Raw genomic sequence first — 72,089 nt, forward strand, 5'->3', positions numbered from 1 at the left:
TGGCAAGGGTAACTAGTGCTTCCTAAAACATTGGTGAAACTTGAGAAAACAATGATCCACATTAAATAAGGTGGGGATGCCAAGGTGCCTAGGAAGATGGTAAGGAAGGCTCAAGATACTAAGAAAAGTGAACATGTTAAGGCGAACTTCTTTTAGAAGACTCAGGAATACACTAAATGACTACATTCCTTGGTAAGACCCAGGAGACAATACCCTCACTAAGGGAAGAAGAAATGTGCTGGTGAAGGGGCACCAGGTACTCCAAAATTTTAGTAGTGCTGTTTTTCATAGCCCCAGTGTGACTCTGAGCTCCCTAAAGTCAATAAGGATTATAGGATTTTGATATCACAGAGGCCATGCCAGTGGCAGTTTTTAATGATCAGAGGCAAGGTAGAATAAATTACTATAATGAACATCAAGGTCAGAATTGCAACCAGAAGTCCTGGCCTGCAGGGATATGTGGCAATCACTAATAAACAGACCATATGTTCTTAGAGGCAAGATGGTGGTCAGCCAACAAACAACAAAGAGATCTGACCTAGCTCTCAGAATCAAAGTCCATTAATTGGAGGAGACTCCAGACCTCCCTGAGGATGGAGCCTGCAATGTCAGAGCTAATGTACATAGTAATGATTCCTTCAGTTCTTTCCTGAAATGACATTTGACCATTTACATGCTTAACTATACATTAGGAAAGGGAATTCCCAAATTTCTGAAGGCTAGTAGGTATTGTATCTGAGCTGACACTGATACTAAGAGCTCCATGGCATAGTGACCAGCCTTCTATATTACAATAAGGTCATAAAGAAATCAGGTGACAGAGTACTGATAGAGCTCTCTGACAATGGGCCCAATATGTTCATGGACCCATCCAGTGGTTATTTTTCTTAGAAACTGAAAGAAACCTCGCCAGAGTTCTTTGACTTTCAGAACAAGAGCAATTATTATAGGAAATGTCAAGTGAAAGATTGAAACTGCCCATTCTACCTGATAATATCATCTACCTATTCTAGCCAGGATAGTTGTTTTGGTTTGGATGTGAGGTGTCTCCCAAAATCTCACATGTGAGACAATGAGGAAGGTTCAGAGGAGAAATGATTGGGTTGTAAGAGTCTTAAACCAATCAGTGAATTAACCCCTAGTAGGATTAATTGAAGTGGTAAGGTGTGACTGGGGAGGAGACTGGAATTGGGGTATGGCTTTGGGGTATATATTTTGTATCTGGAGAATGGAGTCTCTCTCTCCTTCCCTCCCTCCCTCTCTCTCTCTCTCTCTCTCTCTCTCTCTCTCTCTGCTTCCTGATGATTTGAGCTGCTTCTCTCTGCCATGATGTTCTGCTTTACCTTGAGTCCCGAGGAATGGAGCTGACCTTCTGTGGACTAAGACCTCTGAAATCATGATGCCTCAAATAAACCTTTTCCTCCTCTATAATTGTTTTGGTCGGACCATTTAGTTACAGCAGGGAAAAAGCTGACTAAAACAATAGTAAAGCTAAAGTAATGGCATTTCCCTGATGAAGTGAGAGAAGTTAGTGCCATCTCAAAGATTTAAAGGATGCAGGGTTTTGGCTCACTTTATGTCTATATTTCATTAATCACGGATCAAAGTGGCTACCATTGATCCCTCCCCTCTCTGCTGTAGTTGTTGCTGGACCAGTGTTGCCTGAGCTCGTAAATTCACTACTTCTCCCCTTTAGGCCACCCATTGGAGATCTTTGTTCCTAGAAAGAACAAATTAGTTCAGCCAAGGCCGTGCCCTCCTGCTGTGGATACTGGAGGTGAGGGTCCCAAGTAGTGCAATAGAGAAGGAGAGAGAGAAAGAACATTGTCTTCACTGTGCACAGAGGTCAGAGAACAAGGAGAAGAGAAATCTGGGATTAAAATGAATGAAGAGGGATGGACCAGATAACATAGGATATTTAGGTTCTTTCAACTTTATGAACAATTGCAAAGCTATGGAAAGAGTTTAAGAAGTAGGACGTAGTACTTTCTTCCTTTTGTGATGATTACATGGAATACTTTGTGTAGAATGTATTGGAATGACAGGAGTAGATGTTGGGATGTTCCTTTATATAAGTGTTTATGTGTGATTCCTTATAGGATGTGAAAGTAAACAAGACTAGAAAAAATGGAGGTAAGTGCTAAGTTTTAAAAATACTTACCCTATTAAATTTAGTGGCCACTATGGATATTTGGATATCTAGAAGGGTAAGATGTATAAAGGACCCAGTAATTGCAAGGGTGGGGCTGTGGGAACCATCTGTCCTGGATTTAGGCAATAAGGAGGAATTGTAGGTAGATTATGTAAAATGATGACAAAACACACTACAGGTGGTCTGCTCTTCATTAGCACTATTTTCTGGAAAAATTTTAATTAAAAAGTTGAAATATATCTTGCATATAAAAGTTCACTTATTTGAAATGTTTTCTAAGTTTTGAAAAATATACACCTGAGTAGTGATCACTATATCACACACATTTATATAAACTTACATATATATACATGAATATGTACACATAGATACTTATTTTATAAATTGATTTATGAATATTTAGAACTGTGAGACTCTGGAAGCCATTATAATGATGATACAAATACTTCTATCTCACTAAAAATTAATGTCAGCAACAAAGTATTTCTTCTGGAAAATCTTCCCATGGTCTTACTTCCAGAAGATTTGGTAGTTACTATTGAATTAATAATATATGGTAACACATATATATATTAACACATGATTATTATATGTCTTCTATGATCTGACTATAAGAATGTTGATGTGAAATTCCTCTGGTTGACTGACCTCCACAGCTCAGATGTGTGAATTTAGTCACTGAAGTTAATTTGGGTAATAGGTTCCTAAAGTTTCAGTATTGTTTCAGTTCATTTTGGATACATTTGATATTTCCAACCCCCGTTGTATAGCACATACCTGTATTTAAACAGTAGAGCACCATGATTGTAAAGACGAAGAAAAAGAACTTTCTATTTTAGTCTTGTCATTCTCAGTGACCACGTGGGGTTTTTAATTTGTGTTTATTTATTTTTTTCTGTAGAACAATTGAAACCAAGATTCTGAATAAACAATGCCACCAGCAGAATGCAATTTCTGAATTTGTGTATGTTTGTGTGTATAATGTGATATTTATGAACTCCCCACCATATCTGTCCTTTAAGCCTTCTTTGTTTGGTTCCGCAACTCTTTGTATATCTATTTCTTCATGTGAGAGAAAACTTGGAAAACTAATAATATAAAATGTTCTTCAGTCAACTATGAGTGAAGAAAGATTGACAAACCTGCTACACTGTCTACTAAACATGAATATGTGAAGATCAATTTTGACAGATTTGCAGGATTTTACACCTCAAAACAGAAAATATATATTAACCTGCAACAACGAATAAGCATGTATATTTTTCCTGTCTGTATAAAAATACTCTAATGTATTTAAAGTTATGAAGCAATTACTTTTTTCCATTTTTACTCTAAATTTGATTTTTCTATAATATAAACTATTTAATTTCTAGCATGACCACAAAATTCAATAAAAATACCTTTATTGTCTGAGTTTCTGTTAAAACCATTATTATTATTCTTTCCATTTCATGATTATTACTGAAAATGATTTTTATTATAGAGAGAGGGAAGTTGCTCTGGATATCAAATATTCTGGAAATGATTCTGGAAAGCTCATTTCTAGGTTTATGAAATAACCAACTCAGTGAACAAGGATGACGCTTACCACAGTGAGGAATACTGAAAGAGAACCAAACTCAGGTGAGATGACCATAGTGTTGGGACATACTGAGTCTGAAGTGTCATAGAAAGATCTATTAAAGCATGTGGGCAAATGGATATAGGACCCAGAACCCCAGAAGAGTAGCTTGGGCCTGATGTATTCATTTGTTCATCATTAAGTTTCAGAAAGAAATTGAAATAATGAGGGAGGATGGGATTGTCTGAAAAGAATTGCCGCATGAGAGTTTAAGATGGCCAAGAGCTGAGTCAAGAGCAATAGCACTATCTAAAAGTATGGATGTTCCCGAAAGAGGAACTGAGAGGACCTGGTCAGAAAGTGGAAAGGAAAAGAGAAAAATTGATGGGCACAAGGTCCCATCAGTAGATTGTGGATCCAAGGTAAAGTTTCCAGAGGGATGGTCGTTAAGTCAAAAACAAATAAATAGAGAACGCAAAGCAATGGAGACATTTGCTGACCAGTTTCGAGGAGTGCTGTGGATGGAGGCCAAATTTTAAGAGAGCTGAAGGGAGAATTGAAAGTGAGGAACTGGACCCAGGGAACAAAAACTACCCTTTCAGGAGCATTGGCTGTTATTTGGGAAAATAGAGTAATTGCAATAGTACCTGGAGTTTGCTGATAGGAGGATACTGGGAGAGAGGGTCCTGGAACAGGCATCTAGGATGCCTTTGTTTGGTTCCGCATTTTAAGATTAATGTCATCAAGCCTTGCCCTGTTTGCATCTAGGAGCTTTACAGTTCCTGGTCTTGCATTTATGTTCCATTTCGAGTTGATTTTTGTGTACAGTGTAAGATGAAGGTCTAATTTCATCCCTTTCCATGTGCATCCAGATTTTCCAGCATCGTTTGTTGAAGATACTGTCCTTTTCCATTGTGTGTTCCTGGTACTCTTGTCAAAGATCGGTTGATCATATAATGTGTGAGAGGGCCTCCATTTTGTTCCATTGGTCTACATATTTACAACATAAAAAGAAACAAGCAACAAAGTAAGAAGGCAACCTATGGAATTGGAGAAAAAATTGCAAAGCACATATCAGATATTGCGTTAATTTCCAAAATATAAAAGGAACTCCTAAATAATGAAAAAATCAAATAACCTGATTAAACATTGGTTGAAGGAAACAAACACTTTTCCAGATAAGAATACAAATGACAAATAGGTTTATAAAGAGGAACTCAGTAGCACTAATCATCAGGGAAATTGAAATTGAACTTCAATGAAGTATTACCTGACAGCTGTTAGGATTACTATTATAAAAAAGAATACAACAAGTGTTGGTAAAGTTATGGAAAAACTACAAGTCTTATGTGCAGCTGGTGGGAAAGCAAAGACTGTTTCCTATGGAAAACAGTATGGAAAGTCTTGAAAAATTAAAACTACAACTTGCATATGATACAGCACGTCTACTTTGGGATATTCATTCAAAAGAATCAAAATCCAGACCTCAAATTAATACTAGCACTCCAGAGTTCATTGCTGTGCTTTTCATGATAGTCAAGATGTGGAAACAACCTAAATGTCCATTGACAAATGAACCGATAAAGAAACAGTGGTATAGGCCAGGTGTGGTAGGTGGTGGCACACTCCTATAACTCCAGCTACTCAGGAGGCTGAGGCAGAAGGATCACAAGTTCAATGCTAGCCTGGGCAACTTGGTGAGACTCTGTCTCAAAAACAAAACAAACAAACAAAAAGGTCTGGGATATAGCTCCATGGTAAAGTATTTGCCTAGTGTGCACAAGACCCTGGGTTCCATCCCTAGTACTGGAAAAATAGAAAAGAAAGAAAAACAGTGGTATATAGACACATTAGAAAATTAATTCAACCTTTAAAATGAAGGAAATCCTGCTACATTGGACAACAAGCCTGCTTCTTGAGGGTATTATGATAAGCAAAATAAGACAGTCATAGACAAATACTGTATGCTTCCACTTTTATAAGTATATAAAATGACCAAACTCATAGAATCAGAGAGTAGAATTGTAGTTTCACTACAATCACTTTGGTGACGGGGAGGTAGGCAGTAGACAGTTGCTAACCTACAGGCATAAAGTTTAAATTTTGCAAGATAAATTTGTCATAGAGATCTGCTGTAAAACATTGTCCCTATAGTGAACAATAGAGATTTGTGCCCTTAGAAAAATGAAGAGGGTAGATCTCATGTTAATTTTTCTTACTACCATTATGTAAAATAAAAAAAACTCAGATTGAGTAAAATAGTGAAATAAAATGAAATATAAATTCCTTTGGTGAAAGGAATCTCAACAAAGCTAAAAGGATCAGTTACTTAAAGGATAATAGGAAAGGGAAGAAAAGATTTGTGAAGATGCAGATAATAACAGTTAAATGAATTATGAACATAAATCTCCTTTTAAGTTTTTATTTTGATTTGGTAAAATGGGATTTATTAGTGCCCATAATTTACCAAGGCTTTCCATTGGCTTTAAATTCAGGAAACTGAGGGTTTTGAGAAGCTAATGATATTATTTTGAATGCTATAGCTTTGCTTCATCTTTTCAAGTCATATTTGCCAAGGGCATTCTAAAGCACCACTGTAGGGTCATACGACAAGCATCCAGACCATGGTTTTCCGATGTGGTGCCAAAACATCTCATTCTCTTTTTGTTGTATGACTGTAATATTAAAAATCTTCCATAATTGAAGAAGGATCTTGATTTTATTTTGAGATTTATGGAGCTGTTACCATTTCACCTTTTTTATTAGAGTCCAAGAACATAATTTCCTGGGTTATTTATGCTAAGTAGAATCACTGAAGTTTTAAATGCCACCATACATTAAAGAACAAATGATCTGTTATAGACACACGAATTTGTTGTTAATCTTCTGTTAAATCATAATAAGTCTTGAAGTAGCTCATTTAAATACATTGTATTGTAAAATATCATATTGTATTTGCATATATGATGATTTGGACCATGTGTTCAAAGTAGATTACAGTGTTTCCTCCTGGGCCCATGATCACCTGGCTAAAGTATTTCCCAATATTTTAATCACTTCCCTCCTTCCTTTCTGCTGGGTGACCATAGTCAAGGACCTCAGCAATTTTTGATGAGTTGGTAGAATATCCCACTAGCCAGCTATTCCAGGCTTGAGATCTGGTGAGTCTTGTTATTCCACAGCAAATTATTTGTTAAAACTCATTTATGGCAATTTCCAAAATAAACCATGGTCCCTATGGCAACTCTAACTCTACGGGAAAGGGATTGGATAGAGCCAGAATGTGAAGATGTTCTATCTAACCCTTGCTACTTTTAGAAAGATATAACAAGACAAAGATGAACGCAAGCAGGAAGTGGAAAGTTTGTAAGCAATGTTGGAAAACCCCAGTAAGTGCTTTTAAATGATAAAGAACAGGAGGTGCCCTGATCTTTCCACAGAAGCCGGACCATGAAGACTTGCAGCAAAACTAAAGAATACAACCTGGTGCCAGAAAATCAGATCCATATTAGTACTTCACTAGGAGTAATTGTTTCAGATATCCATGGGGTGTCCTTATTACACTCAGGGAAGAGGCATGGGCTGGATATTGATTCTGGCATATAAGGCAGACTTTGGAAGTCACCCAAAATAGATCTTTGGATGAGGTAACTTGAACAAGAGCCTGTCTGGTGCCAAATAGATCAGAAATCTACCAAGTTGTTGAGGGAATTGTAGGCCACAGGACGGGTCTATGAGAGTTCTCAGTTTATCAAAACTGCATCGTTTGAAAACTTACTAAAACAACTATGCAGTCCCCAGTTCCAAGGACTCCATTCCCTCAAGAACCCATTTCAGATGTAGATACCTCAGGAGGAACATTCCAGAGGGCCAGGTGAGAAGCAAGGGGGACAATGGACAGGGCAGTTTGTCCCACAGAGCAGCCAGGTCTCACCTCTGAACTTACCTCACAACCAGGCTCTCTGGACTTCTTAGGCCCTGTCCAGCAGTATTCATTCACTGTTTCAATCAGGTCCAGGTTTACAATTCTTTCCTCTTCTGAATAGGAGACTTTCAGGGTTATTCTGCTTTTGCTACACAATTTTATGTTATAAAGTGAAAAGCTGCCAATTTTCTTTTAGATCATAGGATGATGTCCCAGCAGAGGATCTTTGAACCTGATGAAGAGAACAGTAAATCACTTAGAAGTGCAGGGTCTGGGAAGGAGGTGGTAACTGGAGGGCACCTGGTACTGCTTCCCTTGGGGTGAAGGTCTGTGGGGAGAAGAGTACAGGTTTTGGCTGATTTCAGGTTGCTGCCAACTTCTAGTTCTGTTCTCCCTTTCTTCTTAGTCACATGGTTATCAAGTAAGAAAAGATTTTTCCCAGCTTTCTCTGAAGTTTGTGGTCATGTGACTGAGTTCTCATTAAAGGCATCCAAAGACAAGGGCAATCTGAAACTTCTGGTTTATTTTCGTAAAGACCCTTGTCTGGACTTTCTACCCCTTTCCTTCCCTCTGGCTGGAAATGGATGATAAAAACAGAGGAAATCATAAGTTGACAGCCAGGCTGTCTCTCTAGCTTGGATCCCTGAATGACTTTCTGGAACAGAAACAGGTAGTTTGTTCTGGAGAGTTACACAAGAGATGAATACAAAAGAAAAGTCTACCTCACTGAAGCCAATGATTTTGGTGTGCAGAAGAATAAAAGAAACTTAGCTTTCATTGTAATTTAAATGAACATTTCTTAAGTCTCCATAATGGATTTTTAAAGGAAATGAATCTACTGAATTCTCTATATTTAAAGAGGCAAAATGCAAAGGGAATATGCTGTAGTGTATTTCCCAAGAGGGAAGATAAAAAATTAGACACAGAATCTTTCATAAATAGATAATACATATTACATATGTATTCATATAAATATAACCATCGTCGTATCATTTAATTTTTCAGTAACAGAAACAGACGTACAAGCAGTGGGAGCTTATTGAGGAAAAACATTTTTTACTATTTATATTTTAATATAATTGTCTGATATCTGGTCCTCGAGAGCAATTGGGATTCACAAAATACTTTCTTTGGAAATGCTAAAAGATATGGCTTGAAAAGATGTGTTCTTGATCAAAAATGTTTGGGGAATTCTTCATCAACCAAGCTGGATATACTTAAGGAGGCTTTTTATAGTTTTATAGATGTTAATCTACAAATCTGTGTCTCTAAAAGGGAACTATTTTCCCAAAGAATGGGACCAATGTTCTGCATAATGTAAGTTATGCAATGCTGCTTTTAACAAAAGAGTGAAGTCAAGCTCACGGTGAACTAATAGTACCCATCATGCTAATCTGACCTCTTCCCAGAACTTTTCTCTGTGCATTTCCCTGTAACGGGGATGTCCAAACTCAGACTACTGATGCCTATCGCTGGCAGAAGCTCCAATACCTTCTCTGACTTACCTGTGACCATGGCTTACACCTTCCTGCAAAAGGGGAGGATCATTATCACTTTGGTTTCAAAGATCCCTCTTGGGGAATTTTGTCTCCATGGGATACTTCAAGTGGAAATTATAAATTTACTAAACTCAAGGAATGTGTTATGTGTGTCAGTGCAAAAGTTTGTTTTTACATGTATACACTCACATATACATTTGCTTTTCCAAAATATGGACAATACTGGTTTGATTTGGGAGAAATCATCAGTCTTGCTACTCATCTTTGTTAAAAATCTCAGGTTCCCATGGCAAAAACTGTAGTTGGAATCTGAAAATAAGAAAACCTGCTGAAACTCATTCCCAACAACAAGGGCATGCAAGAGAATGGGTACCCTTGGGAGTCTTCTTTTCCAGGTGACACTGTGAAAAAGTTGACTTTTCTTTAGATATTTCAGTTTCCTTAGGGAAAGTAGCTTCTTAAATTATAAATGAAATAAAAAGACAAAATGCCCTGAGCTGGAGGAAGAGAGAAAAAGCAGAATCCAGTACAAAAGCTAGAGGGAAAGAAATAGAGATGCTGAAAAAAACCCATACTAATCACCAGTGGTGAAGAGCCTCAGAATGAATAAGGAAGCTCCAGGTGCTTCCCTGCTGGGTTCTTCCAGCTCAGAACCACTTGCACAAGAGGAGCTAAAATCATGATTAAATAAGAACCATAGCTAGGGAAGGAGAAATCCCAAGTGGGAACTCCCAAGGAAACTTGAGTTTGTATAGTAACTCCTGATAGTTTTACAATGCCTTTCACTGTTCAAATATAACCCCACAGCTGAGCTCTTGTGCTTGGAGTTAGACTCAGTGTGAATCCCACCCACCATCAAGTGCTGGAATACCAGCAAGGGATTCAACTTGTCATCTATTTCATCTGTGAAATGGGGTCAAGTTTGTAATACCAACACTTTCATAAGGCTGGAGTGAGAATAGAATTTAAGAATTCTTAAAAAAATGTATTAGCACATCATGATCAGGCAGTAAGTTTGAATTTTTGTATATGGTTTACAAGGCATTTTTCTTGACAGGAGCCTTGTGGGGTCATCTCTGCAGTTCCGATAGCCATACTGATCATCTGAAGGGTTAACCTGATGAAAGTCACAACACTTCCAAAGAGAACTCGAACGTGGGTTTCCTGATGTTTGTCTCTTCCCTCACTACGCTTGGTTATTTTCAGAGTCAAAATCTCCAGATGGAATGTCTAGCAGGAGGATGATGGTGATAGTGTCGTACTGCAGAGTGCTGGATATTTGCTGAAAGAGTAGATTCCTGTGCTCCTAAAACTCACAGGTGGACACAGAGGTAACCTTGGAAGGTCAGGGAATGGTGATTTGTCAGACGGGTACTCAGTTTACAAAACTGATCAAGTTGTCCACCTCCGCTGCGTTTAATTAAATATGATATGATTAATCCAGTGATTTGAGTTAAAGCTTGTTTGGGGGTTATTCAGTTTTTATTCATAATATTTGCTTTTATTTTAAAGTAAGCTCTATGTTATGAAGTTCTTGGCTAAGCACCTTAATAGATACTGGTTGCAAACAAAATTCCCACATTTGGATAATCCTCCTGATTATCTAATCCTCAGCTAAGTGCTTGGGCCAAGAGTATTTTCTACAGTTTGGTGAGTGCAAAACTGACATCTGAAAAGAGGGAGTTGCACTTTTTAAGCTTTTAACTGAGAATATTATCTTCCTGTGAAATATATGGATCCCAAATTCCAGTGTTTTGTTTAGATTAATGCCAGAGATCCATAATGTACAGTGAAATTCACTAGTAGTCTGAAGGCATCACCAAAATAGTTGTTTCCTTTTATAAAATTTTAAATATTTCAAATGTAATACAAAGTAGAAAACTATAGCCAACTTCCATGTATGTACTCCCTAGGTTAAAAACATTTTTATAATTTACATGTTACATGGAAGTTGGTGCATATCTTTTTCATTCATGTTTTACAAGTAGATCAAAGGTAAACAATGTATATTAGTGGTTTCTAGTTTTAAGACTTTATATGTATGAAATCATATTTTAACTATTATTCTTTCTGAATTTTATATTTTTAACTCCAAATGTGCTTTCAAAATTTATGGAGGTCTTTTTCATTACTTTTAGAATGCCATGGAGCATATCACTATTCACTTAACCATAATTGTGTTTTATTTTCTTTTTGAAATAATGTAGATGAACAAAATGTTTTCATATTTGCCTGTTGAAGACATGTACAAGAGTTTAGAATGCAAATACAGAAGTAAAAAATCAGGGTCATCTTCAACTTTGCTACATAATACCAAAACAGTTCTTCAAAGTGATTGAACAGAGCTCATCAAACTTGCTCTTTCAGTAAGGCACAGTGATGATGCTTTTCATTCCAGTGACTCAGAAGGCTGAGGCAGGAGGTTTGTAAGTTTAAGGCTAGCCTCAGAAACTTAGTAAGATCCTGTCTCAAAACCAAAATTGATAAAAATTTTAACATACCTCAGTGGTAAAGCACCTTGAGTTCTTTCCCCAATACTAAACAAAAATGAAAGAAAGAAATTAACTAAGTTGCTCTTTCTACAAGTTTTTCGTGACACTTGGAATTGTCCAACATTTTTATGGGTCACTAAATGTAAATGATATCTCATTATTATTTTAAGCTTAATTTCTCTGATTACTAATGAAGTGAGCATCTTCAATATGTGTACTGGGTATCTTGATTTCATTTTTATGGGTAAGTTGTCTATGTACATCTGGTTCAGTCAATGTTCTTATTTGTAAACAATGAACTGACTCTATTCAGGTTAAGCATAAAATGAATTTATTAAAGATCATTAAATGGTACAGAGGGCTGGAGAGTTGGTGGGAATGGTTGCAGTCACCCGCAATGGGTCTTCAACATCACGAGTACCCCTCTGGAAAGGTGCTAGTTCAGTTATTCTTTGCAATAGTTTCTCACCCCAGATTGCAGTTGCAATATGATAATTCCGAGGCCTGAACTCACATCCCTGGGGCTTGAGTGAAGGAGGCTGAGAAACTGGGGTTTGGCTTCTATTTGAAGATGCTGGACTCCTTATGTCAAAATTCTCCAAACATAAGGAGGATTTTAGTAACACACACACACCCATGAACATAAATCTCCACTAAGTTATGCCCCTTGGCTGACCTAACTTCATGACATAGTCCTCTTCCATAATTAAATTTCCCAACAAGATTAAAACTAAACATAATAAAACATTCTTTCTCAATAAGACAAAACTGTCTTTCTTAGAAACTGGAAGTATAGTCATCCTTTCCCAAAAGCCTGATGTTAGTGTATCCTGATCAAAGTTCAAGATTTCTGAGTAGTATCAGTTCATCTTTCATTACAAAATGCTATTGTCTTGATGCTTCGTAAGTATGGGCTCAAATATTATGCATGTAGCTCTCACACCCTTACATAAAACACGGAGAGCACAGGGAAACAAACAGCCTAAGATGCTACATGCCTTGCTTCTGTGCCCACAAGGACCTGTTGTGTTCTCCATTAGCTGCTGCCTGTTCCACTTGCCCTCAGCCAACAGTGTGCCTGGTGTGAGCTTTTACCTACCAGGATAGCTGAACTTGGTTTCGAGAGCTCCAAGTCCTTGGTGGTCTTGCTTAGACCATGTTGCCATGGCCTCTATTAGGTTTTCACCCATTGGAAGGGCAAATTCATCTCCTGGATTCTAGATATTCACTCTGCTCCCATTATGTAGTAGTCTATATTTATTTATATTTTCAAAATAGCCCATATCTCAGTGGAAACCATTATTAAAACACACACACACACACACACACACACACACACACACACACACACATTCATTTGTTGTTCATGCCTTAAGAAGGCAGCAGGGGATTCTGTGTATCATGGTCTCTCAGAGACCCAAGCTGATGGAAGAGACAACTGACAGAAACTTCCATGATGGCTAATGCAAGAAAAAGAGACAAAGGCAAATCATTTACTATAACTTAATACTTTTGCTCACATCTCATTGGCTTTAGCCAAATCACTAAGTCAACAAGGTCATGGCTAAATTCAAAGGCCGGGGGAATGCATTCTGCCATACACTTAGAGGAGGAGGAACAGACTTGGGAACAGCTTTACCTAGTGACTGTCACAGATGCAACCATGTTTTACCTAGGTAAATCAAGATTACCCACCACCCATCAACACTTCCATTACTTCTTTGGTCCCTCCTTTCTTTGTTCATTCAGCGACATAGGCATCTAAATATTTAAGAGAATATACTCAAATTCTACTACCCTAGAAAAATCACTGACAAAAAACCTCTTTCTTCTCTAAAACTACAGAACCTATGATCATCATAGGAAAAGCCCAAATCCTGTGTCTGACCACTAGGGACAACAATGAGCAATGCCGTTCCATTTCCAGCCCTGGTTCTCAGAGTCTGATACATCAGACATGCCAGAAACAGCATCATGGAAACCCCTTGCAGGAGACAGGGTCTGTTTTTCCAGGGTTCTATCTATGGTGTGCAAGTCAGTGTCCAGTTGGCCATCCCACTGTTCTTTAAAACCAATGACTAGTGTGTGAGGGAACACACAGCCACAAATACCACCAGTACACTCCAGTCACCTTGCTTTGTCTTCTGTGAAGTGGGATCCTCTGTCAGATGCCCTATAAGATGGAGTTGTAGATGGCAAAAAAAAGAAAAAAAAAAGGCATTTTCTTTGGTCAAGTCTCCTAGGAAACAAACTTTTATTAGATAGATCTGTGTGCAGAAGTCTCCTGAAACATGCTCTCCAGAACACTGGTAAGGGAGTACAGAAGGAGGGTGAAGCATAGGGAGAAATTCAAGTGCAAAGTGTTTTAAGGGGTCTCAGCCAGTTTTTCAGAGACCTCTAGAGTTAGGGTGACTTAAAGCGGAGGGATGGGTCTCAATCCATACCCTGCTTCAAGCTGTCACTAGAAGCAGCTACACTGGGAAAGAAGTATAGACTCAGGCAAGGCAGCTTTTGTGGCTGAGAGCAGTTCACAGAAGATTGCCAGCTGAGAGCCCAGAGCAGCCAATCCTCCTTGCATCTGGGGGAACTAGCAGCTGTCCTAGCCACAGCAAGGGCAGGTCCACGTTGTCCAGTGCGTGCATGATTTTCATCCTACCATGGACAGTCTGGTAAGATGACTCTATCTTTCATTCTTTAATTTTTTAATCTATTACATTGATGAATTTTTCTGCTGTGGCACCAGCCCTAACATCCTCAAAAAAAAAAAAAAAAAAAACCTTTTCTTGGGCAAGATTAAATCTAGACACACTGCTAGATTTGATTTGCCAATATTGTATTAGGATTTTTTCATCTATGTTCGTAAGTATGATCAGCCTATAATTATCTACTTCTCTACTTATCTAATTTTGGTGTCAAGATTAAATCAGTCTTAGAAGAAAAAAGTTGAATATTTCTTTAACCTTTTTTTCTTGTTCTCTGAAACTGGCTTGAAAGATTATCCCCCTTTGTGGCAGTTTAAAGAAAATTTTACCAGCAACATACTTTTGTCTTCTATTCCCACAGTCCTTCAGTTCCCTCTGATCCATGTCACTGTCCCCATTGACTGGACTGTATGGGGCACCTGCCTGATCAAGCTCTTTTCTGAGCATGGAATGTTCTTTCTCCAGGTATTAGTGTAGATAATTTCTTCCCTCCCAAAACTGCCTGCTCAGGTGAACCTGGTTTGCCCTCAGGGTAAAATCTCAGGCACTATACCCGCTCATACCCACCCCACTCCCTGTCCTGTCCTGCACTTTAGTCCTGGTACCCTGTTCTATTTCTTTCCAGAGTCCTGGATGAACTTAGCACAGTGTCTGACACATAGTCAGACCTCAGGGGACTTGACCAAAGAAAATGCCTTTGTTTTTTTCTATTTTTGCTATTACAACTCCATCTTATAGGGCATCTGACAGAGGATCCCCCTTCAGGGCCTCAATAAATATTTGTGGGTTAAAGATTTATAGAATGAGTGAATTAGTGATTTCTATGGAACAAAGGGGATGGAATTTCTATAACCAACAATTTAATGTCTTTAATAGTTATTGCTTTATAAACAAAGTTTTATTTTTCTTCTTAAGTCAATTCTGGTAATTTGTGCTTTTCCATAATATTGCCATTCCTTTATGTTGTGAAATTTATTGGCAAAAGTTGCTCACATTAACTTCATATAGCTTAAAAATCTCTTTTTAAAATATTCATATCCTGTTTTCATCCTTGATTTGTCTTTCTCTCAGCACCCCCCAACACCTCTTTGTCTCTCTCTCTCTCTCTCTCTCTCTTTCTCTCTGATCAGCCTTAGTTCAGAATAGTTTACTACATCACTGTCTTCAAAGAATCAGCTTCAAATTTGCTGAGTCTCTTGAATTTCTCTACTTTATTAATTTATGCTTTAATCCACATTATGTCCTTCTTCATTCTTTTGATTCATACTATTTTTCTTTTTCTAGCATCTTGAGTTGAATACTGAACTCATTTATTTTTAATCATCCTTTTTTAAAAAGTGCTTTTAATACTATAATGGATCGCTAGTTCCACTTACGCTACATCTCACAAGTGTTGATGTATGGTCATTTGTTGTCACTGAGCTCTAAATATTTTATAATTTTCATTGTATTTTCTTCTTTAATGCATTAGTTATTCAGGAGTATTTCCTTTTTACATATATATGGCTTTGGGGGGACTATCATTTTTTACAGAATCCTAATTTATAAGCCTGTAGACACAGTTCATATACCATATGGTAACATTATTTGAAATGTAGTAGGGATTATTTTATCATCTCTATGGTAAGAGTCTAAGATAGAACATTCCCTTCAATACTTGTATGCCTCAGCAAATTCTTATTTAACCCCACTCTTGGGTAAAAGTTTGGCTGCATATGAAATTTCAGATTGATAATGATTTTTCTTTAAGTTACTTCTTTCAGATGTCTGTGAGTTCTGGCAGCTAGTGTGGCAAAAAAACTGCTGTCACTTTTACTGTCTTGCCACCATAGTTAAAATGACTATTCTCTCTTATGCCTTTTAAGAGTTTCTCTTTATCCTTGAGCTTCTGAAGTTTCACTAAAAAATGTTTGGGTATGGGTTTATTTTTATTCATCCCCAGAGTTTCCATCTCTCCTTTTACATTAGCAATCTCATTTTGCATACTGTCTAATTTTTCCATTAAAGATCTTAACATATTAATCATAGTTATTTTAGAGGCCTTGTCTGATCATTCCAAAATCTCTGTCATATCTGATTGCAGTTCTGACGCTTGCTTTTCTCCTTCAGACTGTGTGTGTGTGTGCACGCATGTGTGCCTATGCACACGTCTGCTACCTTTTTGCAAGCTACCTTTTTGCAAGTCTTGTTAATTTTATTTTATTTTTTTCCCTGAAAGCCAGGCTTGATGTATTTGGTAATGTGAACTGCGGTGATGGAGTTTAGTGTGAGATTTTATGTTAATCTGGCGAGGAGTTGGGCTTTGTTTAATGTTTGCTCTTTGTGTAGGTGGCAGAGGTTCAGTTCACTCTAGTGTCCTTGTTTTGGTCTTCTCTCTTGACTTTGGGATTTGCTACATCCTCCTTCCCAGAGAGAATCTGTATCTTGCAGCTTCTTCAGTATAATCCACGGTTATTATATGGGAGCCTAGTTCATGTAGCTGCTGTGTGTGTGTGTGCGCGCGCGCGCGCCTGCGTGTGTATGCATGCGCGTGTGAAGGACTCTGTAATCTTCCGATTAAATTTCAGTGTTTTCCTGGGCCTACACTCTGACTTTTCTAGTGTTTCTTGGCTCCCATTCTCACAGGAGATGGGAAGGGAAAGAGTTGGAATGTTAGAAATGCTGTTCCCAGAGGCAGGTAAGAGCCTTTTCCCCTGGGATATAGGTTTCTGTCATGGAGAATGCTCTGGGCGCACTGAATACAGTGAGTAGTTTTCCCTACTTTGCAACCCGAGCAAAGGCTCTTCTTGGGCTCTTCACTGGGCGTACCTGGTGAGGTTCCTGGAGGTTAAGTCCATGAAGGTGTGGGCCCTCTTGGCCTGGGCCCCTGGGGTTTCTTAATCTCTCACTCAGCCTTCAGTCACTCTTGAAACTTTCCATTGACATAGTCCACATTTTAAGGTGGGGGTTTTCTCTAAGACCTCAGTTCTCTGAAAAGTACAATGAAGTAGTCGATTTTAGGTTTTATTTGTTTTTTCTTATATGTTTGGGACTAACAACTTGTAAGTTCCTTATATATCAGGCCTGGACATCTAAGTCATTCTGAATTTACTCAATTCATCTAGAATAGCAAGTCTAGCTCTGATTTTCAGCCTTGTGAAGAACACTTTCATTCCCCTGGCCCTAGTGGAACCCTGGCCAGGTCTAGGCAATAACTTTGACCTTGGTTTGTTGTCATTTTGTTGCTGGCTCATTAAAGTGTTTATCTTGTTTTAAGTTAGAGTTACTTAAAAACACATCCATCTTATATTTTATCTATCACTTGTAAGTTCTGTGTTTCATAGCAGGGGACAGAGTATGCACAAAACCAGATCCTATTGAATTGGGAATTTTGAAGTTTATTTTAACTTTAGCATTGAGTTTTGTACAGATTTGATGTAAATAATCCTGTGCATGCATCACATTTAGACTGCTTTACTAAAATTTTCCATGGTAGATAAAATTATCTCTTTAAACTATACTATGGAAAAACATTTTAAAATAATTATAATTTACTCAAAGTTTCTTCTACAGTGAAGAAATTATATCACGTTCTCCTTTAAGTTATCTTCAAATAACTCTATCACCAGAAATCCAATTTCTAAATATTGCAATAGCTGAAAGTTTTCCCATGCCTTTTGAAATTATAACAATGCAGAAAATACTCCCGTGATTGACCATTAAGTTATTTAAATGTCTGATATAATTTATTGAGTGGCAATATTTTTTGAAAATGAAAAGCAAAAAGAATCATGTTTACACAATGTTATATGTTCGCATGATATACCTTACACACTAAAACAAAGAAAATAAATAAGCTATTTTTTCAAATCTTTGGCATTGGTCGTATTAATGATGAAAAAACACAAATTTCTCTCCTTGTAAAGTCAGCTTGGAGTTATGAGTCCTTAAATATCTAGTAGATTTTTTTCAATCTGCCATTTCTGGATGCTGGGGCCAAAGGAGGGAGTGGGAGGAGTCAAGTTTGGAAACCTTGAAAAACTGGTTTTTAAAAATAATTCTTCTGTAAGTACTTTCACTAGGAAATAAAAATGATGTCTTGATGGTTAAAATGAGCATACACTTAAAATAATTGTTGTACTTATAGGCTGTCTTTTCTTAAATGTGAATTACCACCAAGAAAATGGTTGTTTTACCTTCCAGACAGGAAATCACAGGAATGGAAATGTTTCATTTGGCTGCTCTATTAGAGCCAAAATGAGTGTCGAAGCTTTTATAAGAGTCTGGGGCTCTGACATGGAATCCTCCGTCTTTCCATTTTAGGCCAAATTCTGCCAGGGAAGGTCAGACAAACCCTTCCTGGCCCTCCTGGGATTACTGACCAGTCATTTCCACCCATAGTCTTTTTAGAGTAAACAGCAGGGAATGAGAAGAGCCTCTGAACTGGTCAGTGTCTGTTCTGGATGTGCTAAGGGCATAGGAAAGTTGGCTCTTAGGAGACAGTATATGTCGATGTGGAGACACGCAGGCCACTACTTCCTTGCTTTCTCTCCTGCTTGGCCCCAGCCTGCTCACCAGCTGAACTCTATCCTGATGCTTATGAAGTCATCTCCAGGCAACTGTGCTATCAATGTGGCTATTTCGGGAAAGAGAAAGGGACAAAGGGATTTGCTCTTTTGCCAAGTGCATTGTTCTGGCATGAGCAGGCTAGGGGGAGAGATAAGGATGCTTTACTCTTTAAGTGCCTGCCTTTTCAGTGCAACACAAACTGCTGCTATTATTTTCTCTATAATCCACTTTGGTAAAGATACATAATAGACATTATATATAATGCATGTAAAAAGTCAGAAAATCAGAAAGTCCTCTGACAGTAACACCTTACAACCTGATGCTGAAAAAAAAAATATCCTTACAAGATGAACATAGTGCATTTCATAGAAATTGCTTCTTTAGTTCCCTAAGCTTCACTGGCAGGCACAGCATTTCATTACATCTCATATAGCGACTGATTGCTTGGGGCATCATATTCCTTTAAAAGTCATGCCTTTACTGCCTTTTCAGTAATTGCATTCTGTGTGTGCAATGATCTGAAAGCTATTTGAGAGGAAAGAGCATAATATTACATATATGTTAGAGAGAGGTGTCAAACCCTTACACCATTTTCTGATATTTGATTCTAACAGCACTGATTCAATAATACTATAAACGTTAATTTGTATTACGCTGGTTTGCAATTTTTTTTTAAGAAAACAAGCCTGTTTAAATATTTTATTCATGGTTAATTAGGTGATTGAAAGGATCGATTAATGGTTTGCCAAATAAATCTCTAAACCACTGCAATATTTCTTGCAAAACATCTAGTGGTCAATAAATGAATTAAAGAAGAAGATATTTAATGCTAAACAGAGAATGCATTAAAATACATTAATCTAGGAAAAACTTACACATGAAGAGCAAACTAGCAGCTTAGTACAGCCCAACGTTGACAGTCTAAAGGAGAAGTAGACAAGAGCAACCAAAGGACATGTGGCCATTACCAGTGTCAGCAGAGATAGGTCCAATTAATTTATTGACATAATTAGCACACAGTTATTAATAACATCACAGAAGCAGTCATCAAGTGAGTGTGCATGTACACTATCTGAATGAATTCAAAAGAACCCTGTACTTATCATAATTAAATTAATAGTTCTGGGAAAGCAACACAGACTGTGGAGGCCATAGCAATAGGCCAAAAGTTATGCATTCAATTTCTTTTCTCAACAAAATAAAATTGTCTAGAATTTTTACATCTTATCAAACTGAATCTATAGAATAGAAATCACTATGACCATCAGGATTGAGTGACCCTCTTTTAACTTTAGTATTTGTGAAACTACAGACCAAATTGCCTCTTGGTCTATATAAAAGAAAGAGGAAAACATAATTTTTAGTTGAAATTTGTGTCTTGGCCAAGCGTATTCTTTGTTTCTATATCTTTGCTCCCAGATCCACACAGAAAAATAAGAACCAAAAGAATTAAATTCCCTATTTCCTAAGCACTGTATAGAGAGTAAAAGCAAGGTCCAGAAAATAATCTCAAATATTGTTAAAATTGTAGATTTTTCATTTTTTCTCATCTCTTTCCTTTAGTTATGATTTTAATGCCATTTGATTCTATCCTGCACTGCTGTTATTTAGCTGATGGGAATGAATCAGATTATTCTTTAATCAGGGAGATGAACTTCAGGCTAACATAGCTGGTATATATTGTGCTTGCTACATTAGTCAATGGAATTTATAAACAAACAAACCCCAAAATTAAAAAGTAAATATTTCTTAGGTAAAAATTCAGACTTTCAAAAACAAGTGGAAATATTCTTCAGCATATACTTCCTGCAGGGGAAAAAAGTCCTTCTTGGAAATTTTGGAAGGCTGGGATCTACATGTAGTGGATAGCACTGTAAGTGTCGGTGGCTGCTGCAGCCGGTGGGGTGTTAGTTGTTGGCAGGAATTTTCAAGTACTGGCTGTGGATGTCTGGAAATAGAACACCATTAGTCCTAGTCAAATAGCTAGTGAATCAGGAAATTAAGAAATTACTTTCCTAGCTTGGTTTTTCCTTGGTTCTTAATCTCCCTAGATCTTTGAGACTGATGAAATCTATGCTACTTGTAGCAGAGCTGACATATTTATACCCAAGAGCAGGAATGAGAATACAGCTCTAATGATAATGATATTTATTGTGTGTTGACCATTTGCCTGACATTCTTCTAAACGCTCTACCCATTTAATTAATCCATTTACTACTCCTCAAAGCCCTCTGAGATAAATATTGTCTCCATTTTTACAGTAGAAATAACTGAAGTAAGGAGAGATGAAATTAGTTGTTCAGGTTCATGCAGCTAGAAATTGGGAAGCTGAGACCTAAGCAGACTAGGGTCTGTGCTTTTAGCTACTTTGCTACGTGGCTTCTATATCAACCCTGGAAGAAAGACAGCTCTTCTCAGACTGAATGTAAGAGTTGACATTAGCTCTTTGCCTCCCTTCTCCAAATCAAAATCAAGTAGTGTTCAGGGCCAGATGAATGAGGCCATCTTAAGTAATGGCGGGCAGGATAATAGAGGGAGAGACTTAAGATAGTCATCACATGCTGCATCTTCAAGACACCTGCATGTTTGTCTAGTCCACTGTCCCATTCTCTGGAATCTGTGAAGACAAAATCTATGAGTCTGAGGCGATTGATGCATTTATAATGACCCCACTAGAGAGAGCTCACCCTTGTCTATCCACCCCCTGATTTTTTCTCCTGGTTGTGTTAGACACCAGAAAGCCCAAGAACTTACATAGCTGCTTGGGTGTTGAAGGGATGAGTGAAAGAGGACAGCTCCTCTCTAGAATACTGAAGGGAATCATCTGGGGCAATAGTGAAAGTGAAGGGAAAACATGGGTTAGGATCTCAGTGGGACCACATGTCCTGTGAACATCATATGTCCTTACTGGGTACACTGATCAGCTGAGACCAGCATCAGGGAGTCTGAATTTTATAGAGCAGAGGACACAGCTGGATCTTGAGGACTGTGCAGTAACCAGGAGGACCAACCTTTCATTCAGCTTGATGGACTTTGGATAGTCCTTTAGGGAGCACAAAAGTGTACATCCTGTTCTCTTATGTGTTGCCCATTGTAGGACACTTCTCTTTCCTCCTGACCTATAAGCAAATCTCTCAATTTTATTAAAAATGCACATATATAGGTACTAAAAATTGGATTTTCTTTTTATTGATTTTTTTTTTAATGAAGTGTTATTTTCCTGCAGTGAAATGCAGATGCCCTGAGTGTGCAGTTTGTTCAACTTTGACAAATGCCTGTGCTTGTGTAGCCGACACCCTTGGTCATATACCCCTGTTCATAAAACATTTAAATTCTCTTATTCCCCTTCTCAGTTAGCCCTCCATCCCTCCCCACCCAGGCAGCTACTGTTCTGGTTTTTTTTTTCACCTTAGATTCATTTTGCCTACTCTAGAACTTCATATAAATGAAATCATTTATGATTTCTTTCATTCAGAATAATGTTCATTATGTTAACTCACATTTTTGTATCGTCCATTGTTTGTCCCACCTTATTGTTAGTAGTATTCCATTAAATGACTGTATTACAGTTTGTTGATGGACACATGGATTTTTTCCAGGTTTTGGCTATTATGAATCAGGCTGTTATAAACATTCTTGTATAGGTCTTTTGTGGACATGTATTTTCATTTCTGTGAGAAGAATTGCTGAATCCTATAGTAGTTGGTTTAGAAGCATAAATAGGACTTATAAGGCAGTAGGAATAAGATATTCCTGGTCAGGGGGATAATTTGAGCAAATGCAGATGGTGACACAGAGGTGTCAGCATTCAGCTCAGGACACAAGCAAGACTTATCAGGGGAGGTGGCAGAATTATCCAGGCATGACTGACACCTGTCCTGGTTCAGTTTACAAGAGTAAACTCTTATTCTTACTATTTATTTCATTACAAACACAAAATCACACAGACTTTCTCTACTCTGGGAAGTCTTCTATGATTACAATGCAGTGCCCATCAATAGAACCATGTTCTGTGTGGTGCCTGATCTCAACACCATTCTGGCTCTTGGGACGCATTCTTGAATGCAGTTTCTCTTACTTCTGGTAGGCAAATGACATGATGATGACCTTATACGTGCCTGCTCACAGACAGATGCTAGAACTCCCCAGAAGACATGGCTTTACCATTATTTAGCAGTAGGACATGTCTTTATCTTTTTACAAGGAATTTTTACAGCTTGCTGAAAGAAAGATCACTATCTTATGGGTTATGTGCCTTCCTGGGGCAGGACCACAGTGCTGGCCCTTGGACATTCTGGTGTACTGGGTGAACGAACACATCGTGAAGTGGTTTGGGGATGGTGTACCCTTGAGAAATAGGGTCTGCATTTTGATGAGAAATGTATACATGTTTTAAAGACTTTTGGTACAAATGACCAGGTTGTCCTTGAGAATGCTGAACTTTCCCTGAGCAGCAAGTAGGAATGCTCTTTTCCTCCAAACCCTGTGAAGGCTGCTCATCACCTACAGTGCTCATCACTCCAAACCTCACTTTACATCTCTTTCATTGGTTCTGTGTTTTGTTTTCTATCTTTTTCTGTTTCTTGGTTTTTAGTAGGTAGCTCTGGATGAACTTTCACCTTACTTTCTTTCCCAGCGCAAAGGGATCAGTACATTCTCTAGGGTGTCAGGGATGATTGATTTTTCAGATCTATCCCAAATGACTTTTAACGTTGTAACTGACTCCTTGGCCATTCCCTATTCTGCTACCATTTTTTTTTTTTTTTTTTTTTTTTTGTAATTTGAAGGAAACTTTAGGTTTATTTGTAAAGGAATAATTTAAAAACAAGTTGAAGTTGAGAGAGAAAGAATATGAAGCCTAAGAGACAAAATCAGACTGGACAACAGACAGAAAGGAGGAGTCGGGGGCAGCTGCTGGTCAATGACCTGCAGCTCAGTTCTTCTCTGTCTTGGAGATGATGTCATCACAGATCCTGACGGGTGTCATTTTCTGTGGTCTTCTGCTGGATGGTCTTCTCTACACAGTGATGCCCTCTGCTCCTTCCTCAGGCTCGCCTAGAAGGCCAATGGCTGTGCTTCAACCTTGCTCCAGACTTGAACCAGGTCTTCTTGACCCGTTTGCATGGGTCCTCAGCATTTGCTGCCTCTGTCCCTGCTCTTCAGTCCTTACCCTGCAGCCCTTGACACACTTGGTCAGTGTGGCTTCATTCTCATGGTGGCCTTCATTTACTTCCTTGTTTCTCCCACCCCGTGAATTGGTCAGAGAAGGACTTTTCCTAGATGTTAGGTCTGCTGTGAGCTGGTCTTTTTTCTTTCAGTGCCTCTGGGATTTCCATTTTGGAAATTCCTTCTGGTTCTCAGCCTCTCACCTCACCTGGTACTGGATCTCCTCCAACACGCCCAGGAGCTTCCCCAGCTGTGGGCTGTTGGTGTGGAACTCTTCACACTGGCTTTTCAGCTCCAGGCTTTCCTTGCTTTCTCCAGTTTTTTCTGAACTCTCTGAACAAGTTTTATGGACCCAGGGGCCCATGGACACATGGGACAAGTCTGGAGTGGAAAAATCCAGAGCTCCTGAGAAACAGAATCCCACTGGCTTCCTTCTGTGGGTATTTCCTGAGGAAAACTGTCTCCATCTTGCATTGCTGTTTCCATGGCCATGAGCACCAGGAATGGGTGGGCCCTGAGGTGTAAGCACTGATTCCTCGTGGCTCTCTGCTTCAACAAGGAAACTCCAGATAATCCACTCCATCTGTGGTACCGGAGCCTCTGCTGGACTTCCAGAACTCTCCTCCTGCAGGTCCCAGGCAGCTCCAGGCCTCACTGAGAGACAGGGGGGACCAGCTCCTGGGAATCTTGTTGCAGCTTAAGAATTCAAGACTTTCCTATCACAGGAAGCTCTCTCCACTGTGATGTGCTTCGTAGGTGAGTCCTTGGCTGCTGTAGTCCCAGTTCATTGCTGCTGGGCTGCAGGTCAGGTCTTCCTGATCTTTAGGGCTTTTGGGGACCAGGCTATTCTGCCATCAGATTCAGAACCATTTCCAGATGGGTTAAACTTTGTATCCTCCAACTTGTCCCAGTAGAGGCTGTAAGACCCCAGGGAGCAGGATTAGGAGGCTGGTTTCTGTCTCTGGCCTCAATTCCTCCTTATCCTACTGGAGGCTTTTTCCTCCTCACCTCAGGTCTCAGGGAGATTTGAGGCCAGGTTCTTGGTTAGAATCCAATGGAGATGCACCTTTCCTGGCAATCATGTAAAAATGATAAATAAATGAAATTCTAGCTTTATAGGCCCTCTGAGGAGTCAGCCACATGATCAACCAGTATTTTCATTCTGAGAACTTTGGGGCATGGTCTTTCCAGGGGGCTTATGGGGTGTGTGTAGGTCAAGGCTGGGCTCTGGGAAACCTGCTCTTTTTCCTTCTGGGGAACACACCTCATAGGACTGACTGGGCAGGTCTATTGGGGATGATCTTCTGAAAGGTCACCTCAGGCTCTGACCAGGAGGCAGTGGGCCTATCCTCTGCTTTGCATTGAGGGCTGATCCCAGGAGGGTCTTCTGGGATTTCAGATATTTTTTGTCATGCTTTTATCTAAGGAATGAGAACTAACATTTTCCTCCAAGCCTTGCTCAGAGCTGTCAGATGTGTGTCCTGGAGACACCAGTGGGTTTATCAAGATGGCCTAGGGGGAGCTCCAGGAAGCTGGGAATCAGGCTGCCAGTGCCCCCACCTGCAAAGGCTGGCTTTGAAACACTGCTTGTTTCTGGAGAGTTCCTTGGTAGTTTGTGTCCACTCCCTTGGTGGGCTTGTGAATCTCTTTCTGTGTCTAGATGTGGCGAGTTTCTAATGCAAGAGTATTCTCAGGAGCAGAGGAGTCTCACAATTTTTGGTCAGAATAGGACTTAAATCCTGTTCAGCTGTGGGTCCCACAGAGTTGTGTGAAAAATCACCCTTGTGGCTTTCACTGGGCTCTTGTGTGGCAAGTTTTCTTTCTGTCACAAAGAACAGACAATGTTTAGGTAAATCATGGTGGTGAAAACAGGAAGGCCCAGTTTTTGTCACAAGTGACACTTTTGTTCTTTAGGATCTGCAGACTCATTCTGCCCACCAGCTGTCAGTCTCGCCCCCAACCTGCCCCCAGCCTGCTCAGTTTTGGTAAATTTACTGTTGGAGCTTGGGGTCTCACAGTTTCCCTAAGACACCCACATCTCATATTTTCAAAGAGCAAGTTTTTACTTTCACTTCATTGACTCTCTTCCCTTTAGGAATTAATTCATGATCTCATAGCAAAAAAAAAAAAAAAAAAAAGTAAAGTCAGAACTAGAAATTAGCTTTCCTCCCCAAAGCTACAGAAAGAGGATTGGACTTTGTATGTGAAATTAGGGATTTACGATAGATTTCTGGCCAGTACTTATTGCTCCCGTGTTAATTTTCTAGAACTGCCATAACAAAGAATGACAAAATAGATGTCTTAAAACAATGGAAATTATTGTGTTACAATTGTGGGAGCTTGAAGTTCAGTCTCACAATCAAGATGTCAGCAGGGTCTTACTGCCTGTGAAGTCTTTAGGGAAACTTCTGGTAGTTTCTGTACAGTCTGTGACATTCCTTGGGTACAGCGGCATTACTTTCCAATCTCCACCTTGGCCGTCTCATGGTGTTCTGTGTATCTCTGTGTCTTCATGTGGCCATCTCATAAGAATAGCAGTCATATTGGACAGAAGCCCATTTTACTCCTGTATGACCTCAATACATTTGCAGCAGCCCTATTTTCAAATAAGGCTGCAATTTGAGGTTCTTGGGCATAGAATGTGTATTTACAGTTCAACCCATGACACCCTAGAATAGGCAATTTCTCTGGCAGTCTTTACCAATGGGACTGCTCAATCTTCTGTTGTTGTTGGAGAGTTTCTAGAATGGAGATTGTCCCATGTCCTGGGAGGCTGGCTTTATGACTTTGGAAGAATAGCAGACCTGAACTTAATGTCTGATGATCAGCCATGAATCTGTTATCATCTTTTTCTCATTTTTTCTCTAAACAGTTGCTTCTAATTATGCCCCTTTGATGTTTACACCTCTCAAATATCTTGAAACTGAGACCATTTCCATTTCTCACACTTTCAATGGTATTAGCACAAGCTGAACAAAATTCAGTCCTTTTAGGCCTTTTTGACTCGTCGGATCCTGTAGCACTGTAATAATTGTAAGTTGTTCTTTTTCTTTGGTTTTCTCCTCAGTTGGCAGCTTTCCTAGCACTAAAAAGTGTCACCTGGTACCTGACATGGTGGGAACAGAGATGTGGCCGCCTGTGTTGCTTGGGAAGGGCCTCTTGACACATTAAATCCATACAGACGCTGAGTGTCCGTGTCAGCAACTTTGGCTTTAGTGTCACCAGGGAAATCTGAGTTTTGTTTATAGCTTTCACTTGTGCACTTTGTTTCTCCATTTCTTTCACAAAACATGACATGGAAAGAAGCCCATGTTTTTGCACCTTTTGTATAAGCTTTTTGGTGATTAAAACCCTAGGGTGTTGAGTTAGTGTAAATGTTAAGAAGAATGTGTACCTAGAGTACAGTAAGAGCTTTCTCTCTACATTACAAAAAAAAAAAGGTGTTAGAATTTGAATAAGGCTGGATTGGAAACCCTGGGAAGCCAAGACCCTCTGATTATAGCCCATGCAGTGATATTGTACGTTTTTCCCAATTTTGATGTGTTAATGCCTCCACATAATTTCTAAGAAAAAGCAGGGTGGGAAAAGAGTCATTTCTCTCTCAGGCCTCAGGAATTCTGGAAATTTAGTGAACAGTATCTATGAAAATGTAGGTGTGTTTTAAGTGTGTCTTTTTAATCTGAGGCTTTGACATCTTGGGCCCTTGCTCATAGTGGGAGGGACTGCTCCTCCCAGGGTTAATTCCTGAAGACAGCAAACAACTAGCCCATCAGAAAGTGTGGCTTTGATCCTGAACTCTCACCTTCAACTCCCTCCTTTTCCAGGGTCTCTCTTAGGGTGGAACCTCTCTGTTCCTGCCCTAATCATCCCAGGGGCAGATATCAGGGGACTCAGATGACTGGCAGCAGCCCCTTAGCACTAGCTGAAATTATTCAAGCTAGCTAATCCCAAATGTGCTTCGCCTCATCGCTTGCCTTGTTTGCTCCTTGCACAGAAATCACAATAAAGGATTTCACTCATGTGTTGTCCTGGTATCCCTGCCTCCTTGCCAAGCCTGGTGCTATTCTGTGTGGCCCTGCATGCTGGACGGGGCCTCTTCTGTGTGTAAACAAGCTCCTTCCTTCCTTTAGCGTCTGGGTGTCCTACTCTACTGTACTAGATTAAAACAACTCCTGAGCATATTTGAAACAGGATACAAATAGATGATCTCAAAAGTTGCTGTATGCTAATCACTTTGCAGTATCCTCATTGATTACAGCCAAGTCAGGCACTCATCAAGGGTGACTTTGACCGGGCCTTCTCAAATGAGAAAGGGACCCAATATGTATGCTAAGCCTGGTGTCTGTAACAGGAAATCACTGAGGCTTACTGGCAGGCTCTTCCAAAGGAGGCAATGTGGCATGGAGGAAGTTCTTTCTGAATTCCATGGTCTTGGTCCATTTCTCTGGCTCCTAGCATCTGCTTTTAGCAATGTTTGCTTCTGTTTTGTTCTCCTTTGAAACTATTCATTCTTGGGCTGAGACTCAAACAAAGCAACCTGGGTATGCAGGGGACAAATGTTAAGAATATCCTCATGTCAGGATCATTCAAGGGATGACACCCTTGCCTTCCCCTATTCTAGACCTTAACTCATATAGCTGGAGGGATCTAAATCTATCTTAAAGTCTCCACTTTGATTCTGCAGTGTGCTTTTGTGCTGAGATAAATCATCATGTCTAATGGTCATCAGAATAATTCAGGAATTAAATTAAAACTGGACACGAGTCTTGCCCTCTAATACATATTAGGTGAATATTAATAAGATTGGACATGTTGCTCATTCAAATACAGGCAATGGAGTCTCTGCTCTAATACGATTTTGGGATCATGGTAGCAAAAGATAGAAGGGTTCTGGCATCAGTCTTTGCAGATGGAACTTGTTAAGTGATAAAATTGTGTGTAGCAAAGAAATTGGTAGTCAGCCTTCCTTTGTGTTGTACAGTACATTTGTGCCCTGGTTATGCGGAGCCTTATGTGACACTAATTGTTTGCTTATGTGTCATCTTTTTTTACTTCAAGGGCAGAAACCATTCTCAGTCCTCTCTCTTTCTTTAGGATCTAGGACATAGCAGTCACTCAAAAATACACATCCAGGGAAAGCTCTTATGAATGAAGCTATTTTTAAGCCATTTTAGAAATACCCTTTGGCCCTGTGATTCTGTAAAGTGGTGGTGACTACAAACACAGGGCTACTACCTACAAGTTCACAGTATAAAACCCATCTTTTCAATATGACTATAAAGTTCAGGGTGGGGGTTGGGAGTGATATATTTTCTGCTTTGCATATAACAAAATCCAAATCACCTAACAAAAGGTTGTGACTTTATTCATTGTATTTCACCTTGGGGAGGGGGGGAAATCTACAAAACTATCAATTTGTGAATATTTAATTCAAAAGTAATATGTATTCTGAATTTTGTGCAGTTAGATATCAACTGAACAGACGGGGTACCTCCCAATTTCTATTTTTAAACTGAATTTTGGTCTTTAGGAGTGGTTGCTTTGCCATTATGCATATCTTTTATGTTATATTTTTAAATTGAGTAAAGGAATATATGGAAGGGTAAATGACATAGTCCTCGGATTTGAATGCGATGCTTGAACAAAAGCTATCATATTCACAAAATGCAGTCGAGCGTGGGTCTACTTATCTGGCTGTGCAAACTTATGAGCCTGATAACAATGGCAATGAGACATTTTTTGCATGAGTGACTCTTCAGGGATTCTTTTAACAGCCATGGTAGGAGGCTTGCACTTGGAGATCAGAGTTTTTGCACTCAATAAACCTGTACTTTTTAGCTTCTCTACTGGTCTGAATTCTGACCTGGAGCCTTTGCTGCATCCCCAGCTTGAGCTGGCCTCTGAATCCTGTGCCTGTCTTATCACCGCCCACCCTTGTCCCATTCAACTGTGTGCATTCACATATATTGGATTTTTATGCATTCATCTAATTGATGACTTTTTAAAAGATAAAATATAACAGACATATCCCCCTTTAATTACACAGACTATCTATTTATATTCATGAATTTCTTGCCTTTATTCTTCCTGATGATTTTGGAAATGTCTGCAACTTTCACGGATAGCCATTTCTCTTCTTTAATGTATTTTTTGGTGTACCATGAACCATTTATTCAAAAGGTTCTCCAATTTAGAGATTTCTCAAGCAGGTGTGCAAAGCTAAATGTACTTTTTGATACAATGTTCCAGCCAGAAGAGTATGTCCTGTGCACACCAAGCTGCAGGCTTCCTGGTGGGCCTTCATTTGCTCTACCTGTGCTGGAAGTCCCCTTTTATCCAACCCTTTTAGAGCCAGTGTGGATGCTCCTCAGAACTCATTCCTTCTGGTCTCCACTGTGCAGGGGTGTCTGCGTCCTCTATGCTGTGTGGTTTGTTCTAACTGGGCTCAGGACATGTTGCGTTGCGCCAAAATCTATCCGGGTTTCTGAGATGCCCAGTGTTTCCTGCACTGGGGACTGGTTCTTCCATTGTTCCCCCAGGAGTGTTCAGCCAATCCCAGAGACACAGGGGGCAGAGAGGATATGTTGCATGGAGAAGCATCACTGTTTTGAAATTTTCCTGAACCAAATACAGTATTATGGTCTCAATCACTGTGTCCTTTTCTTGGCAGCCTTTTCCCACCTAATTTATATAAAAGGAAGTGAAGCGTAGATTTTACGAAGTGTAGATGTTACTGAGCGACTGGGTTGCCTGGGCACACATTCTGGTTCTGCTTCTCCCTAGATGAATGACTGGGCAAGTTCCTGAACCTCTCTGAACTTTAGATTCTTGACCCAGAGTATGTTGCTGATATTATGTAGCAATTATTCCCTATGTTGCCTACACCTTTAGCATTTAAAGTGAAAACATATTTATTATAGAAATCCATCTCTCTGCCTGTCTCTCTCTACACACACAGTTTTTTGCATTGAAACTTGGATGTTATCTTTATTGAGAGACTACCCTGTATTCAGTATGCAAGTGCATTTATTTCTGGATTTAGAAAATCGTGATTCCTATATTTTTTAAAAAGCTTCCACCTTCTTTCTGGAGTTTGTATCTGGGCTCCTTTCTTCTTCCAGGTCCTTCTGCCCTTATATCCATTCTCTTTCTATCCCAAGTCTTTCTCTGAATAAAGAGATCTTATCAGCATGGATGAGTCTCCTAATTCATTCTGAGGTCAACTAAAATGTGAAAGATGATCACAGATTGCAGGCTCTGTCCTGGGCAAGGATGAGGGGTGCCACTGCTCCAGAAAGATGGGGCAGGAAGAATAAGTTTTGGGAGCCTGGGTGGTGTCCCTTAAGCCACTGTCCATAGACTGTGCTGGGAACTGAGTTTTCCTTTGTCCTTCCAGGGGTGTTCAAGGAAGGGCTAGAACATAGGAGGCAGACTTCTACCTATATTCTTTTGCTGTAGCAGATTTTGGGAACTCTCTTTTTGTCAACCTGTACTATCCATAATGCATATCTTATAATTTTCAGAAAAGAGAGACATATTTTCTTGGTTTGGGTATACAATGCAGTGGGAAAGACCATGTCCAATCAGGGTACATAGGCCCTTTGCTACCCACTTATTCGTACCTTTGCAAAGTGCACGTAGGTAAATTTCCTTCTTTGTGCCCCAGGTTACTAATCTGCAAAACAGCAATGACAATAGCAGGACCTCCTTTGTATGAGAGTTAATGTATATAAAATGTTTAAAATATTGCCTGGGCAGTAAGTGTTCATTTGTGGTGATAATTACTACATGAGCTCACAAGTTTAGCAAGATAGGGCACCAAGGGAGTGAGGAAATCTACTGTAGGCCCTTTGAAATTTAGCTTTGATCATGACTCCCTTTCCAAAAAATTAAGTCAGATTGTCATATTATTGGCCTGTTGGGCCACCATAAGCCCATACAGCATCTTTGTGTACTTTTATAAAGGAGTAGATTCAGTCCTGCACCTGGTCATACCTGGTTTGGGGAGGAGAATGCAGATTGATTATTGGACTATAGAGCCCTCAGCTGGACAGATTGTGCAGGGCCCAACCCATGCCATTAGAGTTCCCTACTCCAGGTGGTTAGCTTGGGTCCAAAATAACTTCAGTGTGCTTGGTGCTGGGTGAGCAACTTTGACTCCTGGGCTCCTGAGAGTCTTCCACTCATTCATCCTTACTGGTTGGAAAGGATGTTGAAATTTGAAAGAAAGAAAGAAAAAAAAAAAAGTCTGAATAGTCATTTTTGTCCACTTCCAAACCTAGATCTATTCTTTTCTCTCCTTTAGCTCACGCACGATCTCTTTTGAACAGTTTGTCTTTTTCTCACCCTGAGCTCACAGACCAATAGCTTCACTGTGTTGAATGGAGCTTTATACCCAAGGTACGGCTCTGCCGCGAAATAGCAGCTGTTGTGCAGGATCAATGATTTGCTGCTGCTTATCTGTAAAATGGAGCAGCACAAAGATCCAAAATGACAAACTGTGACCATGCTGTGAAAATCACAAAGAACAATGCACACTGAAGTCAGGATTGATACAGAAGGGTTAATCTAGCTTGGAGATGAAGTAGAACAATTTACTCATCCATTTCTGTCATTCCTAGACACAGTTTGGACATCTGTTACGTAGTGAAGAAATATATCATTTTCAACTGTCTGAATCCATATGCAGTTGATTTCAAAGCTTAATTGTGTTTGAGGAATCAATACATCATAACTGTACTAACATTACTGTGCTGAAAATCTGTGCATGTGTCTTATGCTTTTGTAATGTATTTCAATTTTCCCATTATTTTCCCATTATTATCCCATATTTTTGAAAGGATTCTTTGAGCATTGCAAAGTGGCTGAAGTCCTAAATGAGTGGTAATGACTATTTGTTTCGATTTCAAACTGCATTTGTTAGAATGTTCTTTATCTCCTCTTGGTTTCAGGCTGTTTCTGCATCAGAGACAACAAACAATGTTTCCTAAAACATGCATTTTTTTTTCCCCACATACTTTCTTGGACAAAGTTTCCTCTCTTTCCCAGCTAGTATCTGTGTGGGGGACAGTCATAGGTCTTCATGGTTTGACTGTAACTGTGCTTTACCTACTTGTCTCTCAGCTTCAGAATATGCCCCCTCTCCCAGCCTGGCAGAGCCTCTCGTCATCCCACCTGAGAGGAGACTTTTCACTCCATGTCTCATAAACCTAGACCCTTGGAGCGTCTTGATTTCTGGGACCACATTTCTGCTCGAAAGGCAATGCCAAAGTCAATCAATGCCAAAATCATCAATGCCAAAGTCAAGTCCACATGGGTGCGCAGGTCATGCAGGTTCCTCCTTCCCTCACCCTGAGACCAGTGCTTCACTTGCTGTCTAGCCTGACTCGGCTGTGAACAGAATGTAGCCTACTGAATTAGCTCACTAACGAGCTGCTGGTTTTAATGGGGGGCTCAAGAGCAAGAGAAAACCCAGGACCATATAAGCCAAAATAGGTCAACATGGCATTAGGGCATCGGGAAATATAATCAGGTGCTGAAAAACAATGGCAGCCGAACTGGGGGCAGTGCAACCATCTTGACTCCACGTTGACCTCCGGGGAGGGGGTCAAAGGTTGAATGTAAAGATTCTGCTCTATCCTCTTTGACTTGCCCAATATCCTGAGGAAGATATATCCTGGGAGAACACTGGCTTCCTTTAGATCATACAGTCTATTTGGCATGAAGGCCTGTCCAGCACCATTTCCTCCTATAAAATAATCTGTATGTTACTTGCTGAGTTGACCGAGTCCCTGCCTGTAGGTGTGAGTGTGAATCCAGCACGGTCAGTCGATGTATCCCACATCCTCTGGACATGGTGGGTAGTTACATGAAGGCAGGGCATCCTTCACATTGGCCCAAGAAGACTCAGTGTCAGGGAATATATTTGAATAATTTGGAGAGAACTCATCCTGTATTATTTGGAATGTTATCAAAGAAACAGTAAATGGGAGGAATATGTAGATAATATAGTTCAAAAAACTGGCTTTTGTGATGGTAAGGGCTGAGTACTGTGAAGTCTGTAGGACTCGTGGAAGGTTGAGGACTCTCTGTCATGAGCTGTTGCTGGTGATCAGAGGCTGAATTTCTTCTTCCTCAGAGAAACTTCAATTTTGATTTTAAGGCCCTTCAACTGATTGGATGAGTCCCACCCATGCCATTGAAAGTAGTCTCCTTTACTTAAAGTTAACTGATTGTTGGTGTTAATCACATATACACTAGAGCTTGCTTTTTAGTTACCATTAGGGCATTTTTCAAACTTCTTTATAGGAAATAAAATGCATAGGAGCCTTTTAATTTATTCAGTCAGGATCCAGGCTTCATGTTATGGTTTCAAACCAAGTGCAGACACTAAAATCAAATTCTACAAAATCTTCTGCAAAAATGTCTCCTGTGTGAAGTTCCCAAGGAATCTTTTAAATAGAATTCTCACTTTTCTGTCAGTCAGTCATCCAGGTATGCTGATGTAGGTTGTTCCCTAGAGTATGTTGTCCCCACAAGTGTTTTTTTGTGAGACTTCTGTCTATATATACAATTTTTTTTAACCCACTCCCTATCAGCGAGTCTGCAAAGTTCTCTTGACCCATTATTTCACCTATCAAAGAAGTACCAAGCCCTCAGAGGGGGATGATTCCTCTGTCAAGTCACCTTCCTAGAGCTGGGATCCAGCCATAGCACTTGGACTGACCCCAGCTCTCCAATTCCTGAGGGCTTCTGTACATCTGGTCTACCCCAACTGGGGCGAGGCAGACGGGGAGAAGATGTCAGAGGGGAGAAACAGACTGAGTCTCAGCTGGGTACTGGTTCAGCTCTGGGGCTAGAGCTCTTTTATAATTTTAATTCTAATTCTCAGAATGTTATTTCTTTATTTGTGAACTGCATGTTTTTAAAAAGCACCCCTTACCCCCCATCACCACCACCTCTCAAGGCATGTACACACAAACACAACCGAATAGCATTCTCCTCTGAATGATTGCATTCAGAGATGAATGGAGAGGATTAAGTAGAGTGCTCATCCTATATTCTCCTCTTATAGTAATTGATATAACATCAGTGAGCTTTTACTGGCAAAATTGATTTAAATCAAACCAGAAAAACACAGCCTCAAGAACTGAAAACGAGCTAAAAGATGGTAAGCAAAGAATAATAATATGTGGCAATGTCTTCAAATTATTCATATTTTAAGCTTTATATAATTTGAAGTTGCAAAAATGTGTTTAACAAGGGTGGATTTTTTAAAATGTGATGTCTTTATTAATGATCAGGAAGTAGTACTGAAAGCACAGTAATGCCATTTTCACTGATGTTAAATTGGAAGGCGTTGAAAACATTTGGGAAGAAATGTAAATAATACAAATAGAGCTATAGAGGTTATAAATATGGATGGAAGGAAGAACAAAGACATTTCTGAAATATACAAAGCAACTGTGTCTATAGGAAAATATAATTGAAACAAAGGAGTTGCCAGCTAGGATAATGGTCCTGCGATACCCTTCCCAGCTTGGTGCCCTGCGTGCCATTGGGGTTGGTGGCATGTGATATTCCACATGGTTGTCAGATGCAGTTATACTGGCACCAGGCAATTAATAAGATTATATTTAAAAAATTTTTTTTTCTGTCTTCATAATGTGGCCATATGCCAATCTTTATGAAATAAATTATTCTCATTGGGTTAACATTTTAAGACTGCCACATTGCACAACTCCTGGGCCTCCATTCTTTTAGTCCCTCCATTCATAGTCTATGCAAATGTTGGCCCCGGGAGATAGGTAGTGCACACCCTGTGCAACTTTACACTGATGCCTTGATTTTAAATAAAATGGACACTTTTATTTCTGAGCGTTCCCCAGTGTCCAGTGATATTTGCATGGTACTACAGTATTTAGAATGTAAAAAGTGTCCATTGGGTTATGTCAAACAATCATTTACTCTGAAGGACATAAATATTCAAATACTTGGCATTAGGCAGACCATAATCCAAATGATTTAATGATTTACTGACTACTTTTCTGAAAGAATTGAGCAGTGTGGATATCTCCTCTGTTACTCTGTGCAGTTTTTTTTGGCGTTTAGGTTTTTAAAAACTGATCTCTGCCTATATGTTTAATTAGGTTTCACATTCCTGTTGGCTTCAAATCAATTTATAGGCTAAAAATGCATCCACTGGTCCCAAGCTTGGAAGGAGGAGGCTTCATTATAAATTGTATCAGATTAGGGTCTCCCAGACCTGCCTGAAAGGTTAGTTCAGGATCTCCTTGTGGGAGCTCTGGGGTTTTAAGCTTTGGCAGAAGCCCATTTTAAGCAAATATAAAATATTAATCTCTTGCTCTGACAATACTTGTATTGTTTGTGTGCCTTCGCATCATTTTAAAACTAGATTTCCCAATAATCATCCCTAAGAAATTTTCGATTTCATGTGTATTAACGAAAATTATTAGTGACATATAGATTCTTCATGTTCTATTTCTCTTTTGTGTGTGGTAAAGTTCAACTGTGTTTAGTTGATAGTGAATTAGATTAAAACATTCCTGGAACTTGGAAATCTGGTAGGATTCAAGTAGTAAAACTCACGCATGTTGTGAAAGGGACTTAATGAACAGTGTTACGTCTAGAGCCATCTTTGTGAACCAACAAGGACAGATCTGCATAAAGGTTAAAAAAAGGAATGCGAGGGCCCAGCATCATCCGTTCCCCTCATTATTCCAAGGGGAAGGCATCTGCATGTGTGTCTGCTTCCAAAGCCAGCTGTAAGTAACCTCCAGTGGAGATGGATCCATTAGGCATTCCTAGGCCAAGGCCATTGTTTTCAAAATTAAGCCACTGACCTGTCTTGCCAGAGTCTGAGCATATCCGTATTCCTCAGGTTCTTATTTAGACCAGAGCAGCATTCCATCTGGCTTAGCAGTTTTCTTTCTCATTCATTAATGATATAGCATCATTGTTCTACCTCAGCTTATTATGAACTTAGTTAATTGAATTGTGTCCTTAAATTCCGTCATCTCTAGTTGCCTTGGTAAAATCTGGTATCTGGCTCCAGAGCTGGAGATCAGGCACTTGACCCTGGAGCTCTGGGGATTTCTGGCCTGCCTGCATCTCCCCCATGCTTTCTGCCCCAACCCCACCTAGTTCAGGACCCTCTCTGGCTTCTCTGTACCCTGTTATTCTCACTACTAGAAGTAAAGACTGCTTTTTTTTTTTGGATTAGAAAAAATACGGTATCTTCCAACTAAATTTTCAGTCTGTTTGAAGTAGGATAGTGTTTATTATTAAAAACTACTTTTTTTCTTTTTCCAGCAACTTTGTTTCAACATGTTTGTATCTATGAGGTTATTTAACATCTGATCCCAAAATATTTCCATAGCTGTTTAATAAAAAAGGTCTTATTGCACTGACTCCAGACTTCACAACAATCTCTATGTAATTCTGAATTACTTTAATTATGAGCTCTTTCAGACCTGATGAACTGCATGTTCCGGAGGAATGCAGATGGAATTGGAGAATCATCCTTCTTTTACACTCACTATATTCATAAAACCTGGTTCAATATGGTTAAATCTCCTAATACAAGCCTCACTCTGTCATCTATACACACACACACACGTATAAGTATAAACTTTTTATTGAAAAAGAAGATACATGAAGAGCCCACCAATCATAAATTTACGGCTGAAAAGAATTTCCAGAAACTGAACACACACACAAGTAACCACCACCCCAGTGTAAAAACAAAAACGAATGTTAGCAACCTGCTGACTGTTCTTTGAACCTTCTGTCCTCCTCAGTTACTGCTGGTCATTTCTGACGATTTATAGAAATGGAAGCCTTCTGATCATCAATGTATTTTCAAAATTTAACTACGTTGCATATCTCACTTGTTTCTTCTCATTGACAACTTTTCAATTTTATAAATATAGAGCAAATCATTTACACATTTTACTGGGGAGGAAATTGAGTGTTTTCTGTATTCCTCTATTGGGAAGAGTGGCACTGTATTCTGGCACATGGGTACTGGTACCCAAGTGCACACGAGTCTTTCAGGTATACACCTGGAAATGGAATTGCTATGTTGTAAGGAAAACTTACGTTAAACGTTAAGAAATGCTATTGAAATATCGTCTAAAGTAGTTTACAAATATAGGTTCCCACAAGTCTTATGTGAGATTTTAGTTGCTTATATTTTTGGTGGAACTTTTGAAATTGTAGTCATAATTATTTGGGTATAGTGTCAGCTAATTGTGGTTTTTAAAATGTGAAGGTTAATCAGTTAACAAAATGTATAGTCCTGTGTACACATCACCCTGTTTAAGAGGAAAAGTGACCTCCCCAATAAACTTTCTTTGTTCTTTCCAATAATACCTAACCTAACTCCTCCCCAGAGGTGGTTGGCTCTATTCCAGTTTTGCTTATTCATGAACTTCAAAAGTATATAACTTAGTATGCTTTATTTCTTGAGGTTTCTTTTGCACAATCTGGTATTTTGATATTCATCCAGAGTATCACATACTAGTGTGTATACCAGTAGCTCATCTTTTTATTGCTGATTGTAGCCTCACTTCTGAGTCAAGAATAATTGCAACTATTCAGTTATTGAATTTAGCTTAGGAAGTTTGTATGGCATCTCTGAGTGTTTTAATTTACATTTTCTTAATGACAAATGACATTGAACATCTTAGGTATTCATTGGCCATTTGCATATTGTATTTTGTAAAGCATTAAATCTTCTATTTGTATTAATTTGTCATTTTATCAAGTTATAGTAGGTCCATCTTTGTTATTTTTTTCCACTAAGTTTTGGCTCTTCTAGTTGTTTTGCATGTCCACATAAATTTTAGAATTGGCTTGTATCATCATCTGCTTATCAGCGAGATCATTCATCCTTTGGTTTCTTGAGATTGGCTTATCTCAGCATGATATTCTCCAATTTCATCCATTTGTCTGCAAATGCCATAATTTTATTATTATTTATGGCTGAGTAATATTCCATTGTATATATATATAGCACGGATTCTTTATCCATTCATCAATTGAAGGGCATCTAGATTGGTTCCATAATCTGGCTTTTGTGAATTGAGCAGCTATGAACATTGATGTGGCTGAATCATTGTAGTATATTTAAATCTTATAATGTAACTCTTGAAATAATAATAAAAAAAAGAATTGGCTTGTAAATTCCTACCAAAAAATAAAGCCTTACAGGGATTTGGATTGGTGTGGCATAGAATCTATAGGTAAAATTAAGGACTATTAATATCTTGACAATGAGTTTTCCACACTATGGACTGTGATGTCTTCCTATTGATGTATTCTTTAATTAGAAGGAGCTCTTACAGCATTCATATCTCACTTTTCATTGATGATAGTGGTCTTTGGATGTGTTGATTTACTCTACTATGTTATTTTACCATATCATTAGTTTATTTTCTCATGTTTACTCTTTGCTCCTTTCTACTTTCTTTGGAAAGTTATTTTTCCAACATCAAAAGAATTGGTTGTTAGAGTACTGAGTCTTTTCTGTTTTTCCAATATTTGTATTAATTACAAGATCCCTTGGAAGCAAATGTTCAGTTGTACCTGTCTATTCCAAGCCCTCTTCTTCTGAGAAGTCTTCCTAACCACAGTCTCCATCTGCCCTGCTTCCCCTGGATTCGCTGAGCAAGAACTGGTGATTTTCAAAGTGTTGACAAATGTAAACTCACACGCAAGCTCCAAAGTTTTAATGTACTGCGCTATTTATTTTTTAGTTCAAATATTTTATAATTTCCATTTTGACTTCTTCACTAAACATTATTTTGGACTCTTGCTTAATTACCAAACGTTTGAAAATTTCGACTTAACTTTTCAGTATTGATTTCTAGCTTAATCACACCATGTAAGAGTATGTTCTGACTGATTTTAATCCTTTGAAATCAAACTATTCAAACTACTTTGTTCCAAGGACGACAGTAATTTTGGCAAATGTTTAAAGTGTACTAGATAGAACGTATATTCTGCTATAGTGGTGTAGTGTATGAATTGGGCATATTTATTAGGTTTTAATTGGGAATGATAGATCATTTAGACTTCACTTTTTATCTGCTTGTTCTAGAGCTTTCTGAGATAAGCGAGCTAAAATTCTCCAATCTGACTATGGACATTTCTATTTCTCCTTTTATTTTTGTTGATTTTGCTTTTTATATTTTGAAACTAAGTTAAGCATAAAATATTTAGAATTATATTTTTTGGTGAATGGATAATTATATTACTATAATTATTCCATTTAAAATCTGATACTGCTTCTTGCCTTAAAGCTGTAGTGACAGATATTAACCCACTAAATCATTTTTCTTTTTGTCTTCTTTAATTCTTTCCAACTTTTGTTATTTTTATATTTGTGTCTTTTGTAAACAATATGTAGTTACATTTGTTTTATTAATCTATCCTGATAACCTTTGTCTTTCAATTGAGTATTTAAATACTTTTCATATATTGATGCAGCACAATTTGGTTTATATCTTCCAGATAATACTCTTTAGTTTCTAATTTTACTCCTTATTTTGTAGGCCTTTTTCATTCTTTCCTGTTTTCCTCCATATTTGTTGCACTAAATTATTTATATATAAATATATATTTTGTGTATTTCTACATTTCACTGGTGATCTCACTAGCTGCACCCTTATTAAGGGTGGCCCTCTGGAAAACAATACACATTTTTAGTGCATTATGATTTGGTATGATAGTACTTTACTTCCTAGATAATTCAAAACAAACATTATTTTTCCAGTTGAAATAGTCAAAATGATTATAGAGATTGTATGTGAATGGACATAGTGAAATCATGATGTGGCAAAGAACTCATTTTCCTTTTTTCCCAAGACATTTTTGAGTACCTACACTGTATTATCCACCATGCTGGTAGCATAAAATGAATGATCAAATACTTCTTTAGCTCTTTCATGGTATTATCTATGGCACTGAGGATACAAAGGTAAGAAAAACTGGATGTGTCACTTTCTTATACATCAATAAGACTAGTGAGAAAAAGGAACAAAAACTCATAGCATTGTATATAAATATTATAGTAAAACTAAAGAGAACACTGGTAATGTTAATGTACTTGCATTTACTGAGACGAACTAGTCACCCAGCACTTTGATTAACACTTCATATACTATGTCTTCACGGTAGTTTAACAGGACTATGTGTACTTCCGTCCTACCAGTAAGGATACTGAAGTGCAGATGTGATTCAGTAAGTGTTTAGCCCAAAGTTACATAGCTGAGGAATGGCATGGGAAAGAGTTTTAGGAACACACAGGAGCTAAACAGAGTTCCATCTGAAACTATCGGGGAAGGCATCACGAAGAAGTGGGCAGGTGTGATCTGTCATTCAGAGGACATACTTGTGAAGTATCCTGTGTATGAGAGAGGGGGAGGGAGGGAGAGAGAGAGAGATTAAGATTGAGATTGATTGATTGGAGGAGAACATGTTCAGAGAAAGATAGAAGAAGAGAGATGACTGGAGCTTAGGGTTTGAAAGGCAATTTAAAAAATTAAAAGAGTTCTGAAGAGAAAAGTTAATAGAATCTGATGTGTTCTGACCAGTAAGTATTAACCTGTCTCTCCTGCTCTATAGTAATCATAGGTAATATTTACAGAGGGCTTACTGGGTATCAGGTGGTGTAGCAACATCACATACGTTAGTAGGTTTTACCTCAGGAAACCTTGAGGTATATTCCAGAAAAGAAGGAAAAGGCACCAACTGAGGCAGGAAGCAGTGGACTTGCTTGTCCAAGGTCGCTTCTCCAGTGGGTGGAGGTGCTAGTCTGGGTCCTAGGACTCCTGCTCCAGACCAGGCAAATACTGAGCCTCTGTCTCCTGCCACACACAGACTGGTATTGCTGAGTATGCTATAATGGAAATGTCTCATTCTCCGACTGAAATGTGAGCACCCAGGAAAGAGGCTCTTGTCTATGTTTTTCTGCCACCCTTTAGTGAGTATGGGAAGGTAGGCCATTGTGTAGTTGGTAGCCATAGAGTGAGTGGTGATGGATATGGTAGATGTGAGGCCCACTGGCAAATCAGGTTTGTGTGTACCTCAAATCTTAAATATATGTATTATGTTCATTTTTAATAACTTGGTATGTTTTATTATGTATGAAGACATGAGATTAAAAATAAATTGTCATTAAGGATTCACATTGTGAAGTCTGGCAGAAATTATATTAATAAATTAAAATAAAAAATCCTCACTTAAGAATATTTCTAATATATGTTCATTATGTTCCCCAAGTGAATAACTTACCTCGGCTTAGCGCACAGGACTCCTGGCTGCCAGCTCTTTGCGAGGGAGCTCTTCTCTCTGCCTTTCAGGACCTTCCGCTGCCAGGCCACCATCTGATCTTACTTCCTGTTTCTTTCTTGCTGCTGATTCCTCAACCAACTGTGCCTGGGCCATCTCCATCCCTGGGTTGGTGTGCCTTACTTTTATTTTTTTCTTTCTTTACCTGAGTTCTCTTCAATATCAATCACCCCTTTTTTATCCAATAGCATTTAATCACAATATTTTTCTGAATTATAACACCCGGTTTCACACTAAGTCATTTGGTAACTGGTTATGGGGACAGCAGTTGGTTGGGTCTCCAGGCACAGTGTTAGACACAGCTGTGGGTCAGAGAACACTCCTTTGCCAGCTGGCAGACATTTTTAACCTTGAGGTGGACTGGGGAACAGAGACCTGGGTTAGTACTTTATTTTGTGACTTTCTACAAATTATATTTCTTCTTTGAAGGTCTTATTTTTATTATCTGTCAAAGGAGAAGTTAGTGCTAAGTATCATTTATGGTTGCTAGTTTTTCTGGTAAATAAGTACTGTGAAATAATATATTATACAAAGAACAAATTTTCCCTCTAAAATAAGTTGCATCTTAAATATTGTAAATGTTAACAGTAAGCAGCTACGTAGTTGTGGGCGTAGACCCTTGATGGTCGGCCTGTTCCTGCCGCTTGTGGTCCTCCAGGGGATGGCCTTGATTTTGTGCTGAATGAGTTCAAGGGAGGACTTGGCTCCAGACTCCACCAGATTTTTCAGAGTGATAGAGGCATGTGTAGGGGAAGATTCAGGGTGGGTGTATTTTGGAGGGATTTCCTTGTGGTTTCTCATGTTCCTTTTACATGTCCTCTAAAAGAGACTCTATTTGCTTATTATACTGGACTACATTTTGAAGAATATTTGCATACTGAAAATCCTCAGCATTTTAATGTTTCCCTCTAGAGCAAATGCTTACTGACCATTATAAAAGATCTGGGTTTCCTATACTCAGAGTATTTTCTTTTGACAGAACCAATAACCTGTACAGTACCACTTGACCCTCTTTCTGTTGGCTGATGGGGATTGGATCTTTGGTAAGCAACCCCAAAACTGCTGATACTCTGGCTTTTTATTTTGCTCTGAGTAATAAGCTTTCCTTACCCAGTGACCTTACGTCTTTTACCAGCATCCATAAACCATGGGAAACTAACTTGCTAACTCTATAAGTAGCGAGACATCTCAAACCCTTCACAGGTCTTGAGAAGCAGAAGTACAGAACTGTAGAATTTCTTTCTAAATGCCTTTTAATCCATCTTTCCACATTCCTTTCCAGCACTGACACAGAGTTTGAATAACACTGTCAGGGGTTCACAAATTATCAGCAACAGACCAGAGACGTGAGTCTAGGTCTTATGATTCCCATCTTTCTTCACCAACATGTGTTAAGTCTAAACAAGAACTTGAAACATCCATGTTGTGCAACACATTTAAAACTTTTCATAATTTTTTTCAAATTTCCCTGTTGATTAAAAGCCTGCTGTTTTTTGGTTGTCTTTAGAGCTATACAACATATTGATTATGAATTTAATGGATACTTTGGTCTGGCACTCACATTTTTAAAGAAAAAACACACTTTTAAAGAAAAAGGCAAACTCTACCCCCAAACCATGAAGTAGGCCACAGTCTCTTGATTAATACAGTGCTTGTGTTGGAATGCTGACATAAAGTGACAACTGCTACCATTAAGTTGTGTGGCAATCATGTGCGTGGGTAATTTTGCACAGGTTTGATAATTGGTTTGTTAAATGTATGCTCAAATGCAATAAACAATCTCAAAATTTCCTAACAGTTTCCCCAAAATCTACGCTATTAGGAGGTTTACGGACATTTCTAATTCAAGTAAACATATTTCTGCGAATATTGGGAAGAATGAATCAGGAAGTCAAGCTACCTGGAGAAGTCTGTGGTGTCTTAGAGATGTCTGTGGTGTCTTAGCCTGGACAGTAAGGGGCAAACTCTTTCCAATACTTCAGTGACACCTGAGGTGAGAAACTGGGCCCACATACACCCTTTGGGCAGAAATCACAGGGTACTTTTCTTGTGGGTATATGTTTTCACCTCTGAGAACTGCCATTTATTTCTGTGATAGTTTTTCAGTAAAAGATCTTCCTAACACCAGTTCCATTCCATCCTTTCCACCCCCAAAAACATATTCCATCTTTGGATTTTTAGAGACTTGAATTCCACCTTGATGACTTATGCAAATGGCATAAAATTGTTCCTGTAAACTACAAATTTTTTTTTCTACATATACATGACAGTACAGTGTATTTTGACCTAAATAGAATAAGTATAACTTGTTCTGAGTAGGATCCCATTATTGTGGTTGTGTATGATGTGGAGTTACATTGGTTGTGGATTCGTGTATAAGAATAGGAAATATATGTCTGATTTATTCTGTCTTTTCTTTTCCCATCCCTTCCCCCACCTTTGTTCCCCTTTGTCTAGTACAATGAACTTCTAATTTCCCACTCCCTTGTTGAGGGCTAGCATACACATATCAGAAAATATTCTGCCTTTGGTGATTTGGGACTGGCTTATTTCACATAGTATGATATTCTGTAGTTCCATTCATTTACTGGAAAATACCATAATTTCCTTCTGCTTTATGTCTGAGTAATATTTCCTTGTGTATATATACCACATTTGCTTTATCCATTCATCCATTGTAGGGTACCTAGGTTGGTTCCATATTTAGCTATTGTGAATTGAGCTGCTATAAACATTGAAATGTCTGTGTCACTGTAGTATGCTGATTTTAAGTCCTTTGGATATAAACCTAGGAGTGGGATAACTGGGTCAAATAGTTTAGTCTTCTGCAGTTTTTCTTGCCAGCATTTACTTGTTAATTGTATTCTTGATAATTGTCATTCTGACTGGGGTGAGATGGAATCTCAGTGTAGTTTTGATTTGCATTTCTCTAGTTGCTAAAGATGTTGAACATTTTTGACCATTTGTATTTCTTCTGTGAAGTGCCTGTTCAGTTCCTTAGCTCATTTATTGTTTTTTTTTTTTTTTTTTGGTGTTAAGTTTTTTTAGTTCTTTGTATATCCTGAAGATTAATGTTCTACCTAAGGTGCTTGTGGTAAAGATTTTCTCCCATTCTGTAGGCTCTCTGTTCACGTTCTTTTTTTCTTTTAATTTATTTTTATTGTAAACAAATGGAGCACATCTTGTTTCTGTTTGTACATGAAGTAGAGGCATACCATTTGTGTAATCATACATTTACATAGGGTAATGGTGTTTGATTCATTGTTCACATTCTTGATTGTTTCCTTTGCAGTGAAGAAGCTTTTTAGTTTGACACCGTCCCATTTATTAATCTTGATTTTACTACTTGTGTTTTAGGAGTCTTGTTGAGGAATTTGGTTCCTCAGCTGACATGGTAGAGAGTTGGGCCTACTTTTTATTCTAATAGGCACAGGGTCTCTGGTCTAATGCATAGGTCCTTGATTCACTTTAAGTTTTGTGCCGGGTGAGAGATAGAGGTTCAATTTCATTGTACTACATATGGATTTCCAGTTTTCCCAGCACCATTTGTTGAAGAGGCTGTCTTTTCTTCAATGTATGTTGATGGAGTCTTTCTCTAGTATGGGATAACTGTATTTATGTTGGTATGACTCTGTGCCTTCTATTCTTTTGCATGATCTTCAGTTCTATTTTTGTGCCAATACTATGCCATTTCTGTTACTGAAGTTCTGTAGTATAATTTAAGGTCTGGTATTGTGATGTCTCTATCACTTTTCTTGCTAAGGATTGCTTTGGCTATTCTGGGCCTCTTATTTTCCCAAATGAATTTCATGATTGCCTTTTCTATTTCCATAAAGAATGTCATTGAAATCTTCATAGGAATTGCATTAAATCTACAAAGCACTTTTAGTAGTATGGACATTTTGACAATATTAATTCACCCTGTCCAAGAATATGAGAGGTCTTTCCATCTTCTAAGGTTTTCTTCAATTTTTTTAGTGTTCTGTAGTTTTCATTGTAGAAGTATAGACAAAAGAAAGAAATTAAAGGGATATGAATAGGAAAACAAGAGCTCCAACTATCCCTATTTTCTGATGACATGATTCCATATTTAGAAGATCCAAAAAGCTCCACCAGAGAGCTTCTAGAACCCATAAATGAATTCATCAAGGCAGCAGGATATAAAGTTAACACCCATAAATCAGTTTCATTCCTACACACTATTTACAAATCATCTGAAAGAAAAACCAGGAAAACTTAAAAAAAAAAAAAAAAAAGAAGAAGAAGAAATTGGGAAATCAATCTAACAAAGGAGGTGAAAAACCTCTACAATGAAAACTACAGAACACTAAACTATATGCTTATCCTTAACCCCCAGGAAATATTTTAGTTTTTCTCCCCGTAGTCATTCCAAGTTTGTTTTTTAATCAACTACATTTTTCTTTTCTAATTTCTATATTTGATACTATACACATATACATGATACTGCAATTTAAATGTTTCCTTTATTTTAAATTAATTTGAGGGTATTGCCAAATAAGGGCTTAGGACCATCTGTCTCTTCCTCTCCTCTGTCCTCCTTCTGCCCCTTCCACACACCTCCCCTCCCCTCCCCTTCACTCCCCTTCCCTCCTCTTCCTTTCTCCTCCCCTCACACCTTGGAGATTGCCTCTTCCTCACCTAGCAGAATACTGGAGGCTTGCTATCTCAAGAAGTTAGATCTAAAGAAGTGATTGAGGCACTGGACAAATGTGAAGGCAGAATGCCAACAAAATGATAAGGAAAAGTCTATGCTGAATAATGAATCCCATGGACACCTTTAGGGGCCATTATCTACCTACCACAATGATGGTTTGGATTTTGGAATCCCTATTAGTAGTATTTGCCAAAATAATTAATCAAAACTGAGATGTTACTTCCTGCAATTGTACTTTACACAACATTTACTTACCTGGTTTTATACCAGACTCCTCAGTCAAAAAATTGGAGACACCTAGTACAAATGTTTAATAATACATCAAGATATTATTTATGCTGGGTATTTATAGAGGTGTCAAACACTGAGCCTGATTCAAGATGAGAAATATGTTCTACCTAGTTTGTAGCAGTGTGTAGTATTTGTGAATGAACAATATATGAGATGGCTATCGTAGCATAGATATCTTGCTTCCAAATTTGGAATCTGGAGCAAGACTAGATGAATTCAAATTCTTACTCCATTTATTGCCATGTGACTGTGGTCCGGTGGTTCATTTTCTCTCTTGTAGATTGTAGGAATCTGGCATTGACAATAGAATCTATCTCACAGTATTACTGTATTAAGTAAGATATATAAAACATTAAGGACCTTGCCCAGTAATAGTTAATGTTCAATAGAGGTTAATTATATTTAATATATTGATAATTATACAAAGAACACTAAAGATGAAGTAGATTCACAAATGCATCTCTGATCATTTTAGGAGTCTTTTTAGGTCTTTTTAGGAGTGTTGATGATCGGTACTAGAGTGTTGGGTGTTGGCATATTTTATTTTTTATCCTGGTCTAGATTTATCTTTCAATGTCTAGTGGACTGTCTCCTCATACCTGATGATATATCTTCTTTTCAGAGGTCCAGCATATATTCAAATATCTGTTTCTTCTTTCAGGACCCTCTTAATAAACTTTAGTATTTATGTGTTTTCTCAAAGTATGAGAGAGTGATATATGTTGCTTGCACATATAGCCTTTAGGATCAAGCTACATGAATTTAACTTCATAAATTTTGTGACCCCAGGCATATTCCTTAAACAGTTAAAGAACAGTTGGTTTCCTGACTGGAGAAATCAGATTATAAAAATACCTATCTTATCACCTTGGGAATATTAAGATACTACATTTAAACCCTTCTGCATAGCATCTGCCAAAAAATCAGTGCTTGATAGGTATTCTTTGGGCAGCCATTGGACGCCATGACCTCTTGTGAGCCTTAGAGACCAAGTTATCATCCGCTGATTACCAAGAGGCTAATGCTTCCTGAAGAAGGGACAGGAACATTCACAGATCATTTGACATTTAAACTGTACTTTGGAGGAAAATAGACTTAACAAGTCAGAAAAGAGGAGGTTAGAACTTCTTAGAAATAGCCTGCATCAAGAGATAATAAAAAGCAAGGAATATTACAAGTTGTCCAGTGTGTCAAGAGCCAAGTTCTTGACTGGGGCTGCACATAGACAGGGGCCTGAGTAAAGGCTGGAACAGCAAAGCGTGCGTCTTCTCTGTATATCTGCCCACTCTAGTATGTGTGTTTTCAACGAAAGTAGTATTATGGAAGGAAAAAGAATAAATGCTATTTTTTGCCTTTCTTCTCTAAAGGATTAATTATCTGATACAAAAGTAACACTAAAAAGAGAAATTTGTGAGCTAACAGTTTGGGAAATATATATAGTTTTTTTTTTTTTTTTTTTTTTTTTTTTTTTTTTTTTTAGCCATTGTCAAAAATCAGGAGCACATATATGCTTGTCACAAGCAGCCATGAAGGTGAACATTGTAATTTCATAACATTTTTGTTTCTCTTTGCATTCTTCAGTTCTGTAAGCCCCAGCCTCAGGACTCCCTGGCACTCAGGAGTTCATCATCTTAGATGTTTGGTTGTTTCTTCCTTTTCTTTTGATTACATCTTTTTCCTTTCAAAATTCTACCCAGGGTCATACTTGAGCTCTGAGACCTAATTGCATTACCATGCAAGGTAAATGATCAATGACCTCAATGCTGTGAGCCTCAGACCTCCCTAAACATAGCTGCAGCCAATTTTCCATCTGATCTGTGGTTGCTGTTCACGATACTATTTGTAATAATATGCCAGAGAGTTCCATGTGTCAGAGGGAGACTTCGCAAGATAACTTATCTCAGTCAGCTTCTCCAGGTAGTCCAGGCTACAACATAGTGGCTTCTCTGACAGGGGGACTAGCACAGAAACACTGGTTCCCAGAATTACTAGAACCAAGGACAAAAGGCGAAACACCTATTCTTTGTAGTCAAAACAGTAATTGCATTCTTTTACTAAGGAATAATGTCCAAGAAAGCTCAAGAGCTCAGTATTTGGACTCAGTAGACAAATTTCTTTTGACCTAACCAAAGGTCAGCAGCAAAGACAGCAGCAGCCACTGAACACCAATGTAGAAAAAGAGACATCTGTTGAGTCAAGTGAAACATTTATTGTCTTTAAGTCACTCTACCTTAAATAGTATTGATATAAACCAATCTCTTGAAAAGATGCAAAACCCAAAAGCAATAGGGATAGTTTATTCATGATTCTCAGACTGTTGCATAAATCACAAGCTGTCGGAAACTATTTCCTCACAACAACTGAATTTTGCCATTGACAATAGATACCTGCCTTCTTCCTTTAAAACATTTTAATTTTGTCTTTTCCTTGCAGGGTATTGATAATTAATTGCATCAACTCTACTACTTTAATAAAACTGGTCATCCACAAAGCAAATATGTATTGCTTAATTTTCAGTTTGAGAGTTGATAACCACTGAAAATTAATCATCCATAGAAAGGGAACTAAGCAGCACTTCTAATCTCTGAAAAGATTGCCAGTCTATTAGAGTTATGTGCTATAATCAATTCACATATAACTGTATAATTTATAAGCTCCAAATTAGATCAGCTATCTGTAAGGCCTAATAAAAATGGAAATGTATTAATCAAATTTAAAAAATAAAGAAGAAAATTAGCGAGAAATGGGATGTGATATTTCTAAAAGAAAAAGAATAAGGATAACTGGTGGTGTGGAATATGAATGGGTTAAAAAAATTCACACTGCATGTGGCATATGGTTTAACTGGATAGTTCTCTATAGCTTATATGTAAAAATTCAAAAGAAGTTTCCTGGAAATTATATGAAATCTAATATGCATGAATAAAAGTCCTCTATATCATCTATTACTGCTGAGAAAAAATAACATTTATTCAGCATTTATTCCATGCCAGGTAGCGTGGAGCTGGGCCTGAAGGACATAGTTGTATTTTTTATACTCATTCCTTGTTCAGCTCATTTTCTAAGTTATAGAAACCAGTGGTACAATGTTTTTTTCTTTCCCCTAGTTATCCAAATCAAAGAAACAGTAAGTTTTTCTAACATTTCAAAACCATAAGTATTTCTTAAGTTTAACTTGATAGCCAGTGAAGTTTTGAGGCTAATTAAACCTGGCAACACTTTCATGCCATGTTCCCCACTTGCTTATTGTGGCCCTTTACTCCACAGGTTGGCTTGAGCCATGCCCCCACTGGAGCATCCATTGCAGCAAATACCAGCCAAAGCAAAGCTCTGGCTGTTAGAAATAAGTGGTGGGCGTGGTGGTGCACACCTGTAACCAGTGACTTGGGAGACTGAGGCAGGAGGATCCAAGTTCAAAGCCAGCCTTATCAAATTTGGAGGCTCTAAGCAACTTAGCAAGACCTTGTCTCAAAATAAAAACTAAATGGACTGGGGACTTAGCTCAGTGGTAAAGTACTCCTGGGTTCAATCCCCAATACCAAAAAAAAAAAGTTCTGTAAAAGTATTCTGTAATCAGTAACATTTTCATTTTCATTTTTTAAGATATTACTATTTTTTTTTCAAAGTGAAAGAGTTCCCTGAGATAAAAAGAAGAAATTACTTGATGATTCTGGCATATAAGTGGTCATTCTGCATCACAACATTTTTAGCTTTGAGTATAATAAAAACACAATAATTGTTCTTTGCTAATCATGTAACTGTTGGTTTTGCCATTTGAAGTTTGGGCCTCCTTTTCCAACTGTCTCCAAAGGGTCCTTGGCATGCATCTGCAAAAGCAGATATCACATATGTAGCATCTTCTGCATAACTCATTAACTTCAAGTGAGTTTAGATGTGATTGAAAGATGTATCTTTATTTTAAATCTGTGCCAAAAGAATGAACACTGACTTCAACTTTCCTTGATGACTACATCAATATGCAATGCTTTTTTATAATTTCTTTTAAAATTCTTTGTTTTCCTTATTTCTTTTGCAGTATGTCCGTACCCAGTATAAGATAGAATTATACATGTGTTTGAATTCATTTAACATTTTTTATTTGAAACTATTCTTAAAATTTTGATCTTGTTTAATACAGAGTAACTTTTGTTTGGAAATACTTTTTAATAAATTCAGAATAAGAATCTTTATTTAGATTATTCTAGTTACTTAAAACACTCAATAAATTTCCAGAAAATAGAAAATCAGGGAGCAAGCATACTTCCCAATTCAATTGTTGAAGACAGAATCATTCTCAAAATGTAAACAGATAAAAGCATAAGAAAAGAAAGTGCCTCATAAGAACACACAGAATGCCTCACAAAAATATTAGCAAATAAAATCCAACACTACATGAAAAGATAATTCAATGAACAAATGGAACTTACCTTATTAATTCAAGATTGGTGCAACATTAAAAAAGTCAATCTATGGAATTAAACACTTCTAAATATTACAGAAGAAAAACTTTTTGATCTTCTCCAATAGATGTGGAAAAGCACTTGGGAGCAAACAAAAACCCTTAATGCAAATTTACTTCACTTATGATCAAACTCTCAGTGAACCAGAAATAGAAGAAAATGTCCTCAATCTGATAATCTACAGAACTCCTTGCTAGCAAAACACTTATGATGAAAGACCGAGTGGTTTCCTCTCTAGAACAGGAAAGAGCCAAAGATGACTGCTCTCATCAGTCCTAATCAGTATCGTACTGGAGGTCCTGCAGTGGGAAGGAAGGCCAAGAAAATAAAAAGAAGGAATCAACTTGTCTAGGAAGCAGCAGAACTGTATTACCTGTGTAATAAGTACTTACCTATGACATGTGTTAGTTTTATGCTTATAAATAAAGATATTAAAATTATGTGCAAAGTAATTAAACTGTTACTTAGGTAATGAGATTGACAGGGCACATGTAATATCATTACCTATGTAAAGAAGCCTAGATTCTACTAAAGGGCTATTGGAACTAATGTGTGACTTGAGCAAGGTTTCTGGATACAAAGATAATGTTTAAAGAATGGATTGTATTCTATAGACTAGCAATAAACAGCCTAACACAAAAATGAAATATTTATAATATTACTATAAGTACAAATGAATTAGATATAAAACTATCAAAATATTTGCAAATTCTATATTTTGGAAACTACAAAATACTGATAGGAGATTTAAAATGTCTTAAATAGGGCTGAATATGGCTGGGGGTCACCTAGTGTGCTCAAGGTCCTGGGTTTGATTCTTAGTATAACTTCAAAAACAAAACAAAATAGACACCAAAATGTCCTGAATAAATGGACAATTAGTTTTTAATGACCTGGAAGTCTCAAGTATTACTAAGGTGTTAATTCTTTCCAAATTTCTACATAGATTCAACATTGTAACAATAATAATCCCCGTGGAGTAGAAGGAATTGACAAACTAATTCTAAAATGGAATTGTCATATTTGAAAATGCAAAGGAGCTGGAATATCCAAAACAATTTTGAAAAAGAAAAATTGAAAGAATCACATTATTCAATCTTCAGATATACTATAAATCTGTAGTAATTGAGACATTGTGACATTGAGGATAATCTAAACACTGAAATAAATAAAATATAATAAAGTGTCCAGAAATGCACCCAGATATATAAAAACAACTGGTTTTTGACCATGTTTCAACAACAATTAGTGCGAAGGACAGTATTTTCTATATGTAGATAAGAAATGAATAACATCTATAAGCAAAAAATGGAGCACAATACCCATTCTCATATCAAAAATAAAAATTAACTCAAAATGTATTTTAGTCCTAATATAAACCTAAAATTATAAAACTTCTAGAAGAAAATCTGGAAGAAAATTTTTAAGAAATAGTTTTCTTAGATATGATCCTGAAAGCATATTAAATTAGACTTTATTTAAAATTTGAGAAAAAAAAAACCTTAACCCTAACAAAATAGTATGAAACTTGTGTTCTTCCAAAGACACTATTAGAAAGATGAAAAGACAAACTTCTAATTGGAAGAAATATTTTCCAAACACACATGTGCCTAAAGGGTTTCTGTTAAGAATTTATAAAGTGCACTCAAAAACTCAAGGAGAGAATGCAATAAAACATAATGGGCAAAATATTGTTCAGTCACTTCACCAAAGATAATATTACAAATGGCAAACAATTACATGAAAAAATTTTGAATATGGTCTGTCCCTAGAGAAATGAGTCTTAAACTGTAATGAGATTAGATGTTGGTTAAAATGGCCATGACATCAAAACCCCACATGACATACACTGACCATATGACCTGTTAATCCCACTCACACATCTTTATTTAAGCAAAGTGAAAAGTTAGGTTCACACCTAAGAAAAACCATATGCATATTTTGGTGGCTTTATTACTTAGCAATCCAAAGTGCAAACAAGACAAACGTCCTCTAACAGTTGAATGGAATTAATGAACAATGGAGCATCCATGCAGATGAACACAGCAGTCCCTCCTCATCCCTGGGATGTGTTCCAACACCACCAAGGAAAGTCTGAAACTGCAGATGGTACTGAACTTCAAGTTGAACACCTTTTCCATGTGGTCAAAACTTCTCCAGCATGAGGTGTAATAGCAAAACAGGAACACACTTCTGTTTCCTTTGTACAATTTCATGGACAGATGATTTGTTCTTACATTACACTATAGCAACCTCAACCTGTGACTTCTTTATTAGTGAGAATTTTTTTCCCTTCTCATTTATAGGGAATAACTTATGGCTTCTCTTTGGTATGTGTGAATTGCCAGCATCCCTTCTCTTGTGCTTTGTGGTTGTGATAAAGTCAAATCACAGTTGGTTGACCTTGTGTTAGCACCCTTATTGTTGGTGGGGATAGCTACTAAGTGACTAATGGGTGTGTAGTGAGTACTGTGTGGATCGCAGGACAAGGCTAATTCACATCCCCGGCAGGAAAGGGGTGGGGAGGGAGGATTGTGCAAGGTTTCCTTATGCTACTCAGAAAGGCGTAGTATTTAAAACTTAGGAGTTGTTTATTTCTAGAATTTCCTATCTTACATTTAGGCAGAAAACAAACTGAGATGGAACTGCAGACAAGTGGGCACGACTCTGCTACCGATACATTGTGGGTGAATCTCAAGAGAAGTCTGCTAAGTGCATCACAGGCCAGGTGCCATACTCCGATTCTATTTTTGTCATGTTCTAGAAACTGATGAGTACATGTTAGGCTCTGAGAGTGAGGGAACTGTCCACCTGCAGGAGTTTTCTTAGGTAATGGAACCACTCTGTATCCCCATTGGAGTGACACATCTGTAGTATGATTTGTCTCAACTCAGAGCTGTGCATTTTAATTATGCCTCAATAAATACCACATGATTATTTTCTCCCATTCACTCTGCACACTGCTCTCCTTTCTTCCATCCACAGTGCTCCCACTTTTTTAAATTTTATTTTATTTTTTTGGCAGTGCTGGGGATTGAACCCAGGGCCTTGTGCTTGTGAGGCCAGAACTCTACCAACTGAGCTATCTCCCAGTCCAGTGCTCCCACTTTTAACCTGAACCTCTCCAGTGTTCCCTGTAATGGGTCTTTTCGGGCTTCATCTTAAGATGGCTCAAGACATTCAGGACTATATTACCCACCCATTTCATTCCACAAGGTAAAACATCCCATTTCAAGATTTTTGTGCCATACCCTCTTTTGATTCCCATTCAAACTCTTTGGCAATTGCTCTATTATTCTCTTTCATTGACTTTTTTTTTTTTCCTTTGTGGATAAGTTAAATTTTGCTCTTTCTCTGTTCCTGCTCTCTTTTTAATCCTGGGGAGAAGCACTCTCTGTCTCTCTCCACATCCCATTTTATTTTCTCCAGTTAAGTGAACTGGATACAACTGCTCTTGCTGGAAAGTGACCCCATGTAAGATAATTTAGATAAGTGCTTTGGTAAACGCTGGGGCAGAGACTGTTTTGTTCCTTTTTCTGGGCTTTTGGATTCATCTTGCTCTTTGGTTTAGATCTTTCAATAATGCTCATTTGAGGTTGGAGAAAACAAGCAATTTATTGTACAAAAATATAGGCAATAAAGCATTAAAGATGCACATTGAGAAAGCAATGCTACTATTGACTATTATAGTAATGGGAAAACAGAGACATCTTTGGGGTTAGGATATGCCCCCTCTGAGATTTTAAATTCTGGAAGACCAAGGGAAGTGTTCAAATGTAAACAGTTACTGGCTTGGGGTTTGGCAATACCAGGGCGATGACAGGTGAAAATCGACTATCTGACTTAGATTGTGTTTTTCTTTATATTGTGCCAAGCTATTTTTCAGCCTTGATGAATTACTTTTCTCTTTTAATGAAAGTTGGTAAGTTTTAAAACATAGGAAATTATATATAACAAAATATCAAACATAAGCATCTGTTTGTCAAGATGAAGAAATGGTAACCATTATTGCTTCTGCTTTGGATTTCATTTGATTTAAGATTATTTTTATTCTTAATGTTATATATGTATTATAACATTGTGAATGGTAGTGAGGTCACCCTTTGCAATTGCATTATCTCACCTCCTTTGCTCAGAGATGATGCTACACAAAATATGTGTATTCTCTTCTGCTTCTTATTTTTATTGTCACTTAAATATCCATAAGCAAAGCATGGTTTTGCATCATTTTAATAATGTATATGGATGCTGTCATAGTACATGTATTACTCCAGAATTTATTTTTTCACTCAGTATTAGGCTTTTGAGATCTATCTATGTACCTAGGCATTAATCTAGTTTTCACTGCTATATGAATTGCATGAATGTATGATAATTTATTATTCATTCCTTAAGAAGGACACTGCTAAAATGGATATTTTCATGCATATGTCCTGTGGTGAATATGTACAAGACTTTCTCTTAGGCATATATTTAAAATCAGCATTGTTGAGCCACAGATTATATATTTCAGTATATTTAGATATTGACTAGCTACTCTATAGAATGGCTTACTATTTTTACTCATGTGGGAGAGCAGAGTTTGCTCACCCGGGCAAGTGGTTGCCTTTTAAAGTATTAGACTGCTCACCTGGGTAAACAAAGAAAGAGTTTAACAATAGTTTCTTATGACTAACTTCAAAATCAATGATGCTCTGTGTACACCATATTATTGTCACAATCATCCTTCAATATCAAGAAGTTGGCACCTTGAAAGAACCATCTGAGTCACTAAAGTCCAAACCCTGAAACGTGTAACACCCCTTCTTGATGTCCTCAGCCTGGTTCACTACAAAGGCTTCGTTCAATTGTTGTTCTCCCTTACAGTAACAGGTCTGGTACAGCTGATCTCTGTTGATTAAAAGGTTTATTGATAATCTTTGTTAGTCAACAGTTGACAATGCAAAAGTGGGGAAAATAAACTTTCCTTTCATCTGTAGATCAACTTCAGTAATAAGCAATCTGGTTTCATCTATCTCTACTCACTTCCTTCCTCACCTCTAGATACTTTCAATGAATCATTGACATTATATTATTTAAGTTTATTAATTAGGTTGCATATTTTCTTAATGATCTAATGTATTCCTGACATATTATTTATTTATTTTAATTATTTTTTTATTTTTACAGACAGCATTTTTATTCATTGTACATAAACAGGGTACATTTTTTGTTTTGATGGTTGTGCACAATGTAGACTCATACCATTCGTGTAATCATACATGTACATGGGGTAATGTCTGTCTGAGTCCACCATTTTTCATACTCCCCATCCCTCTCATTTCCATCTACATAATCTCAAGTTCCTTCATTCTTCTCTCACCTTTCATCCTCCCATCCCCATTATATATCATCATTCACTTACCAGGGAAAACATTCGACCTTTGGTTTTTTGGGATTGGCTTATTTCACTTAGCACGATATTTTCCAATTCCATCCATTTATCTGCAAATGCCATATTATTCTTCTTTATGGATGAATAATATTCCATTGTGTATATATACCATAGTTTCTTTATCTATTCCTCTGTTGAAGGGGATCTAGCAATTGTGAATTGAGCTGCAATAAACATTGATGTGGCTGCATTACTGTAGTATGCTAATTTTAAGTCCTTTGGGTATAGGCCAAGGAGTGAGGTAACTGGGTCAAAAGGTGGGTCCATTCCAGGTTTTCTGAGGATTCTCCATACTGCTTTTCAGAGTGGCTGCACCAATTTGCAACTCCACCAGCAATGTAAAAGTGTGCCTTTTTCACCACATCCACGCCAACATCTATTAATGTTTGTGTTCTTGATAATAGCCATTCTAATTGGAGTAAGATGAAATTTTAGAGTTATTTTAATTTGCATTTCTCTAAATACTAGAGATGTTGAACACTTTCATGTATTTGTTAATCACCTGTATATCTTCTTCTATAAATTGTCCAGTTCCTTGGCCCATTTATTGATTGGGTTCTTTGTATTTTTGGTGTAAAGTTTTGTAAGTTCTTTATAAATTTTGGAGATAAGTGCTTTATCTGAAGTGTGTGTGGAAAAGATTTTCTCCCACTCTGTAGGCGCTCTTTTCACATTATTGATTGTATCCTTTGATGAGAAAAAGCTTTTTACTTTGAATCCATCTTATTTATTGATTCTTGCTTTGATTTCTTGTACTTTGAGAGTCTTCTTAAGGAAGTCTGATCCTAAGTCAACATGATGACGATTTGGGCCTACTTTGTCTTGTATTTGGTGCAGAGTGTCTGGTCTAATTCCTAAGTCCTTGATCCATTTTGAGTTGAGTTTTGTGCAGGGCGAGAGATAGAGGTTTAATTTCATTTTACTGCATAGGAATTTCCAGTTTTGCCGGCACCATTTGTTGAACAGGCTATCTTTTCTCCATTATATGTTTTTGTCTCCTTTGTCTACTATGAGGTAAATATATTTATATGGATTTGTCTTTGTGTCTTCTATTCTGTACCATTAGTCTGCCTATTTTTGTGCCAATACCATGCCTTTTTGTTACTATTGGTCTGTAGTATAGTTAAAGGTCTTGTATTGTGATACCTTCTGCTTCACTTTTCCTGCTCAGGCTTGCTTTGGCTATTCTGGGTCTCTTATTCTTCCAGATGAAGTTCATGATTGATTTCTCTATTTCTATGAGGAATGTCATTGGGATTTTAATTGGAATTGCATTGAATCTCTATAGTGCCTGTGGCAGAATGGCCATTTTCACAATATTAATTCTGCCTATCCAAGAATATAGGAGATCTTTTTCCATTTTACATATTAAAAATAACTTCTCCAATTCTGGGGTTTGACTTTGATTTTTGGTTCATAAATATACAGAAGGCATTTTTATGAATAATCTTACAACATATTTTACAAACCTTATGTTTAGGTATGTGTGGAAATCATTTTTCTGAGTTTAAGTAGAGAGGTACATAATATCGTACTTGCTTGGTAAACGTCACTATGTACAGTCTACAGTTCAGGAGTGTGAGTGGCGATCTTCCTCTTTCAGGGAAGAGTATCTACATAAATTATTTGGAATATTTCTGCATGGATTATTTGTCTGTTCTCCCATTTATTGATTTATATTGGTATATCAGTATGTACTCATGGATATTTGTTTTATTGGTTAAAATCTAGTACTACTCTTTTTAAAGTTAAATTGTTCTAGTTTTGGACATTGGGAGTTCTTACAGTTGATTTATTTCTTCATTTGACATCTCATCTTTTTTTTCTTTTTATTTCTTTTCTTTTTTTTTTTTGGTGTGTATATTTCTTTCTTTCTTTCTTGTACTGCAAGATACTCTAGGCTTACCTTGTATATTTTCTGTTCCAGTTGTAGAATTAGCCATTTCTCCAAGGAACACTGGTTCCTCCCACTGGAACCAAGCATTAGAAAACAAGATCTGGGTCCTGGATATGCTTGTTGCTATTATGATATAGTTGCCAAGTCTCACTCAGCTGACAGTGAGGAAATATGTGTTCATACCAACCCATGCATAAATAATTATCTCTAAATATTTCTGTATGTTCCTGTTTGTATCCATACAAGCTAAACATGAATTCATTTTAGTTTATGTGATAATTCCAGTCTCTTGTTTTCTGTAGCCACTTACTCTAATGATGGTAGAAGTCTGGCTCCCACCATCTATTTATCTAATCATTAGATTCCAGTATAAATGCAGTAGAAGAGTTGTTAACATACAATGCCAGGGGAAATAACCTTATCAAGTATAAAACAGTGCTTAGGTACACTTGTCATTATTGCTGGTTTTGCATTTATCTTATAGACTGCATATAGGTACAAAGATTTTTATGTCACAATTTTTTCTACTCCATCAGTGAGGTTAGATTCTGTTGTCTCAGTTTTAACTTTGTCCTGGGATCCTTTGTCTCCTAGAGTCCTTGTTTTTAAATTTGTATATGTTAAGATTAACTGTTGTGCTATAGAGTTCTTAAGCATTAACACATGCACACTGCATATGCTCACCACTACAATGTTATACAGAATGATTTAACCACTCTAAAATAGCACTTGTGCTTCACTTATTTAAGCTTTCCTTCAAACCCCTGGCAACATCTGATCTTCTGTGTCTATAACTTTGTATTTTCCAGAATGCCATAAAAATAGAATCACATTTTATGATCTCACATGTATTTGGTCTTTTCAGACTGACTTCTTTTATTTAGCAGTATTTTATTTAGAGTTTAAGATTTATCCATGTCTTTGCTTGACTTACAGCTCATTCCTTTACATTGTTCAATAGTAGCCCATTATCTCAATGCAGCACAGCTTTTCTATTCATCTTTTGAAGAACCTCTTGGTTCCTTCCAGTACTGAGGTGTTATTAATAAAGATGCTCAAAATAGTTGCATGCAGATTTTTATGGAGACATTGCTTTCAAGTTAATTTTGTACACACATAGATGCACGATTGTTGGATTATATGATAAGAGTATGCTTAACTTTGCAAGAAGCTCTCTTCCAAAGTGGTTATGCCATTTTTCACTCCCACAAGCAATAAATGAAACTTCCTTTCAATCTACATTCTTGCCAGCTATCAGTATTGTCAGTTTTTTTTTATTTTATGTATTGTAATAGGCATGCAATTATGTGCTTATTATGATTTGGTTGTGAGGGGTCCCCCAAAAGTTCCTGTTATTATTTCATCTCTGAATATTCCTATATTAAGATTTATGAGTAATCTAACCTAATGAGTTTATCTTAGCTTGAATGGACTGACTGGGTGGTAACTGTAGGCAGGTGGGAGCGGCTAGAAGAAATAAATCACCGAGGGCATGCCCTGGAAGAGTACATCTTCCCTGTGGCCCCTTATTGTACCCCTGCCCCCACCCCTGCTTCCTGACTACACCATCAATTGAGGAGCTTTCTTTTGATGGGCCTTTCCCCCATGATTTGCTGCCTCACCTTGGGCCCAGAGCAATGGATTTGGCTACCTATGTAGTAAGAGCACTAAAACTGTAAGCCCCCAGTAAAATTTTCTACCTCTAAGTTGTTTTTATTGAGTATATCTGTCACAGTGGTAAAAAAAAAAAATAGCTAAAAACTGTTTTAATTTGCAAGTCTTAGTGTAAAGTAATTTTAAACACCTTTTAAATGATTTTTGCACATCTTCATCTTTATTTTTATTTTGGACATATTTAATTGAAAAACATTGTATATATTGAAGGAGTACAATGTGATGATCTGGTATGAATATATATTGCATGACTTTAGTACTTTAGTCAATTAACATTCACCTCCATTTATCTTAGATTCCCAGAAGTTATTCATCTTATAGTAAAGGTTGGAGTCTTTGATTAAATTTCCAGATTCATTTTATTATCACAAATGACAGGATTTTCTTTTTCATAGCTGAAAACATATGCCATTTTATGTAATATATAGGTGTGTATGTAAATAAAATATATAAATTATTTTTAAATCCTGCATCTATCAATGGATACTTATGTTGTTTCCATTTCTTGACCATTGTGAATAGTGCTATAGTGAACATATGAACATGAGGATGCAAATATCCCTTCAGGATGCTGACTTCATTTTCTTTGGAAGTTGAGTTGCTGCGTCATATAGTAGTTCTACTTTTAGCTTTCAAGGAGTCTCCATATTATTTTTCATGTAGCTATAACAATTTATATTCTCAGAAAGTACTCAGGGGTTACCTTTGCTTTACATTCTATCAAAATTTAACTCTTTGTTTTTTGATAATAGACATCCTAACAAGTGTGAGGTTATACCTGTTTTGACTTTCTTTCTCTGATAAGTAGTGATATTAACAAACTTTCTTATACTTGTTGGTCATTTCTATATCTTCTTTGGAAAATGTTTCTTTAAAACTTTGCCTATACTTTGCCTTTGATTCCATTGACACTGTAGTGGAGAAAGATACCTGTTGGTCATTTCTATCTCTTTTTTGGACAATATCTCTTCAAATACAAAATACGTATAGAACTCTAAATAGGCAATATCAAAAAATATCCTCTCCAAGACACATAATGAAATGCCTAATACACAGAGTAAGATGGAACTTTAAAAACCCTGAGAGAAAAAATGTAAGTTCACGTTTAGAAGTAAGACAGTTCAGATTTCAACTTATTTCTTAACCCAGACTCAAAAGCCAGGGCTTGGAATGATAAGTATCAAACCCTGAAAGAAAACAGATATCATCTAAGAATACTATATCCAGCAAAAATTTCCTTCAGAATTGAAGATGAGGTAAAATCCTTCCATGACAAGCAGAAACTAAATGAATTCATAACCACTAAACCTACATTACAAAAAACACACAACAAAATAGTTCATGTAGAAGAAATTAAAAATGAAAACCAGTATAGAGATGAATTTCACTAGACGAACAGTCAATTAAAAGAGAAGCAAATCTGAATTAAGTATTAGAAATAAAAAGGAAATAAAAATCATCTCTCCATGATTACACTGAATATAAATGGTTTAAACTACCTAATCAAAAGACACAGATTGACAATTGAATTTAAAAACAGGACATGATCATATGCTCTTTACAAGAGACTCATCTTATGGGCAAAGACATTTACAGACAAAGTGAAGTGGTGGGAAAATAATATATGATGAAAATGGAAACCAAAAACAAGCAGAGGTGCTGAGGATATAGCCCATCTTGTAGAGTGCTTGCCTAGCATGTGCAAGGGCCGGGGTTCGCATCCCCAGCATCTCGGGTAAAAGAAAGGGAAGCAGAGATAGCTACTCTCATATTAGACAAAATTGACTTTAAGCCAAATAAGAGACACAGATGGTCACTTCATACTGGTTAAGTGAATCATCCAACAACAATATATAATGATTGTAAGCATTAGATTACAAACAATGGTGCATAAACATAAACATGAACCTTTCTCAATATAAAGAGTCAAATTGAACAGAATACAATAAGACAGGGTAATTTCAACATACCTCCTTCAACATTAGATAGGTCATCCAGGTATAAACGAAAGACTTCAAAATTTAAAAATACTACAAGCCAAATGGACTTAACCAACATCTATAATTTCAACCATTCACAACTGAATTCATGTTCTTCTCAGGGTAGATGGGGTTTTCTCTTTAATAAATCATATTTTAAGGTATCAAGCAAATCTTAGTAAATATAAAAAATAAAGATGATTCCTTACATCCTATCAGATCACAAAGGAACAAAATTAGAAATCAGTGACAAGTTTAAAAACCATGCTAACACATGGAGTTTAAATAATACACTATTGAATGAAGAATGGATAACAGAAGAAATTGAGAGAAGTAAAAAAATTTCTTAGATAAAATTAGAAGATACAAGATAACAAAATTTCTGTGACATTATGAAGGCAATTCTAAGAGGAAAGTTTAAAACACTGAGTTACTACATTTAAAAAATAGATACCAAATATTCTGATGTTGCATATCAATTGAGACCCTAGAAAAAGAGGAAACTAATGCCCAAATCAATAGAAGACAAAGTAAGATCAGAGTCAAAATTAATGAAATGGAGAATAAAAGAAAAACAAAGGATCATACAAAACAGTTGTTTCTTTGAAAAGAAGGATAAATCCTTACTCAAATTAACTAAAGAAAGAGAAGCCCCAAATCTACAAAATCAGAGATGAAACAGGAGATATCACCAGAGATACTTCTGAAATCCAGAAGATCATTAAAACTATTTTGAAAATTTATACTCTAAAAAACTAGAAAATCTTAAAAGATATTGACAAATTCCTAAGAATATATGTTTTACCCAAATTGAACATGAGGATATAGAAAACTTAAACGGGTCAATATTAAACAGTTAAATTAAGTAGTTATTTAAAAGCTTCCAACACAGAAAATCTCAGGACCAGATGGATTCTCAGCTGAATTCTACCTGACCTTTAAAGAAGAACTTAAAATCGTCCTTAAACTTAAACTCTTCCTCAGATTATTCTATGACATAGAAAAGGGGGAACACTGCCAAATTCATCCTGTGAAACCACTATCATCCTTGTGCAAAAAGCAGACAAAGGAAAGAAACTTCAGATCAATATACCTGATGAACATAGATGAAAAAATCCTTAATAAAATATTAGCAACCCATATTTAAAAACACATTAAAAAAATAGTGTACCACAATCAAGTAGATTTCATCCCAGGGATGCAAGACTGGTTCAATGTATGCAAATCAACAAATGTAATTCACCACCTGAAGACTGAAGGACAAATCATATGATTTTATCAGTTGATGAAGAAAAAGCACTTGTCAAATTCTAGCATTAATTCATAATTAAAACACTAGAGAAATTAGAGATAGAAGGAACCAAACTGGACATTGTAAGAGCTAAATATGACAAACCCAAGACCAACATCAGACTGAATGGAGAAAAACTGAAAGCATTTCTTCCAAAAACAGGAACAAGATAAGGAGTCTACTCTTACCAATCCTAGTAAATATATTTCTTGAAACTCTAGTCAGAGCAATCAGGCAAGAGGAAGGAAATTAAAATGCTATAAATAGGAGAAAAAAAGTCAAACTATCTGTTTGTTGATGACATGATCCTATATTTAGGGGGGAAAAAGAAAAAAAAAAACTCCACCAGAAGACTTCTAGAGCTGATAAATAAAGTAGAAGTTTACGAGATCAATATACATAAATCAATTGCTTTCCTGTACTCCAATGGTGAATCTGCTAAAAAAGAATTTAGGAAAACTATCCCATACACAATAACAAAGGAAAAAAAAAAAAACATGTTTGAGAATGAATCTGAGAATAAATAAAGAGGTGAAAGTTCTCTACAATGAAAACTATGGAACACCAAGGAAAGAAATTGAAGAAGAACTTAGAAGATTTGAGAATGACTCTCATGCTACTGGATGGGCAGAATTAATATTATTAAAATCTCCATACAGTCAGAAATGTTATACAATTCAGTGCAATCCCTTGCAAAACACCATTGACATTCTTTACAGAATTATAAAAAAAAAAAAAAGTTCTAAAACTCATTGGGAAGCCTAAGACACCCAGAAAAGCCCAAACAGTCCTAAGAAAGAAGAGTGATATTTGAGGATCACAATACTATACTTCAACTCATACTACAGATCTTTAGTAACAAAAACAACAAATCAGACATAAAGACCAATGGGATGGAATTGACCCAAAGACAAATCTGCCGATGGTATCATATATTCAACAAAGCTACAAAAAACATATATTGGAGAAATGATAGCCTTTTTAACAAATGGTGCTGAGAAAACTGGATATCCTAATCTAGAAAAATGAGACTTGATATGTATCTCTCACCCTGCACAAAAGTCAAATCAAAGTAGATTAAGACATAACAATTAAGTCAGAAACTCTGCAACTGCTAGAAGAATTGTAGGCCCAACATTCCAACATATTGGCACAGAAACTGACTCCCTTAATAAGACTTCTAAAGCACAAGAAATAAAACCAAGAGTCAATATGTGGGACAGCATCAAATTGAAAAGAAGAGAGAGCCTACATAATGGGAGAAGATCTTTGCTTTTACTCCCAAATAGGAGATTAAATCCAAAATCTATAAAGAACTCAAAAAACTTAACACTGAAAAAGCAAATAACTCCATATGTGGGCAAAAGAACTAAAAAAACACTTCTCAAAAGAGGAAATACAAGTGACCATCAAACACATGAAAAAAATGTTCAATATCTGTAGCAATGGGGGAAATGCAAATCAAAATTACATTGGCAATGCATCTCACTCCATTCAGAATGGCAATGTTCAAGAATACAAACAGTAACTGTTGGTAAGGATGTGGGGAAACAGGTAAACTCATACATTGTTGGTGGAACTGTAAATTAGTACAACCACTCTGGAGAGCAGTATGGAGACTTTTAATAAAACTAGGAATAAAATCACCATAAAACCCAGCTTTCTCATTCCTTGACACATATCAAAAGATCTGAAATAAACATTCTGTAGTGATATAGCCACATCAGTGTTTACAGTAGTGCAAATCACAATATCCAAGTTAGGGAACCAGTGCAGATGCCCATCAACAGATACTTGGATGAAGAGAACGTGGTATATATACTCAGTCATAAAGAAGGATGGAATTATGGTATTTGCTGGTAGCTGGTTAGAACTGGAGAGCATCATGCTAAGTGAATATCAAAGGTTGAATGTTTTCTCTCCTACACAGAAGTTATAGCAAAATAAAGGGAAAAAGGAGAAGGGGTAGGAATTCCATGAAAATAGATCACTTGAGTAGAGGAAGAGGAATAGGGAAAGGGAGGAATAGTAGAATGAAACTCATCAGATTCTTCTTTGTACATATATGGAAACATCACAGTGACTTTCATATTTATGCATATCTATATGCATTAAATTAAAAATATATAAATAAATAGAAGTCCAGTAGAATTAAGGAAAGGGAATGGGGGGGGTAAAGGGGAAGAATTGGGGACTGAATTGGAGTAAATTATATTATTATGTCAAGATGAACCCCAATATCATGTATAAATATAATGTAGTGATAAAAAATTAAAACTTTGCCCATTAATTTTTCTTCTGCTATTGAGTTTTGTATATATTTTGGATATTAACCTGGTAGTAGGAAAGTAATTTGAAAATGTTTTCTCCCATTCTGTAGCTACCCTTCATTCACTTGTGTGCTTTGCTGTGCAAAAGGTTTTTACTTTGATGTAGTCCCACTTGTTTACTTTGCTTTTGTTGCATGCACTTTGAGCTTCACATCCCAAAAATCATTGCCAAGAACCAGTGTAAGAGATTTTCCCCTTCCTTATCTTTTAGGAGCTTATGGTTTCAGATCTTAAATTAGGTCCTTAATCTAGTTTGAGTTAATTTTTGCATGTGGTATAAGACAAGGTTTCCAATTTTATTCTTTGAAAAGCTTTTCCTTTAATATCAGGAACAAGACACGGTGCCTATTGTTGCCACATCTATTCAACAGGATGCTGGATGTCCTAACCTAAATCATCAGGCTAAAGAAATAAGTGACATTCAAGATGGAACAAAAGAAATTTGTGGATGACATAATCTTCCATATAGAAAACCTCAAAGACTACCAAACATTTATAAGAACTAATTAATGAATTCAGTAATGCAGCAGGATAAAAAAATACATAAAGATTACTTGCATTTTTATAAACTAACAATTCACTCTTCAAAAAAATTAATAAAAGTATACCATTTACAACGGCATCAGAAATAATACAATACTTGCACGTGCCTGTAATCCTGGCCACTCAAGAGACTGAGGCAGGAGGATTGCAAGTTTGAGGACAGCCTTAGCAATGGAGCAAGATCCTGTCTGAAAAGGCAAGAAAAGGCTGGAAATATTGCTCAGTGGTAAGTGCCCTGGGTTTAATCTCTGGTACCAATAAATAATCAAAGAAATAAATAAAATACAAGGGAATAAATTTAACCAGAAAAGGTAAAGATCTATATAGTAAAAATTAACAAGATCTTGAATGAAATTGAGACAAAAACTTGTGGAAAGATGTCCCGGATACATCGATTAGAAGACATCTTTCAAGGAAAAAAGAAACACAATCTTAAAATATGTGTGGAACCACAAAAAATCCCAAATAGTCAAATAAATTTTGAGAAAGAAGAACAAAGTTAGAAGTTTCACATTCCCTGATTTCCAACTATATTACAATGTTACAATATCAAAACCATATTGAACTGGCATAAAAACAGACACATGTAGTTCATTGGAACTATGAACAAAGAACACAGAATTAATCCACCACAACACACACATCAACTAATCTTGGACTACTAAGAATACAAAATGGGCAAAGAAAAAAATCCCTTCAATAAATGACACTAGGGAAATTGGGTGTCTGCATGCAGGAGAATTAAATTGAGCCCTCATTATTATATACTTATTTTTCATTCATATATATTCCTTGGCAAGGTGTTGTGCTCACATCTTTTGAACATTGCTAACATTTTTTTCTTGCTGTAGGAGTTATCCACATATTTTGTGTACAAGACCATTACTACTTACATGTTTTGCAAATATTTTCTCATAGCCTCTGGCTTGTATTTTCACTTGTAACAGCATCAAATGCCATGGAATGCAGATCTTCTTTTTATCTAGATGTTTTATAGTTTTTGCATTTTAAATTTTATTGTGTGATCTATTTCAAGTTAGTTTTCTTATGAAGGCATAAGATCCTTTTCTCTGTTTCTGATCTTAGAGAAAAATAGTTCAATATTTTACTATCTTATATGTTATTCATAGGTTTCATATATACCTTATGAGATTAAGTCCTTATATGGGAATATATGCTTTCTTATTTACTTTTCTTATTTTCAAAATAAAAAATGGTAATATTTGTCTTTTAAAATATAAGCATTTAAAACTATGGATTTTTCCTTGAAACACTGATTTGTGTGCATCTCACCTATTTTACTTAAATAGTAAAATATTCAGTGTTAAAATGGTTCAGTGTTAAAACTTAAATAGTAAAATATTCTCTAATTTCCTTCTGATTTCTTTCTTAACGTATGTATTATGTTGCAGCTGGGTATGGTGGTGTATACCTATAATTCCAGTGACTGGGAAGGCTGAGGCAGGAGGATTGCAAGTTTGAAACCAGCCTCTCAGCAACTTAGTTAGGTACTAAGCAGCTTAGTGAGACCTTGACTCAAAATAAAAAATAAAAAGGGCTGGGGATGTGGTTCAGTGCTAAAACACCTTTGGATTCAAACTCAGGTACCAAAATAAATAAATAAATTAATTAATTTTAAAAAATAAAAAATAAATATGTTAACTTTCAAGTATTTTTTGAACTACTTGAGAATGTAATTCATTTAAATGTATTGACTTGTTTTATGTCTTCAGTATGATTTATACTCTACCTTTATTGTTTTATATGGTCTATTAACTACTATTAGAGAGATATTAGCATCCAGTATCTGTTAATTAGGGATTTGTCTCTTTTTTTACCCCCTTAGGCCCATTTTTTCTTTGTTTCATGTATTTTAAGTTATTATTAAACTCATTTCTCTTATAATTTATATTTTTGAGGAAATAAAGCTTATCTTATTGTGAAATTTTTTTCTTTACCTCTATTAATATTAATCTTCTTAAAGGATAGATCCTAATTTTCTGATATTAATATAATACCCCACTGCTTTGACTTTCTTATGGTTACTTTGAGTATTATGGTTTTACTCTTAATTTCAAAATCTGTCTTTGTATTTTGAGTACATCTGCTATGGACCACTTATTTTATATCAAATCAGTCTAACTTCCACTTCATGAAAACACTGAAAAGAAAAAACATCACCCTATTTCACCTTTAATTAAAAATTTTACACTATATTGTAATTGCAGGTTAGGTTTAGGTCTATTATTTTAGTATTTGTTTTGTATTTGTCTTAACTAAATTTTGATTATCCATTTTTTCTTCTGTGGCTTTTTTGGATTAAGTTAGTGATTTTTATAATCTGTGAAGTTTTAGCCCACTCTTGTTGCAAAATTATTGTAGTGGTAAATCTAGCATTTGTGGTATTCTTTGTCCAGAGTTCGTTCATAGTGAACATAATACTTCAGAAAAACTAACAAAACTTCACTGCTTAATAGTTTCTTCCAGTTCTCTAAGCCTTGTTCCCCACCCCCAACACTTTTTAAATCTCTGTTTTTGTCAAGTTGAATGAGCCTTTCTTTTGGCAATCAAAACTACATTTAAGGCAATGTTTTTATCTTTCCCATATATGTATTTTTAGTTCTGGAGCTTAAAATCTCTTTTTGTTATGTCAATTTTTAAAAATCTATTTTCTATTTGTTTATAATATATCATGACCAGATTGTCCTTTAAATCTTTGAACTATTTTCTTATAATAGCTGCTTTAATATTCTTATGTGGAATTTCTAACGTATGTGTCACTTGGGATTGTTTCCTTTAAATGCTTTTGTCTTAGTCCATTTTCTTGCTGTACCAGAATGCATGGAAATAGGTGATTTATACAGAAAAGAGGCATTTTTAGCTCACAGTCCTGGAGGCAGGTATGTTTGAGATAGATTGGGCAGCCACACCTGGCACAGGTCTCTTGTTGTCATAACATGGAGGATTACATCACCTGGTGGGAGTACTTTGCAGTAGTGGTGAACAGGTGCTTGGGAAAGAGACAGGAGAGAACTTGGTAGAAACCTACCCTTTCTTGCAGTCACTAATCCAGTCTTGTGAGAGCAAGAACTCACTCCTACCAGATGGCATTAATCTTCGATGATCTCATGGCCTCCTAAAATTCCCACATTGTGATATTGGGGACCAAGCCTCAACATGCGTTGTGGTGGGGACAAATCCTGTTCAAAGCAGTTTTTATTTTTTTCACTCTGTTTCTTCATGTATAGCAACTTTAAAAATGTGTAGGGGACATTTGTTCTAGAGACTTTGGCTCTTTTGTTTTCCTCTGAATTATATTAATTGTGCTTTGGCAAGCAAACTTGAGTTGACTTAAACTTCAATTTTTTCTCCTTCAGTGGGCAGCAGCTGAAATTGCTAAGTTACTTTAGCCTCCTGACTACTGTTTTACAAATTACTCAAGAAAAAGACCAGTCAGGAATTTGAAAGGAGTTCAGATGCAGGCTTGGGGTTTTCTCTTTTGTAGACTTTCTCTTTTCTGGATCATGTTTCACATTCCATCTATGTTGGGAGATCCATTTGCAATGTCCTGGGTCCTGAACCTTGAGTTCCAGTGAACCCATGCCACCTTGCAGGGGATGTCCTCTTGATGAGAAGTCATACAAATGCCAGTTTCCCTGAGTGATGTATTTTTGTTCATGGGCCAGCAATACTCCATTTTGTTGTTGTTGTTTGTTTGTTTGCTCCATAGTGCCTTTAAATGACTGTTTTAATACATTTTCAAGAGCATTTATTCTGTGAGTGATAGCACTATACAAGCTACTCTTCCATTGTTGAAAGCAGAACTCAGTGTTACTGACATTTAAATTTTTTAATGCAATTAACAATCTCAGTGAGTTCTCTGTTTAGGTCTAATAATTTTTCATTATGTTCTATTCTATTTTAATATGTAAAAAATACTTAATTTCCTAGTAGTTATGATTTATCTCTTCTAGGCAGGTGCCTCTTGATTTTCTTTATTACATTAACTGGTTCTCCCATATGTACTTATGTAACTAGCAATAATAGAAGACAACTCTGTCTTCTTTCTGAACCTAGTAGAAATGCTTCTGCAAGATATGCTACAAGTTTTAATATTTTATTAGGTTTAGATATTCATGAATTAATCCAGTTTTTATATTTTTTGAATAATCCATATTATAAATAGTTTTTTAAAAAAATACAAAGCCAGATTTAACATGTTAATATTTTGTATAGACTTTTTAAGCCTGTGCTCAATATTACATTTCTTCAGAACTAATATTTTAATATTTTGATTTACTCTCTTTGCTCTGAAGGTATATTTTATAAGAGGATGACTTATTACTGCTTTATGTCAAATGTGACTATGAAATTTTATGGGTATTTTGTATTGCCTTGAGTTTTTTGACAAATATATTTTGTTTAATAATTTCTTATTCCATTTTCCACATATCTTTTGTGTACTTTGATAATTTATACACTTTTAGTAAATTGGCTATTTAGTTTCCAACGTTATTGTTATGATGAAGAGTATATCATTTTCTCATGACATATTTGACTGTTTCTCTATACTTATGTTATTTTCTTCATGACTTTTTTCTTTTGATTAATCTCTAAAATTTTTAATGTGCTACAGTCATTTTAATGAACTTTTTGGTTGGTCATCTTTGACCTTTTGTTGAAAGATTTTTCTCTTTGATATTATATTCTTTGCACCTTTACTTTTGTTTTTCTTTAAATCATTTCTTGTATAGAATAATTATTTATTTTAATGTTTCTTCTTAATTAATGTTATTTATTGCTATAAATTTCCCTATATCCCTACTGTAGCAGTTTAATTAGTTATAGAAATGATTCCTGCTGTAATAAATAAATCCAAAATGTCATTGCCTAAGTATGATAAAAGTTTATTTCTCATTAATGTGGTTGCCCAGGTGAGTTTTGTTTGTTAGATGGCATGGTGAATTATCCACAAGTACATTAGTCTAGGACCCTTCCAACCCATCTGTGTTCCCTTCCTCCAACTGACAGAAGGAGGGAAGAGAATGTGGGAAAAAGCACACCTGCTTAAGAGTTGGGACTGGAAATTACACAG

The sequence above is a fragment of the Sciurus carolinensis genome, chromosome 13 (assembly GCF_902686445.1).
Source record: "Sciurus carolinensis chromosome 13, mSciCar1.2, whole genome shotgun sequence".
In the NCBI taxonomy this organism is placed as follows: Eukaryota; Metazoa; Chordata; class Mammalia; order Rodentia; family Sciuridae; genus Sciurus; species Sciurus carolinensis.